The 65,851-nt window shown below is 43.9% G+C and overlaps 1 protein-coding gene across 1 annotated transcript; it reads left to right on the forward strand.

The window, feature by feature from the left end:
- Positions 1–327: 327 nt before the first annotated feature.
- Positions 328–45,832, forward strand: NRN1L (neuritin 1 like). The gene is made up of 3 exons (XM_077292765.1): positions 328–612; positions 25,192–25,357; positions 44,668–45,832. Exons 1-3 carry the CDS (start codon positions 555–557, stop codon positions 44,948–44,950), a joined length of 507 nt encoding a protein of 168 aa, XP_077148880.1. The 5' UTR covers positions 328–554; the 3' UTR covers positions 44,951–45,832.
- The last annotated feature ends 20,019 nt before the right edge of the window (positions 45,833–65,851 follow it).

Consider the following 65,851-nt stretch of genomic DNA (forward strand, 5'->3'; position numbering starts at 1 on the left):
TATCTGTAGTCTTTTATAAGAGGGTGTCACGGAAATGTTTTTATTCCCTAATTAACGAAAAGCCATATTAGTCATGTATCTTATATACTTGATTGGATTGGAGAAAACAGGAACATCTTTCTGCCCCTGGTGAGTGACTTCTCACTTCTGACCAGGAATGAACAATTCACGCATATTTTCATTCATTTTTCTGTATTCATCAGAAAGGTAGATGTTATTTTCAGGTTTACACACTTGCGATGTAGTCCCTAGAGATATGTTGCTAAGTTCTCATGCATGAATGGGTTAATCGGCTTTAGGTTGCGTTGCTTATTAAAGCTTGAGGGCAACGGCAGGAGAGAATGGTTTATTCCATTGAGATTTAGCAGCTGTTGTGTTGTTTTCCCCTATTACGTTTCCAAGCCATCCAGTTTGCCTTCCCGTAGAATCGACAAACATAAGCAAGAGTCGTGAATGCTGCTAAGTTTTCCAAGAAGACGAATCAGACTCTTAAATTTTTTTTGTATCTTAAACGAGGAGAAAAAAAAACTTAAATTATTCCAATTTTTTTTAACATGACCTGTTTATCGTGGATATTCCAATTAGTTATTGTGCCCTGGGCTCTCCAACTAGGTAAGATCAACATTTACACTATCTAATACCGTTTTTTTATTTTTATTATACTTTTATAAAAGTGATGTTGTCTAAGTATTTTACGCATTTTGTTTCTAATTGTACTTTGTAAGGTTGACGTGTTCTAGCTGTTGTACAGCTTTTTATGTTTAAAAATTCTAATTAGAAAAATAAATGTACAGTGCTACGGATTATGTGAGCGCTACATAAGCAGTGAGTAATAAATTGCTGATGAGAAAAAGAAGACAGAAGAATAACTCAACTCTTTTTTTTTTATTTTGCATAGTTCAATGTTGTTAATAATATTGACTCTATCCTTGTGGAATTTTATGTATGTGATATCGAACAAACTAAATCTGTTCCCAAAAATATTAATCTTGGAAACGTTTAAAAATGTACAAGTCTTTAATTCTATCTATCTATCTATCTATCTATCTATCTATTATTTATCTATCTATTATCATCTATTACCTATCATCTATCTATCTACCTATCTATCTAACTCTATTATCTATCTCTCTACTATCTATCTATCTATTATCTATCTATTTGTCTATCTATTATCTCTCTATTATCTATATATTATACATTATTTATCTATTATCTATCTATCTACTATATATTATCTGTCTATTATCTATCATCTATCTATTATCTATCTATCTATCATCTATTTATCATTCTATCCGTTATCTATCTATCTATTATCTGTCTATTATCTATCTACCGATCTATCTCTATTTGTCATCTATCTATCTATCTATCTATCTATCTATCTATCTATCTATCTTCTATGTATTATCTATCTATATCTATCTATTATCTATCTATCTATCTATCTATTATCTATCTATCTATTATTTATCTATCTATCTATCTATCTATTATCTATCTTTTTATATATATATATATATATATATATTTATCTATCTATTATCATCTATTATCTATCATGTATCTATCTATCTAACTCTATTATCTATCTCTCTACTATCTTTCTATCTATCTATCTATTATCTATCTATTTGTCTATCTATTATCTCTCTATTATCTATCTATTATACATTATCTATCTATCTACTATATATTATCTGTCTATTATCTATCATCTATCTATTATCTATCTATTTATCATCTATTTATCATTCTATCTGTTATCTATCTATTATCTGTCTATTGTCTATCTACCGATCTATCTCTATTTGTCATCTATCTTCTATGTATTATCTATCTCTATCTATCTATCTATCTATCTATCTATCTATCTATCTATCTATCTATCTATCTATCTATCCATCATCTATCTATTATCTATCTATCTATCTATCTATCTATCCATCATCTATCTATTATCTATCTATCTATCTATCTATCTATCTATCTATCTATCTATCTAACTATCTATCTATCATCCAGCCATCCACTATTTTCTAAGCCATGCGGACCCCATATATCACACTTCAGGGTTGTACATTTTATGACTATTGTATGTTGATCTCATAATGGTCCACAACCACTAGTAAACGTTCTGCAGTATATTTATACCATAGGTCACAAAAAAGATCATTTAATTTCCATGAAAGATAACATTTTGTGATGCACGCATCGCTACGAGGGCCTAAATGCATTATAATTCCCTGAAAAAAAAAATAAGCTCCCAAATGCAGTGTCCCAGTTTTGTGAAGGCTTAGCGAGGCATAGGAATACTTAGGGCAGAATCTGCTCGGTTTTGCACTTTCTATATGTGTCATCATGTGAAAAGCTTTTCTTTGTTGTTACATCTTACTATAACCATAACTGTTTATTACATTACATTCTCGTTGTTGGTTGTTTTATTCTGTGATATTTCTTCTTTATTACATAACACTAGTGGTGTTTGTGCTCCCGGTAATTTCATGATCTTTTTTGCTTATTTGGGTCATGTGGTCCTTACTTTACTTCTATTTATCTCGTGCAGTTTGATGGAAGACTGGTACTCCAGAAATCGGCAGGTTTGGCTGCGTTACAGGCAGCTGAAATGTGGCCACATGCTTTAAACCCTTTACCAACATCAACCATACACATACAGGATGTTTTGGGTGTGGGAGTACGGAACAGGCTCAGGAGCTGAGCCTGCACAATACCTGGCGGATGATGGCTGTATTATACAGCCAAAATCTTCTGCCAAAAGCAGCAATCTGAGCACAGTTCTGATCACTCCCTTTAAATGCAACTGTCAATCTCTGACAGCAGCATTTAAGGCATGCAGTTTGAGGGGCTATGCTGTTTTTGTGGCAATGGTTTATCATAGCAACTGGTGGCCAAGTGAGGGCCCAGTGCCTACCCTTATGGTACTCATCTGTAGCCCAGCCCAAGGCTAAGTTTTATAGAAAACTGATGTTCTCTGTATACTGCAATACTATTGTCTTGCAGTATATAGAACAAGCGATCAGATGGTCGCAGGTTCAGTTCCCCTAAGGGTATGTGTCCACGTTCAGGATTTGGTCAGGATTTTACATCAGTATTTGTAAGCCAAAACCAGGAGTGGGTGATAAATACAGAAGTGGAGCATATGTTTCTATTAGACTTTTCCTCTAATAGTTCCACTCCTGGTTTTGGCTTACAAATACTGATGAAAAATCCTGACCAAATCCTGATGCAATCCTGAACGTGGACACATACCCTTAAAAGAACAAAAGAAAAAAAAATTGAAAAAAAAATTAAGTCTTAAGACCCCTAAAAATTCTGATCATTCCTTTTTCCTCCATTAAAAAAAACTATAAAAAACAAACATTCAGTATTTCCACATCTGTAGAAATCCAATTTATCAAAATAATTACTTATTCATTTATTCTCTACTGTGCATGCCGTAAAGCAAAAATAATTATAATAATAATAATAATAATAAAAAATCTAAAAGCCAGAAGTGCAGTTTTTCTGTCACAGCAGCTCTTAAAAAAGAAAGCAAGAAAAAGTGATCAAAACGTCATATGTACCCCAAACTGGTATAAACATAAATGTTAATTTGACCCATAAAAAACAAGCCCTTGCACAGCTCAACTGATGGAAAAATACAAGTTAGTAAAATAAAAAACGTTATGGCTCTTCAAAGAAATGGATAAAATGAAATCGCAAAAACAAATATTGGCTCTGGTGTCAAAGGGTTAATAGGGTCAGCTGCCATTCAACTGAGATCAGGCAACCAAGTTCCCGATATGTCGATACACAATCGCACTTGGTTTGGCCATTGGGGAAAGGGATGTAATCCTCTACCAGACATACAGTTGTGCTCAAACGTTTACATACCCAGTCAGAAATTTTGCTTTCTTGGCCTTTTTTTCTCCATTCATGGTTAGTGTTTGGGTGAAGCCATTTATTGTCAAACTACTGTGTTTTCTCTTTTTAAATCATAATGACAACCCATAACATCCAAATGACCCTGATCAAACGTTTTTTAGGAACACACGGCACTCATAGATATTCTTGTTATTGGTGCTCTAGTCAGGTTTCCAGCCCATCAATTAATAATAACAAACTTGGCACTTGTGTGTGGAAAAAAAGATAGAATTTCCATTTATTGTGCATCCAGGCCAAAGATTAGTTTGAACGTTTTCGGTCCATCATAGGACCTTCATCAGAATAATCTTTAACCCCTTAATCCCATTGGACGTACTATCCCGTCGAGGTGACTTGGGACTTAATTCTCAGTGACGGGATAGTACGTCCAGCGCAATCAGCCGCGCTCACGGGGCCGGGTGTCAGCTGACTATCGCAGCTGACATCCGGCACTATGTGCCAGGAGCGGCACATTAACCCCCGGAACACTGCGACACTTGTAAACATGATCGCAGCGTTCCGGCGGTACAGGGAAGCATTGCGCAGGGAGGGGGCTCCCTGCGTGCTTCCCTGAGACCCTCAGTGCAAGACGATGTGCTCACCTTGTACCGAGCATCTCCTCCCTGCAGGCCCCGGATCCAAAATGGCCGTGGGGCTGCATCCGGGTCCTGCAGGGAGGTGGCTTACAAGCGCCTGCTCAGAGCTGGCGCCTGTAAGCCTGGATCCCTGCCTGTCAGATCGCTGATCTGACACAGTGCGGTGCAAAGTGTCAGATCAGCGATCTGACCCTATAACATGATGCCCCCCCTGGGGCAATGCTATAAAGTGAAAAAAAAAATATTCGCATGTGTAAAAAAAAATAAAATTCCTAAAAAAATAAAATTCCTAAATAAAGAAAAAATATATATATTGTTCCCATAAATACATTTCTTTATATAAATAATAAAAAAACAATAAAAATGCACATATTTAGTATCGCCGCATCCCTAACGACCCCACCTATTAAACTGTTCTGCTAGTTAACCCCTTCAGTGAACGCTGAAAAGCTCAATGCTTTATTATCATACCGCTGAACAAAAAGTGGAATAACACGCAATCAAAAAGACGGATATAAATAACCATGGTACTGCTGAAAACATCATCTGGTCCCACAAAAAACGAGCCACCATACAGCATCATCAGCGAAAAAATAAAAAAGTTTAAACAGATGCGGCACTCACCCGAATGTTGCAGAAATCAGTGTCTTTTATTCGCTTTATGCGGCATTAGACATTTGCGGAGACGCAGCAGGAGACAGAGAGGGGTGCGGGGAGAAGAAAGTGGATGACGGCCGTTTCACGCGGATGCGCTTCTACGGGTCCAGGTGCCTGACGGAGAGAGAAAGAACATCAGAAACAGACACAACAGTTGTGAGGACTATCCCGTGGTGCTCAGCAGGGAGGTACTACAACACACAGGCGCTAGAAGGTAGGCACTGATTTCCACCTGCAAAGGGAACTCTGGATGTGCCTTCGGACCGGCCGGTCTCAGCCAGCCCTGTTAGCAGTGCTCTGGATTGCGGATCCCGAAGCCTTCAGTAAAGAGGTAAAGAGACTGCAACCCTGTGTCCTCGTTATTCACTGCACCTTGCACCGCACACCATCATAACACCTTTCATTGGACGCCCCTTAGCAGGGACACGGACCGGGTCTAGCCACCGTGACAACCCCAGTACCGAGACAGAAGAGGCCCGGTACCGAGTACCCCGCGGCCGGGGGCGCTCCATTAGGGTTGGGGCTAGGCTTAGGATTGTGGCTAGGGTTAGGGTTTCAGTTAGAATTGGGGGTTTCCACTGTTTAGGAACATGAGGTGCTCTTCAAACGCAACATGGCATCCGATCTCAATTCCAGCCAATTCTGCGTTGAAAAAGTAAAACAGTGCTCCTTCCCTTCCGAGCTCTCCCGTGCACCCAAACAGGGGTGTACCTCAACATATGGGTATCAGCGTACTCAGGACAAATTGGACATCAACTTTTGGTGTCCAATTTCTCTTGTTACCCTTGGGAAAATAAAAATTTGGGGGGCTAAAAAACCATTTTTGTGGGAAAAAAATGATTTTTATTTTTACGGCTCTGCATTATAGACTGTAGTGAAACACATGGGGGTTCAAAGTTCTCATAACACATCTTGATAAGTTCCTTGGGGGGGTCTAGTTTCCAATATGGGGTCACTTGTGGGGGGTTTCTACTGTTTAGTTACATCAGGGGCTCTGCAAATGCAACGTGACACCTGCAGACCTATTCATCTAAGACTGCATTCCAAAGGGCGCTCCTTCCCTTCCGAGCTCTGCCATGCGCCCAAACGGTGGTTCCCCCCACATATGGGGTATCAGCGTACTCAGGACAAATTGGACAACAACTTTTGGGGTCCAATTTCTCCTGTTACCCTTGGGAAAATATAAAACTGGGGGCTAAAAAATAATTTTTGTGGAAAAATAAAGATTTTTTATTTTCACGGCTCTGCGTTATAAACTGCAGTGAAACACTTGGGGGTTCATAATTCTCACAACACATCTAGATACGTTCCTTGGGGGGTCTAGTTTTCAATATGGGGTCACTTGTGGGGGGCTTCTACTGTTTAGGTACATTAGGGGCTCTGCAAACGCAATGTGACGCTTGCAGACCATTCCATTCCAAATGGTGCTCCTTCCCTTCAGAGCTCTACCATGCTCCCAAACGGTGGTTCCCCCCACATATGTGGTATCAGCGTACTCAGGACAAATTCTGGGGTCCATTTTCTCCTGTTACCCTTGGTAAAATAAAACTAATTGGAGCTGAAGTAAATTGTGTGTGAAAAAAGTTAAATGTTAATTTTTATTTAAACATTCCAAAAATTCCTGTGAAACACCTGAAGGGTTAATAAACTTCTTGAATGTGGCTTTGAGCACCTTGAGGGGTGCAGTTTTTAGAATGGTGTCAGACTTGGTTATTTTCTATCATATAGACCCCCTTAAAATGACTTCAAATGAGATGTGGTCCCTAAAAAAAAATGGTGTTGTAAAAATGAGAAATTGCTGGTCAACTTTTAACCCTTATAACTCCCTAACAAAAAAAAATTTTGGTTCCAAAATTGTGCTGATGTAAAGTAGACATGTGGGAAATGTTATTTATTAAGTATTTTGTGTGACATATCTCTGTGATTTAAAGGCATAAAAATTCAAATTTGGAAAATTGCGAAATTTTCAAAATTTTCGCCAAATTTCCATTTTTTTCACAAATAAACGCAAGTCTTATCAAATAAATTTTACCACTGTCATGAAGTACAATATGTCACGAGAATGTCAGAATCATCAGGATCCGTTGAAGCGTTCCAGAGTTATAACCTCATAAAGGGACAGTGGTCAGAATTGTAAAAATTGGCCCGGTCATTAAAGGGAACCTGTCACCTGAATTATCTGTCCTCTGGAGTACACGCCTGCGCAATGCAATATTGCCTTGCACTGGCGTGTACTCTGGAGGACAGAAAATGAACTTCAATCCAATATTGCGGCAAGCATGCAGCCAGCGGGTAAGGAAACGGTGAATCAAACACCCGAAAACCCCGCCCATATGACCCAAAACCGGTCCCGCCAAATTCAGGTGACAGGTTCCCTTTAACGTGCAAACCACCCTTGGGGCTTAAAGGGTTAACAAGAACTGCATGTGGAAGTACGTTATCTGTGAGCAAAAAGCGTTCCTCCTGCTATATGGTACCCCTGCACCTCGGACCTGGATTTATAGCGCACCTCAAATCGCAATTAGTTGCTTCCTCTGATACGCTTCTATTCACTTGCAATACCCAGGCTTTACCAGCATATACTGGTCACGGACTGCACCAATACGGACGCTCCTTTTTGCCCATAGATTTTTTGCTTCCACGACAGACTCTTGCATCTTTCATCCAGCCACTAACGTTTCTGGATTGTGAGTCATGGGGAAAGCAAAATAATTGTCAATGGATCTACGGGTAAAGGTAGTTGAACTGTATAAAACAGGAAAGGGATACACAAAGATATCCAAGAAATTGATAATGCCAGTCAGCGGTGTTCAAACTGTGATTAACAAATGGAAAATCAGGGGCTCTGTAAAAACAAAACCATGGTCAGGCAGACCAACAAAAATGTCATCCACATCTGCCAGGAAAATTGTTCTGGATGCAAAGAAAAACCCACAAATAACATCAGCTGAAATACAGGACTCTCTGAAAACTAGCAGTGTGGCTGTTTCAAGTTGCACAATAAGGAGTCACTTGAAGAAATATGGGCTGCATGGTCGAGTCGCCTGAAGAAAGCCATTACTGCGCAAGTGCAACAAAGTATCTTGCCTACAATATGCAAAACAGCACAGAGATAAGCCTCAAAACTTCTGGGTCAAGGTAATTTAAAGTGATGAGACCAACATTGAACTTTTTGGCCACGACCATAAGCGTTACATTTGGAGAGAGGTCAACAAAGCTTATGATGACAGGAACACCATTCCTACTGTAAAGCACGGAGGTGGATTGCTGATGGTTTGGGGATGTGTGAGCTGCAAAGCCTCAGGAAACTTGGTCAAAGTTGAAGTAAAGATGAATGCAGTACGTTATCAGCAAATACTGGAGGCAAATTTGCACTCAACAGTCCGGAAACTGTGCATAGGATGTACTTGGACGTTCCAACATGACAACGATCCAAAACACAAGGCAAAGTTGACCTGACATTGGCTACAGCAGAACATAGTGAAGGCTCTGAAATGGCCATCTCAGTCTCCTGACCTCAATATCATTGAGCCACTCTGGGGAGATCTCAAGCACGTAGTTCATGCTAGACAGCCCAGGAATTTATAGGAACTAGAGGCTTTTTGCCAAGAAGAGTGGGCAACTTTACCATCTGACAAAATAAAGAACCTCAACCACAACTACCACAAAAGACTTCAAACTGTCATTGTTAGATGGGGCAATATCTGGTATTAAGAAATGGGGTATGTGAGCTTGTGATCAGTGTCGTTTGGATGTTCTGGGTTGTCATTATGATTTAAAAAGAGAAAGAACAGTAGTTTGACAATAAATGGCTTCATCCAACCACTAACCATGAATGGACAAAAAGTTTTGGTGTTATCATTCATATTCTCTGAAAAAGGCCAAGAAAGCAAAAATTCTGCCGGGGAACGTAAACTTTTCAGCACAACTGTATGGAAGTGGTGGACTTACCTTGAGAACAAAGGTTGGAGATCATTATCTTCAATGAACCCAATTGTTTCAAATCAGTGGGCTTGGTTGACTTTACTCTACTGTGTAAGGCTAGCCTAATAGCCAGGCATTCATACTAGGACAGTCCAAAATATTGGCAGATTGCTGTTCAATTCTGTCAGCATCAAAGTCACTGGAGAGGTGATGTCCCTCAATGCTCTGTCTCATGAATGAGTCGTTCAGAATCAAAAAAGTGGGCCACTTCTCACAAAGTCTTCCTATTAAAGTTTGCACCTTGGTCTTTTTCAAGCTCAGTCCTCTGGTATATTATCTATCGTTCGCTGCTTTATGTGAGATCCAGTGTTGCTCTTGGCTGTTTTTGTTAGATTAATAAACTTCAAATGGAACAATATTAAAAAAAATCTGAACTTTGTTAAAATGAAAAATTTGTCTTGTGTTGTGAATTACACCTGTAAATTTTACTTTTTTTTTGTTGATGGACCTCTTTAACAGCTCAACCTTTTTTTAGAGGCTGCGATACAAAGTATGTTTATTTAGAATTTATTTCCTTATTTTTGAATTGGAAAATGTGGTGGTGGTGGGGTATTTCAACTTTTATGTTTTATTCATTTTTTTAAAACCTTTTGTTAATTACCGTAAGTTTCTCTCTTATTCTTTAGTTCCCTTAAGGAACTTAAACCTGTGATTGTTTGATCGCTTGTGGTATATACACTGATGAGCAAATGTTTTGAACTTTTGACTTTCAGGCTCCATATCTCACCATCCATTACTACTCGAACGTGAAACTACCATCATTTTATGGACACTCATCTTGGCTATCTCATATATGAATTTAACTTGCAACTATTTAGCACATGATTAGTTATGCAGATTCTTGTCATGTCGCTCTATTGTTACTGTTTTGCTCCTGGTGGGGGAAAATCCTTTTTCTTCCCGTACACTACAAAACACAACCTGTTCTCACATTCCCTAATAGTTCAGTGTGTTATTAGGTTGATTCCCAAGTGAAAGGTCATTGGTTTGAATCATGGATCAGCCATGAAGAAGATTTCCCAAGAAAAGAGAAACAGCTTCATCCAGCTCATCGATAGCGTTCTCTTGGCCAACAAAGTTGCCAAACGGCATCATTTGAGTGCCATGACGCTTGGAAGTAAGTAAAATGAAGTCCGTCTATCCATTCAGAAGCCAAGAGGTGGACATCCAGACAAAATATCAGAGTCCACGTAAGCACCATGCAACGCATTTTACACAAGTCTGGAATGGTGGCTCGAAAAAAGGTGAATAAGCCTCCACTTCAATATCGTCTGATCAAGTTAGCAAAAATGCACAATAAGTGAACTGTAGAAGATTGGAAATGGGTGATTTGGAGCAATGAGACGAAAATTAATAGACTATGCTCTGATGGGTGCAAATGGGTCTGGAAGAAAAAAGGGGCTAATGGATAGAGAAATTGAATGAACTGTTAAGTTCAGTGGAGGAAGCCTGACAATATGGGATTGTTTCACAACCAAGGGCACTGTATAATTTTCCAGAATCTATGATAGTCTCAATGCTGAGCTGTATGTGAGTATCCTACAAGATGAGTTACTTCGTACTCTCGAGTACTATACAAAAGAAAAGGACGACATAATGTTCCAGCAGGACAACAACCCAAAGCATATATCAAGATTGGAGAAGAAATGGTTTAATGACAATAATGTAGATGTGCTGTATTGGCCCCCACAGTCCCCAGACCTCAACCCAATCGAACACTTGTGGGTAGAGTTGAAGAAAAAGCTGTATACATACCCAAGTGAGGTGACAAGTATGCACCAAATTTGGGAGAGTGTAGAAGAGACCTGGGATCAGATTTCAGTTGAGACATGTTTGAATCTGATCGAGAACATGCCCAGAAGGATTCAGGCAGCGTTGAAAGCCAAAAGGTTTATTCACAAAATACTAACAAAATAAAAAAAATTAAAATTTAGATTTTTCGAAGCAAAATGGTGACAATGTAGTGGCATGACAAAAATCTGCATAACTAATCATATGCTAAATAGTTGCAAGTCAAATTAATGTTTAAGATAGCCAAGATGATTGTCTATAAAATGATGGTAGTCTCCTGATCAAAGCAGTAGTGGACGGTGAGATATGGAGCCAGAAATTCAAAGGTCCAAAGTTCAAAACATTGGCTTGTCAGTGTACTTGAATACTTCACGGAAGGAGGAGCAGGTGGTCACTTACAGTGCACCAATCACCTTTCTAGGTGGCATTTTCATTTAAGAAAAGAATTTGCAGCCTCTGACGTCTATTTCTAAATTGCATCTATTAACAAAAGAGGTTCCAAATCTCCCAAATGTCACCTTAAAGAACCAAACTTTCTTGCAAAAGTCTACTGAGTCCGGATTGTGGGATGTTGTCATGTAGAGCTGAATACCACAACCCTACATGGTGGAGATTTTGCTCTTTGCACTAACCGAGCATTGTCACATACTTTAATAAGCTGTCATTGAGCGGTAACATCATCAAAGCGGTTCAGTAACAGCTTAGTAAAGTTCAAAGCAGCACCCGGTTAGTGCAAAGAGTGAGATTTCACTCTTTCACAGTGAGAACAGTTGCGGAGGGTTGAGGTATCCCCTCTTTGCATGCCGGTATCCCACAACCCGGAAGTTTAGACCTGACTTTTGCTAGAAAGTCATATCCTCTAGGGGGACATAAGGGACATTAGGGACCTTTCTTTGAGCTAGTTAGAAAATGGACCAGTCTAAGGCTGCCCACTGTTAAATAAAACAGGCAGCCCACACTGGTGATAGGTACTCTTTAAATCTCTATTGAAGGAGAGGGGTGCAATAATGGATTACCAAAATGGAAAGCATAGTATGGCCCCATAGACAACCAACAGAAGGCCTGGAGGAGCAAATGATAATTAACAATACTGGAAATGGTGTAGTTCCTTAAAGGGACTCTTTCAGCACAGGACTGTTCCAGCCAAGTACAGGCGCTCTGTGCTTCATGGCCAAAGGGTTCAGTGCACCTTCCCACCTACTTGATTCCCATCTATCTACGCCCTTCTCTGGTTCTATAAAGCCAGAGCTGTCAATCAAATAAGAGGTGAGGAGATGGGATAGTAGTTAAACGGTTCACATGTATGGAGTGGGTTCAGGAGCTGAGCCTACTCCATGCAGAGCAGATGCTGGCTGTAATACAGAGCCAGCATCTGCCCATAACAGCGGTATTCAGTATCAATCACTGGCAGTGGCATTTAGATTACACGATTCCCAATGCGCATGCTCACTGTACCCACCGTCCTGCCCCGACATGATCACGAGGAACCGATGGGTTACCATGGCAAATGGCGGCCTGATGGAAGTTCTTGCCACCACCAACTTGGCACCTATGAAGCTTAGCTATAGGCTGAGCTTCAGAGCAGAAAACGATTTGTACTGTATACTGTAGTATTGCAGCATAGAGTACAAACAATCAATCAAATGCATTTTAAAGTTCTCTAAAACACCTAAAAAAGGTTACATTTTAAAAATATATATAAACAATATTTAAACTTAAATTATCCCCTTTTCTTAGTTTTAAAATAATGTAAAAAAAATAAAATAATGAAATATAATTGGTATCATCACGTCCATAAAATACATCTATTAAAATATACAATTATTTAAAACATATGATAAAAGTTGAAAACAAAAAAAAAATCTAAATGCCAAATTTGCATTTTTTCAGTCACTGCAGTTCTCAAAAACAAAAAAAACTAAATCAAGACTTATTTAGTGTCACTGCATCTGTGAAAGTTTGATCCATCAAAATATAACATTAACCATAAGGTAAATGTGATAGACAAAAATGAGTTCCAGAAAATGGAGAAACAACATTTATATACAATTGTTGGTACCCCTCATTTAATGACAGAAAAACCCATAGTGGTCACAGAAATAGCTTGAATCTGAGAAAAGTAATGATAAATAAAAAATCTATGAAAACGAACAAATGAAAGTCAGACCTTGCTTTTCAGCCATGCTTCCACTGAATTGAAAAAAAAATAAAACCCATGAAATAGGCCTGCACAGAAATGATGGCACCCCTGAAAATGTGACAAAAGGGACATGTTAAATCAAGGTGTGTCCACTAACTAGCATCACAGGTGTCTACAATCTTGGAATCAGTGAGTGGGCCTGTATATAGGGCTACAGATACTCACTGTGCTGTTTGGTGACATGGTGCGTATCACACTCCACATGGAGCAGAGGAAGTAAAGGAAAGAGTTGTCTCAGGACTCGAGTTTAGAAAGAAAATTATAGACAAACATGTTAAAGGTAAAAGTTATAAGACCGTCACTAATCAGCTTTATGTTCCTGTGACTACAGTTGCACATATTATTCAGAAATTTAAGATCCATGGGACTGTAGCCAACCTCCCTGGACGTGGCCGCAGGAGGAAAATTGATGACAAATCAAAGAGATGGATAATACAAATGGTAACAAACGAGCCCAGAAAAAGTTCTAAACAGATTAAAGGTGAACTTAAAGCTCAAGGAACATCAGTGTCAGATCGCACCATCAATCGTTGTATGAGCCAAAGTAGACTTCATGTGAGACAACCCTGGGAGAATGTCCTATGGACAGATGAGACAAAAATGGAACTTTTTGGCAAGGCACATCAGCTCTATGTTCACAGATGGAAAAATGAAGTATATCAAGAAAAGAACACTGTCCCTACTGTGCAACATGGAGGAGGCTCTGTTATGTTCTGGGGCTGCTTTGCTGCATCTGGCACAGGGTGTCTAGAATCTGTGCAGGGTACAATGAAATCTCAAGACTATCAAGGGATTCTAGAGAGAAATGTATTGGCCAAGTGTCAGAAAGCTTGGTCTCAGTGACAGGTCATGGATCTTGCAACAGGATAATGACCCAAAACACAGCTAAAAACACCCAAGAATGGATAAGAGGAAAAAATTGGACTATTCTGAAGTGACCTATGAGCCCTGACCTAAATCCTGATAAGCATATTTGGAAAGAGCTGAAACATGCCGTCTGGAAAAGGCAACCTTCAAACACGAGACAACTGTAGCAGTTTGCTCTTGAGGAGTCGGCCAAATACCTGTCGAGAGGTGCAGAAGTCTCATTGACAGTTACAGGAATCGTTTGAGTGCAGTGATTGCCTCAACAGGTTGTGCAACAAAATATTAAGTTAAGGGCACCATCATTTCTGTCCAGGCCTATTTCATGAGTTTTATTTTCTTAAAAATTATGTGGAAGCATGGTTGAAAAGCAATGTCTGACTTTCAACTGTTCATTTTCATAGATTTTTTATTTATTATTACTTTTGTCAGATTCAAGTTATTTCTGTGACCATTGTGGGTTTTTCTGTAATTAAACGAGGGGTACCAACAATTTTGACCATGTGTGTACCTATACTGTATATGTAAAAAGTTGTCTCCATTTTCTTGAGTATGTGTATGTATTTCTGTATGTATATTTCTATGTATATGTGTATATATATTTTTATATACATACATACATGCACGCACAGATATATATGTGTGTGTGTGTGTGTGTGTGTGTGTATATATATATATATATATATATATATATATACATATATATATACACTCACCGGCCACTTTATTAGGTACACCTGTCCAACTTCTTGTTAACACTTAATTTCTAATCAGCCAATCACATGGCGGCAACTCAGTGCATTTAGGCATGTAGACATGGTCAAGACAATCTCCTGCAGTTCAAACCGAGCATCAGTATGGGGAAGAAAGGTGATTTGAGTGCCTTTGAACGTGGCATGGTTGTTGGTGCCAGAAGGGCTGGTCTGAGTATTTCAGAAACTGCTGATCTACTGGGATTTTCACGCACAACCATCTCTAGGGTTTACAGAGAATGGTCCGAAAAAGAAAAAAAATCCAGTGAGCGGCAGTTCTGTGGGCGGAAATGCCTTGTTGATGCCAGAGGTCAGAGGAGAATGGGCAGACTGGTTCGAGCTGATAGAAAGGCAACAGTGACTCAAATCGCCACCCGTTACAACCAAGGTAGGCCTAAGAGCATCTCTGAACGCACAGTGCGTCGAACTTTGAGGCAGATGGGCTACAGCAGCAGAAGACCACACCGGGTACCACTCCTTTCAGCTAAGAACAGGAAACTGAGGCTACAATTTGTACAAGCTCATCGAAATTGGACAGTAGAAGATTGGAAAAACGTTGCTTGGTCTGATGAGTCTCGATTTCTGCTGCGACATTCGGATGGTAGGGTCAGAATTTGGCGTAAACAACATGAAAGCATGGATCCATCCTGCCTTGTATGGAGCATCTTTGGGATGTGCAGCCGACAAATCTGCGGCAACTGTGTGATGCCATCATGTCAATATGGACCAAAATCTCTGAGGAATGCTTCCAGCACCTTGTTGAATCTATGCCACGAAGAATTGAGGCAGTTCTGAAGGCAAAAGGGGGTCCAACCCGTTACTAGCATGGTGTACCTAATAAAGTGGCCGGTGAGTGTATATATATATATATATATATATATATATATATATATATATATATACTAGATGGTGGCCCGATTCTAACGCATCGGGTATTCTAGAATATGCATGTCCACGTAGTATATTGCACAGCCCACGTAGTATATTGGTCAGACACGTAGTATATTGCCCAGTGACGTAGTATATTGCCCAGCCACGTAGTATATAGCCCAGCCACGTAGTATATAGCCCAGCCACCTAGTATATTGCCCAGTGACGTAGTATATTGCCCAGTGACGTAGTATATTGCCCAGTGACGTAGTATACAGCACAGAGCCACGTAGTATATTGCCCAGTGACGTAGTATATTGCACAGCGATGTAGTATACAGCACAGAGACACGTAGTATATTGCCCAGCCACGTACTATATTGCCCAGCCACATAGTATATTGCCTAGCTACATAGTAGATTGCCCAGCCACGTATGTCACAGGTTAAGAAATAAAAAATAAACATACTCACCTTCCGATCCGAGGGCCCCTTGTAGTTCTAACATACTCACCATACTTGTAGTTCTGTCGCCTGTGCGCGGTACAGGCGGCAGCTTCCGGTCCCAGGGTGTGATGACGTCGCGGTCACATGACCGTGACGTCATGACAGGTCCTGCTCGTGCAGGGCCTGTGATGACGTCGCGGTCACATGACCATGACGTCATGGCAGGTCCTTCTGCCATACGACAATTGGTACCGGAACCTGCCGCTTGCACAGAGCGGTTACCGAAGGGTGGCGAGGAGCGGGAAAGGCAGCGGAAGGTGAGTATATAATGATTTTTTATTTTTTTAAATTATTTTTAACATTAGATCCTTTTACTATTGGCGCTGCATAAGCAGCGTCAATGGTAAAAACTTGGTCACATAGCGGCGGTAACGGAGTGAGTTACCTGCGGCATAACGCGGTCCGTTACCGTTGGCATTAACCCTGTGTGAGCCGTGACTGCAGGGAGTATGGAGCGGCCGGCCGGCACTGACTGCAGGGGAGTAGGGAGGGACTAATTGGACTGTGCCCGTCGCTGATTGGTCGCGGCAGCCATGACAGGCAGCTGGCGAGACCAATCAGCTAATGAATAACCATTACAGAAGTTGCGGACAGACAGACGGAAGTGACCCTTAGACAATTATATAGTATATATATATATATATATATATATATATATATATATATATATATATATATATATATATACATACTATTGTGGTCAAAAGTATTGACACCCCTGCAATTCTGTCAGATAATACTCAGTTTCTTCCTGAAAATGATTGCAAACACAAATTCATTGGTATTATTATCTTCATTTAATTTGTCTTAAATGAAAAAACACAAAAGAGAATGAAGCAAAAAGAAAAACATTGATCATTTCAAACAAAACTCCACAAATGGGCCGGACAAAAGTATTGGCACCCTCAGCCTAATACTTGGTTGCACAACCTTTAGCCAAAATAACTGCGACCAACCGGTTCTGGTAACCATCAATGAGTTTCTTACAATGCTCTGCTGGAATTTTAGACCATTCTTCTTTGAAAACTGCTCCAGGTCCCCGATATTTGAAGGGTGCCTTCTCCAAACTGCCATTTTTAGATCTCTCCACAGGTGTTCTATGGGATTCAGGTCTGGACTCACTGCTGGCCACCTTAGAAGTCTCCAGTGCTTTCTCTCAAACCATTTTCTAGTGCTTTTTGAAGTGTGTTTTGGGTCATTTTCCTGCTGGAAGACAGATGGCCTCTGAGGGAGACCCAGCTTTCTCACACTGGGCCCTACATTATGCTGCAAAATTTGTTGGTAGTCTTCAGACTTCATAATGCCATGCACACGGTCAAGCAGTCCAGTGCCAGTGGCCGCAAAGCAACCCCAAAACATCAGGGAACCTCCGCCATGTTTGACTGTAGGGACCGTGTTCTTTTCTTTGAATGCCTCTTTTTTCTCTCCTGTAAACTCTATGTTGATGCCTTTGCCCAAAAAGCTCTACTTTTGTCTCATCTGACCGGAGAACATTCTTCCAAAATGTTTTAGGCTTTTTCAGGTAAGTTTTGGCAATCTCCAGCCTGGCTTTTTTATGTCTCGGGGTAAAAAGTGGGGTCTTCCTGGGTCTCCTACCATACAGTTCCTTTTCATTCAGACGCCGACGGATAGTAGGGGTTGACGCTATTGTACCGTCGGACTGCAGGGCAGCTTGAACTTGTTTGGATGTTAGTCGAGGTTCTTTATCCAACATCCGCACAATCTTGCATTGAAATCTCTTGTCAATTTATCTTTTCCGTCCACATCTAGGGAGGTTAGCCACAGTGCCATGGGCTTTAAACTTCTTGATGACACTGCGCACAGTAGACACAGGAACATTCAGGTCTTTGGAGATGGACTTGTAGCCTTGAGATTGCTCATGCTTCCTCACAATTTAGTTTCTCAAGTCCTCAGACAGTTCTTTGGTCTTCTTTCTTTTCTCCATGCTCAATGTGGTACACACAAGGACACAGGACAGAGGTTGAGTCAACTTTAATCCATGTCAACTGGCTGCAAGTGTGATTTAGTTATTGCCAACACCTGTTAGGTGCCACAGGTAAGTTACAGGTGCTGTTAATTGCACAAATTAGAGAAGCATCACATGATTTTTCGAACAGTGCCAATACTTTTGTCCACCCCCTTTTTTAGGTTTGGTGTGAAATTATGTCCAATTTGGCTTTAGGACAATTCTTTTTGTGTTTATTCATTTAAGACAAATTAAATGAAGATAATAATACCAAAGAATGTGTGTTTGCAATCATTTTTAGGAAGAAACTGAGTATTATCTGACAGAATTGCAGGGGTGTCAATACTTTTGGCCACAACTGTACATATACTCTGTTAAAGTGAACAGTGTCACGTAAAGCTTGTCCTGCATAAAATCAAGCCTTCATATGGATATGTTGACAAAAAAAAATAAAAAAAAGTTTTGACTCATAACAATAGTAAAAAAAACCCTAAAGCACAAAAATGAAACATCATCCATTATTGTCGCCTTTGACATGAAATTTTTTTTTTTAGACAGTATAATATAGGTGTTAAAATGTACCAAATCTTCCTTCCTTTAACCGTTTTAAGAGCCTCTCTTATACAGTTCACAGTCTGATTCAAGTTTCAGATTTTTATCATATGGGAGTGTCTCTCCCAGTAATACAGGCTGGATGTCAGGTCTGTGTATACTCAGGATGCCATTGTCTCCATTAGCTTATATATCAGCACAGCTTCTATCCTGCTCTTATTTTTGCCAGTTTTGCCCAGCAGTCAGCTAAATAAATAATTTAGAGAAAATTTGCAGCAGCAAAACAGTAGAACATTTTTAATAAAACTTAACTTTGCTTTTAGGAAGAAAATAAAAAAAAATTGTGAAGTTGTATCAAGCCTTTGAGTTGAGGGCAAGTTTGTTTTATTGATTTGATTCCACTATACACCTGTATTCCTAAGGGTCTAGTCATCTGCTCAATCAACACTTTTTTAACATTTCTGTAATTGCATCTTACGGTTATGATAAGTAGAATTCGGAATTTCACATCAGTTCCCTGAAAAATAAAAACAGTACGGGAGCCAGATGGTCCTTTCAAGATCATGCAGCATTTTTAACTTTGCAGTTGAGGCTTCAGTAGGATCATGACATAACCCTTAATCCTTGAACTTGAACCTTCTAAGCAGAAGATTAATTTATTCAGATTCTGAGTCACAGTAAGGAAGCCTATTATGTTCCTTCCATGTGAGGTGGTAAATACCGCTAAAATGTGTAGCACATTCGATGGGTTACATGTAGAAATGCAGAACATGTGAATGTTCAAGATTCATTTATCACATTGGTTACTGATTCTAACCAGCCAAGGAGCCCACCGTAGAAGTCCAAAAACCACTGAATAAAGAACATGTAGGTAGCAGTCGGAGGATTGATTCCACACAAAACAAAAACGTGCTTCAACTTTGATGTGGTTGTAAATCAGCTTAGGCAGTCATTTAAGAGAGCAGAGATGAGAGTTACAAACTCTGAAGTCAGATAAGCTTTCTGATGGACTCACTTGCCAACTCATTCTACAGTTTGCCATGTACAGTGATACACAGAGGCTGTAGAAGTCAAACAGTACAAAATCATGTTCCAAAGAAGCCCAATTGCAAAATGTTGTTGAGTCAAAAATACACGCGTCTGGAGAAGACCTGTCACCAGGTCAAAAGTGGTCACTATAATAATAATAACGCAAGAACTGGACGCTTTTGAACTGATGACACCAGACACTCTAAAAAGAGAGGGCTTGCCATTTCCATCTGGAGGTCTCCATGAATGGCTCTTGCATCTTCTCTGGCTCCAAAGCTGGCGTAAAACATCCAAAGGTTTGAAAGGGTTAAGGAACTTACTAGGGGAGTGAATATCAAAAGATGCTTGTTAACTCGTGAAGCCTTTTGGATATTTAACCTCGGTACTAGATATCCCGATGGTATAAATCTATGTCATGATTTATACCATCACTATTGTTGTTTCCTGTCACATACTCCTTTTCCTTAATTGCCTGTTCAATTTTATTTTATTTCTTGCATTTCCCTATGGGTTTTTTTTAATATATTTTCTGTATTTTTTTGTATTTTCCCATTACCGTACTTGTCAACATATGTTTTTATGGTGATTGCCTTATTGTTATATCATGTGATCTTTATTCCACTTTGGATTCGTCAAGGTTGAAAAAGAATGCTGGATCGCATTCGAAACGCGTCGCCCGTTCTTTGTGTCTCGCATTATTTTTTGGACTGATTTCTAATATTTTTACCGTAAGCTTGAACTCCCCGTTTTTCTTCCTTGATTATTGCCAAGTTTGGTTAGAGCATTATTCCTTACACACTGGTTGATTTTTTTCATGATGAGCTGGCATTTCCTTCATATTACTTGTAAAATATTCTAGTATGCAATGTGAGTCATGTAAAGTCCTGATTTAAAGGGGATATCCGGAACTATTTTATTTTTTTGTTATGGGGCTAAGAATATATAGGCAGGTCATTGCTAACAACCTGCATGTTCTGCCCTGCGCCGATGTCTGCTGGCTCGGTATAATCAGAGACCGCTCCTGCCGGTGATTCAGCAGCTCCCGGTGACCTCACGTTGACAGAGCAGTGGCTTCTCCTCTGCTCTGTTATGTTGACAGAGCGTGACTACCGATGTTGTGCTGATTGACAGCCCAATTCCCACTACCTAATTGTGGGGAGCGAGCTGCCAATCAGCATGGCGTTGGCAGTGGTTCTCTGTCAGCAGAGCAGCCCAGAAGAGGAAGAGCGATTGTGATGACATAAGGTCAAATGAAGCAGCAGAATCACCGGCAGAAGCAGTTCACGACCACTCAGTATAATCACAGACCACTACTGCCGGCGATTCAGCGGCTTGCGATGACCTCACGTCGAGAGAGCAGCAGCTTCTCTTCTGCTCTATTATGTTGATGGGGCGTGACTACCGATGTTATGCTCATTGTGATGACATAAGGTCAAATGAAGCAGCAGAATCGCCAGTAGAAGAGGTCCGCGACCACTCTGTGCCGGCAAAGATCAGTGCCGGGCAGAACAGGCAGGTAATTTTCAACTACTTGCCTACTGTATATATTCATAGCCCCATTAGAAAAAAATACAATCTTCGCGGATAACTCTTTTAATGTTGTATTTGACCTATAAGTGCCCAGTTAATGATAAGGAGGTCATGTTTTTCTTCTATTAATCTGATAAGGCCTTTAGCAGTCTCCAGGGCTTTACGGGAGATTTGTAAAAAAACTGGAACACAGACCACATATCTACCCGCACAAACTCCTTCCTTGTCAACAGGAGTTACTGTGTTTCTCTACCAGTCAATATCTGGTCTCCATAACTTCCTCCAGTAGGACCAGCGGCAACATTGTGAAGAACTTCTTCTGGCCCATTTGGTCACATCTCTCCTTCTCTCTATAATTAGGGGAGCCTCGGCACCACACCAGAGGTGAGAACTGACCTTTAGTAAAAGTTTCTTAAAAAAATGGAGAAACTTAGAAAAATGCAAACCCATTTGTAAGCAGGGTCCTCTTTCTCTCCTGTAGAGTGTAAGCTCCTATGGTCAGTGGGGTCCTCTCTCTCTTATGTAGAGTGTAAGCTCTTATGGTCAGTGGGGTCCTCTCTCTCTCCTGTAGAGTGTTAGCTCTTATGGTCAGCGAGGTCCTCTCTCTCCTGTAGAGTATAAGCTCTTATGATCAGTGGAGTCCTCTCTCCTGTTGAGTGTAAGCTCTTATGATCAGTGGGGTCCTCTCTCTCTCCTGTAGAGTGTTAGCTCTTATGATCAGTGGGGTACTCTCTCTCTCATGTAGAGTGTAAGCTCTTATGGTCAGTGGGGTCCTCTCTCTCTCCTGTAGAGTGTTAGCTCTTATGGTCAGTGGGTCCTCTTTCCTGTAGAGTGTAAGCTCTTATGGTTAGTGGGGTCTTCTCTCCTGTAGAGTGTAAGCTCTTATGGTTAGTGGAGTCCTCTCTCTTTCCTGTAGAGTGTAAGCTCTTATGGTCAGTGGGGTCCTCTCTCTCTCCTGTAGAGTGTTAGCTCTTATGGTCAGTGGGGTACTCTATCTTTCCTGTAGAGTGTAAGCTCTTATGGTCAGTGGGGTCCTCTCTCTCTCCTGTAGAGTGTGAGCTCTTATGGTCAGTAGGGTCCTCTCTCTCTCCTGTAGAGTGTAAGCTCTTATGGTCAGTGGGGTCTTCTCTCCTGTAGAGTGTAAGCTCTTATGGTTAGTGGTGTCCTCTCTCTCTCTCCTGTAGAGTGTAAGCTCTTATGGTCAGTGGGGTCCTCTCTCCTGTTGAGTGTAAGCTCTTATGGTCAGTGGGGTCCTCTCTCTCTCCTGTAGAGTGTAAGCTCTTATGGTCAGTAGGGTCCTCTCTCTCTCCTGTAGAGTGTGAGCTCTTATGGTCAGTAGGGTCCTCTCTCTCTCCTGTAGAGTGTTAGCTCTTATGGTCAGTGGGTCCTCTTTCCTGTAGAGTGTAAGCTCTTATGTTTAGTGGGGTCTTCTCTCCTGTAGAGTGTAAGCTCTTATGGTTAGTGGAGTCCTCTCTCTCTCTCCTGTGGAGTGTAAGCTCTTATGGTCAGTGGGGTCCTCTCTCCTGTTGAGTGTAAGCTCTTATGGTCAGTGGGGTCCTCTCTCTCTCCTGTAGAGTGTGAGCTCTTATGGTCAGTAGGGTCCTCTCTCTCTCCTGTAGAGTGTGAGCTCTTATGGTCAGTAGGGTCCTCTCTCTCTCCTGTAGAGTGTTAGCTCTTATGGTCAGTGGGTCCTCTTTCCTGTAGAGTGTAAGCTCTTATGTTTAGTGGGGTCTTCTCTCCTGTAGAGTGTAAGCTCTTATGGTTAGTGGAGTCCTCTCTCTCTCTCCTGTAGAGTGTAAGCTCTTATGGTCAGTGGGGTCCTCTCTCCTGTTGAGTGTAAGCTCTTATGGTCAGTGGGGTCCTCTCTCTCTCCTGTAGAGTGTAAGCTCTTATGGTCAGTGGGGTCCTCTCTCTCTCCTGTAGAGTGTTAGCTCCTATGGTCAGTTGGGTCCTCTCTCTCTCCTGTAGAGTGTTAGCTCTTATCGTCAGTGGGGTACTCTATCTTTCCTGTAGAGTGTAAGCTCTTATGGTCAGTGGGGTCCTCTTTCTCTCCTGTAGAGTGTGAGCTCTTATGGTCAGTAGGGTCCTCTCTCTCTCTTGTAGAGTGTAAGCTCTTATGGTCAGTGGGGTCCTCTCTCTCTCCTGTAGAGTGTAAGCTCTTATGGTCAGTGGGGTCCTCTCTCTCTCCTGTAGAGTGTAAGCTCTTATGGTGAGTGGGGTCCTCTCTCTCTCCTGTAGAGTGTAAGCTCTTATGGTCAGTGGGGTCCTCTCTCTCTCCTGTAGAGTGTAAGCTCTTATGGTGAGTGGGGTCCTCTCTCTCTCCTGTAGAGTGTTAGCTCCTATGGTCAGTTGGGTCCTCTCTCTCTCCTGTAGAGTGTTAGCTCTTATGGTCAGTGGGGTACTCTATCTTTCCTGTAGAGTGTAAGCTCTTATGGTCAGTGGGGTCCTCTTTCTCTCCTGTAGAGTGTGAGCTCTTATGGTCAGTGAGGTCCTCTCTCTCTCCTGCAGGCTCAGGTTCTGTTCCTTGTTGAGGTCTCTTGGTTGGGTCGTATAGAAGCAGGCTGACAGCTTTTGACTTAAAAGAGATTCTTTCAGTAAGATCAACCCCCTTAAACCACCTATATGGGCATTTAGCTCTATGAAAGCAAAATCCATTGACACCTTTATATTTTCTATCTGTTGCTGCATTCCTGAGAAATCAGTTTTATATGAGAGTTTTTAACAGATGAGGAACTGCATACATGATAGGTTGCATTAGATCACCTAACCCAGACAGGATGTTGTATATAGGGTAGAGGTTACGTCTATTTGGTATGCAGTGACTAAGAACCGCAAGCTTTGATACTCGTCTGCCCATATACATAACCCCACTTAGGGGCTAGTGACTTTTTATGCTGTGTGTTACCATTTTAAAGATCTTCAATAAAATACATTTTTATGTGACAAGCGGAGCTGGATATTGCTTTCCTTATCGATTGCTTTTCCTGCTGCACCACAGTCATTCCGCACTCCAGTTCCCAGACATCTAATGGGTGTGCTAACTTTCCCCCTCTTCTACAGAACATCAAGATCTCTGGAAATGGACTTGTAACCTTGAGATTGTTGATATTGGTCAATACTTTTGGTTCTCCAGTCCTCAGTGAGTTCTCTTCTCTTTCTGTTCTCCATGCTTAGTGTGGCACACACAGTCACACAATGTAAAGATTCAGCCAACTTTTCCCCTTTTTATCTGGTTTCAGGTGTGATTTTCTTAGTGCCCACACCTGTTACTTGCCTCAGGTGAGTTTGAATGAGCATCTCATGCTTGAAACAAAGTTGTTCACCCACAATTTTGGCCCATTTTTGGAGCTGTGTGTGACATTATGTCCAATTTACCTTTTTTTCTATTTTATTTTGTGTTGTTCCAATACGCACAAAGCAAATAAACATGCGTATAGCAAAATATGTGTAACTGCATGATTTTGTGATAGAAATGCTTCGTTTTCGGGAACAATTTCAAGGGTGCCAACACTTTCGGCCATGAATAATTATATATATCTACTTGGAGTTGATATTTTGTTATTCCTCCTTGAGACAATGGGGTGTTACCATTTCCCTCATCAATAAACTGTGTCTCTAGACCGTCTGACACTGTTCAATTGATGCTTAAAGGGACCCAGGCTGCGTAAGGACAGACCCCATGGTTTATTTGTACTAGGAGGGAAGAACAGAGGTATGATATACAAAATATCATAACAATACAGATTCTGAACAACAGATGCTCAACATTTTTTTTAGCCTAAAATTGGGTATGTCTGGGCATGTTGTGTCATGGGAAGGTTTCTGTTTTTTTATGCATTTTCAAAAATAGAATTAAAAGTTAAGTGAGTTTTTGCTTTTTTTTGTATTTCACATCAATAATGCAACACTTTCTAATGAAATAGCAGAAAATGGATGTATTTATCAGTACGTTTCTCTCTTTTGCTTCAGCTCTTCTACATATTCCGGTGAGAGCAACAAGCAGAAAATGTGACACGATTTATAAAGGATTTGCTGACTGTCTAATCAGCTTGGGGGATAGTATGGCTCAAAATGTCCAGCAGTTCAAAGTCAATGAAGACCTCGATGACGCAGAAGAGCTCGACTCCATATGCAAGTAAGTGGGCGAAATTATATAGTGTGTGTTCATATGTTATGACCGTTCATACCAAGGACAGGCGCTCGCTGCAGCCTTGGCACAGCTAAACATTTTAAGAGCACCTTCCCATCTACTTGTTTTCCCTCAATCACTGCCTTTCAAAGAAAGAATACGGGGATGGATATAGAGGGAAACAAGCAGGTTGGAAGGTGCACTGAACTGTTTGGCCACACCAAGGGTGCACCAATTCTTTAGTCACTCCCCTGCACTTTGAGATCCAGCTATGCAGCACAAGTGTGTATGCATCATACGTGTGTGCAGGTATGAAAAGGACAAGGAGTTGGATTTCTCTAAGCCTCATCTACATTTACCATAGATCATTCAAGCTCAATTCATTGTGCCACTGATAAGAAATATTTTGTTTTATTTTTATGCAAATTCATCTGCAAGTGCACTGGTGAGCGTATCTGTGCACTTGCAGTCCATGTCTCCTCTGCTGTTCTCTCTGGTTGGCATCACCCTCCTCTGGTTGATTGACTGTGGAGACCGACTCTACTGTAGGTTGTAATTCTGCTACACCTGACAGACGTACCGTATTTACAGCGCACTGTGCCACTGTTTGACCATGGAAAGTCCTGCACACCGACGTTTGCTCTATCACACCCGTCGGGTAAAAGTTCAAGGATGTCTGTTTCATGTAGCATAATCGCATCGCTCAGCATAGTCTTTGCCAGCTGTCAATCAACCAGCAGAGGGCAGAAAAATCAGCAGAGGAGACGTGGACTGCAAGTGCACCAATGCTCAAGGGTGCACTTACATCAAAATTTGAATAAAGATAAAACTAAGATTTCTCAAAAATGGCGCAACAGATCCAGACCAAAGAGGCATCACTGAAATTGTAGCACATAACCTATACAGCTGTACCTTTATTTGCCAACCAATAACGAAGCTGACAGGCTCTTTAAAGGAAGTTTATCAGCAACGATTGACTATTCAAACCAAGTAGAGGCGCATGGTGGGGGGAATATGATGGAAAGGAGCTGTGTTGGGGGCACATGATGGAGAGGAGCTGTGTGGGGGGAACACAACAGTGATGAGCTGTGTAGGGGAAATATAACAAAGAGGAGCTGTGTGTGGGGAGAAATATGACATAGAAGATCTGTGTATGGGGGGAATATGATGGAGAGGAGCTCTGCGGCGGAAATATGAAGGAGAGGAGCAATGTGGGGGGAATATAGCAGGGAGAATGGAGCTGTGTGGGTGGAATATGACAGAGAAGAGAAGTGTGGGGGGATATGATCGACAGGAGCTGTGTGTAGGGGTAATATGACAGAGGGGCTCTGTGGGGGGGGATATGACTGAGAGGAGCAGTATGGGGTGGAATATGATGGAGAGGAGCTGTGTAGGGGGAATATGACAGAGAAGAGAAGTGCAGGGGAATATGATCAAGAGGAGCTGTGTGAGGGGAATATGATGGAGAGGAGCTATGTGGGGGGACATGACGAAGAGGAGTGGTGTGGGGGGAATATGTTTGAGTGGAGTGGTATGGAGGGAATTTTACAGATAGGAGTGATGTGGGGGGAATATGATGCAAAGGAGATGTGTGGGAGGATGTTGTGAAATTGGATTTTGGGCTCCCCCGGTGGCCACTGGTGGAATTGAACTGGTGTGCATCATCCTCTCTGTTCACCTGTTTCCATCAGGATGTGGGAGTCGCTATTTAGCTTTGCTCCTCTGTCACTTCCATGCCGGTCAACATTGTAATCAGAAGCCTTTCTGTGCATGTTCCTGCTGCTAGACAACTCCCAGCTAAGTTGGACTTAGTCCTTGTTTGTTTTTGCATTTTGTTCCAGTTCACAGCTGTAGTTTCGTTTCTGTGTCTGGAAAGCTCTTGTGATCTGAAATTGCCACTCTGATGTTATGAGTTAATACTAGAGTCTTAAAGTAATTTCAGGATGGTATTTTGATAGGGTTTTCAGCTGACCATGAAAGTGCCCTTTCTGTCTTCCTGCTATCTAGTAAGCGGACCTCAATTTTGCTAAACCTATTTTCATACTACGTTTGTCATTTCATCTAAAATCACCGCCAATATTTGTGGGGGCCTCTGTCTGCCTTTCGGGGAAATTTCTCTAGAGGTGAGCCAGGACTATATTTTCCTCTGCCAGGATTAGTTAGTCCTCCGGCCGGCGCTGGGCGTCTAGGGATAAAACGCAGGCTACGCTACCCGGCTACTGTTAGTTGTGCGGCAGGTTTAGTTCATGGTCAGTTTAGTTTCCATCCTTCCAAGAGCTAGTTCGTATGTTTGCTGGGCTATGTTCTCTTGCCATTGAGAACCATAACAGTTTGACCGGCCTAAAAGGGTTAAATTAATTGACAGAGAAAGGAGAGAAAAGAGAAGTCTGCTGAAGATTTTTTTTTTTTTTTTTTCCTCAGTTCTGAGTGTGCTTGTAATTGAATCTCTTGCAAGTCTGCCTATATTGCAGCCTTTCTCTCTCTCTCTCCTTCTAATCCTGGAATGGCTCTGTGTTCACCTGTTTAAAATGGATATTCAGAGTTTAGCTGCAGGTTTGAATAATCTCACCACGAAAGTTCAAAACTTACAAGATTTTGTTGTTCATGTTCCTATATCTGAACCTAGAATTCCTTTGCCTGAATTTTTCTCGGGGAATAGATCTTGCTTTCAAAATTTCAAAAATAATTGCAAGTTGTTTTTGTCCCTGAAATCTCGCTCTGCTGGAGATCCTGCTCAGCAGGTCAGGATTGTGATTTCTTTGCTCCGGGGCGACCCTCAGGATTGGGCTTTTGCATTGGCTCCAGGGGATCCTGCGTTGCTCAATGTGGATGCGTTTTTTCTGGCCTTGGGGTTGCTTTATGAGGAACCTCAGTTAGAACTTCAGGCGGAAAAGGCCTTGATGTCCCTATCTCAGGGGCAAGACGAAGCTGAAATATACTGCCAGAAATTCCGTAAATGGGCTGTGCTTACTCAGTGGAATGAGTGCGCCCTGGCGGCGAATTTCAGAGAGGGTCTCTCTGATGCCATTAAGGATGTTATGGTGGGGTTCCCTGTGCCTGCGGGTCTGAATGAGTCCATGACAATGGCTATCCAGATCGATAGGCGTCTGCGGGAGCGCAAACCTGTGCACCATTTGGCGGTGTCTACTGAGAAGACGCCAGAGAATATGCAATGTGATAGAATTCTGTCCAGAAGTGAACGGCAGAATTTTAGACGAAAAAATGGGTTGTGCTTCTATTGCGGTGATTCAACTCATGTTATATCAGCATGCTCTAAGCGTACTAAGAAGCTTGATAAGTCTGTTTCAATTGGCACTTTACAGTCTAAGTTTATTCTATCTGTGACCCTGATTTGTTCTTTATCATCTATTACCGCGGATGCCTATGTCGACTCTGGCGCCGCTTTGAGTCTTATGGATTGGTCCTTTGCCAAACGCTGTGGGTATGATTTGGAGCCTCTTGAAACTCCTATACCCCTGAAGGGGATTGACTCCACCCCATTGGCTAGCAATAAACCACAATACTGGACACAAGTAACTATGCGGATTAATCCGGATCACCAGGAGATTATTCGCTTTCTTGTGCTGTATAACCTACATGATGTGTTGGTGCTTGGATTGCCATGGCTGCAATCTCATAACCCAGTCCTTGACTGGAAAGCTATGTCTGTGTTAAGCTGGGGATGTAAGGGGACGCATGGGGACGTACCTGTGGTTTCCATTTCATCATCTATTCCCTCTGAGATTCCTGAATTCTTGACTGAATATCGTGACGTTTTTGAAGAACCTAAGCTTGGTTCATTACCTCCGCACCGGGAGTGCGATTGTGCCATAGATTTGATTCCGGGTAGTAAATACCCTAAGGGTCGTTTATTTAATCTGTCTGTGCCTGAACATGCTGCTATGCGAGAATATATAAAGGAGTCCTTGGAAAAGGGACATATTCGTCCTTCGTCATCTCCCTTGGGAGCCGGTTTTTTCTTTGTGGCTAAGAAAGATGGCTCTTTGAGGCCGTGCATTGATTATCGGCTTTTGAATAAAATCACGGTTAAATATCAATATCCGTTGCCACTGCTGACTGATTTGTTTGCTCGCATAAAGGGGGCCAAGTGGTTCTCTAAGATAGATCTTCGTGGGGCGTATAATTTGGTGCGAATTAAGCAGGGGGATGAGTGGAAAACCGCATTTAATACGCCCGAGGGCCACTTTGAGTATTTGGTGATGCCTTTTGGTCTTTCAAATGCCCCTTCAGTCTTTCAGTCCTTTATGCATGACATTTTCCGTGATTATTTGGATAAATTTATGATTGTGTATCTGGATGATATTTTGATTTTTTCGGATGACTGGGACTCTCATGTCCAGCAGGTCAGGAGGGTTTTTCAGGTTTTGCGGTCTAATTCCTTGTGTGTGAAGGGTTCTAAGTGCGTTTTTGGGGTTCAAAAGATTTCCTTTTTGGGATATATTTTTTCCCCCTCTTCCATCGAGATGGATCCTGTCAAGGTTCAGGCTATTTGTGATTGGACGCAACCCTCTTCTCTTAAGAGTCTTCAGAAATTTTTGGGCTTTGCTAACTTTTATCGTCGATTTATTGCTGGTTTTTCTGATGTTGTTAAACCATTGACTGATTTGACTAAGAAGGGTGCTGATGTTGCTGATTGGTCCCCTGCTGCTGTGGAGGCCTTTCGGGAGCTTAAGCGCCGCTTTTCTTCCGCCCCTGTGTTGCGTCAGCCTGATGTTGCTCTTCCTTTTCAGGTTGAGGTCGACGCTTCTGAAATCGGAGCTGGGGCGGTTTTGTCGCAGAGAAGTTCCGATTGCTCCGTGATGAGACCTTGTGCTTTTTTCTCGCGTAAATTTTCGCCCGCCGAGCGGAATTATGATGTTGGGAATCGGGAGCTTTTGGCCATGAAGTGGGCTTTTGAGGAGTGGCGTCATTGGCTTGAGGGGGCTAGACATCAGGTGGTGGTATTGACTGACCACAAAAATCTAATTTATCTTGAGTCCGCCAGACGCCTGAATCCTAGACAGGCGCGCTGGTCGTTGTTTTTCTCTCGGTTTAATTTTGTGGTGTCCTACCTGCCGGGTTCTAAGAATGTTAAGGCGGATGCCCTTTCTAGGAGTTTTGAGCCTGACTCCCCTGGTAATTCTGAACCTACAGGTATCCTTAAGGATGGAGTGATATTGTCTGCCGTTTCTCCAGACCTGCGGTGGGCCTTGCAGGAGTTTCAGGCGGATAGACCTGATCGTTGCCCACCTGGTAGACTGTTTGTTCCTGATGATTGGACCAGTAGAGTCATTTCTGAGGTTCATTCTTCTGCGTTGGCAGGTCATCCTGGAATCTTTGGTACCAGGGATTTGGTGGCAAGGTCCTTCTGGTGGCCTTCCCTGTCTCGAGATGTGCGAGGCTTCGTGCAGTCTTGTGACGTTTGTGCTCGGGCCAAGCCTTGTTGTTCTCGGGCTAGTGGATTGTTGTTGCCCTTGCCTATCCCGAAGAGGCCCTGGACGCACATCTCGATGGATTTTATTTCGGATCTTCCTGTTTCTCAGAAGATGTCTGTCATCTGGGTGGTGTGTGATCGTTTCTCTAAGATGGTCCATTTGGTTCCCCTGCCTAAGTTGCCTTCTTCTTCCGAGTTGGTTCCTCTGTTTTTTCAAAATGTGGTCCGTTTGCATGGTATTCCGGAGAATATCGTTTCTGACAGAGGTACCCAATTCGTGTCTAGATTTTGGCGAGCATTCTGTGCTAGGATGGGCATAGATTTGTCTTTCTCGTCTGCTTTCCATCCTCAGACTAATGGCCAGACCGAGCGGACGAATCAGACCTTGGAGACATATTTGAGGTGTTTTGTGTCTGCAGATCAGGATGATTGGGTTGCTTTTTTGCCTTTAGCGGAGTTTGCCCTCAATAATCGGGCCAGTTCTGCCACCTTGGTGTCTCCCTTTTTCTGTAATTCGGGGTTTCATCCTCGATTTTCTTCTGGTCAGGTGGAATCTTCGGATTGTCCTGGAGTGGATGCTGTGGTGGAGAGGTTGCATCAGATTTGGGGGCAGGTAGTGGACAATTTGAAGTTGTCCCAGGAGAAGACTCAGCTTTTTGCCAACCGCCGGCGTCGGGTTGGTCCTCGGCTTTGTGTTGGGGACTTGGTGTGGTTGTCTTCTCGTTTTGTCCCTATGAGGGTTTCTTCTCCCAAGTTTAAGCCTCGGTTCATCGGCCCGTACAAGATATTGGAGATTCTTAACCCTGTGTCCTTCCGTTTGGACCTCCCTGCATCTTTTTCTATTCATAATGTTTTTCATCGGTCATTATTGCGCAGGTATGAGGTACCGGTTGTGCCTTCCGTTGAGCCTCCTGCTCCGGTGTTGGTTGAGGGCGAGTTGGAGTACGTTGTGGAAAAAATCTTGGACTCCCGTGTTTCCAGACGGAAACTCCAGTATCTGGTCAAATGGAAGGGATACGGTCAGGAGGATAATTCTTGGGTGACTGCCTCTGATGTTCATGCCTCCGATTTGGTCCGTGCCTTTCATAGGGCTCATCCTGATCGCCCTGGTGGTTCTGGTGAGGGTTCGGTGCCCCCTCCTTGAGGGGGGGGTACTGTTGTGAAATTGGATTTTGGGCTCCCCCGGTGGCCACTGGTGGAATTGAACTGGTGTGCATCATCCTCTCTGTTCACCTGTTTCCATCAGGATGTGGGAGTCGCTATTTAGCTTTGCTCCTCTGTCACTTCCATGCCGGTCAACATTGTAATCAGAAGCCTTTCTGTGCATGTTCCTGCTGCTAGACAACTCCCAGCTAAGTTGGACTTAGTCCTTGTTTGTTTTTGCATTTTGTTCCAGTTCACAGCTGTAGTTTCGTTTCTGTGTCTGGAAAGCTCTTGTGATCTGAAATTGCCACTCTGATGTTATGAGTTAATACTAGAGTCTTAAAGTAATTTCAGGATGGTATTTTGATAGGGTTTTCAGCTGACCATGAAAGTGCCCTTTCTGTCTTCCTGCTATCTAGTAAGCGGACCTCAATTTTGCTAAACCTATTTTCATACTACGTTTGTCATTTCATCTAAAATCACCGCCAATATTTGTGGGGGCCTCTGTCTGCCTTTCGGGGAAATTTCTCTAGAGGTGAGCCAGGACTATATTTTCCTCTGCCAGGATTAGTTAGTCCTCCGGCCGGCGCTGGGCGTCTAGGGATAAAACGCAGGCTACGCTACCCGGCTACTGTTAGTTGTGCGGCAGGTTTAGTTCATGGTCAGTTTAGTTTCCATCCTTCCAAGAGCTAGTTCGTATGTTTGCTGGGCTATGTTCTCTTGCCATTGAGAACCATAAGAGGAGGAATACGATGGTGAGGAGCTGTGTGTAGGGGAATACAACGGTGAGGAGCTGTGTGTAGGGTGAATACGACGGTGAGGAGCTGTGTGTAGGGGGAATACGACGGCGAGGAACTGTGTGGTGTGGGAATATGATGGAGAGGAGCTGTGGGGGGGATATGACAGAGAGGAGCAGTGTGGGAGGAATACGATGGTGTGGAGCTGTGTGTAGGGGAAATATGATGGAGAGGAACTGTGTGGTGGCAGCAATATTACAGAGGGGACCTGTGTGTGGGGGTAATATGATGGAGGGGCACTGTGGGGGAGATATGACGGAGAGGAGCAGTATGGGGTGGAATATGATGGAGAGGAGCAGTGTAGAGGGGAATATGAAGGAGAGGAGCTGTGTAGGAATATAATGGAGAGGAGCTGTGTGTGTGGGGAGAGTGATGGAAAGAAGTAGTATGGGAGAGATTATGATGGAGAGGAGCAGTGTGGGGTGGAATATGAAGGAGAGGAGCCGTATGGTGGTAATATTATGGAGAGTTTCAGTGTAGAGGGGACATTTTGGGGCAGTGTGGGGGTGGACATTTCAGAGAGGGGCATTGTGGGGGTACAGTATGTAGAGGGGCATTGTGGGAAGTATATTTTGTGAGGAAGCACGCCGAGAAGTAGTTATTTGTTCATGGGCACAGCATGGGAGATGTTTATATTTATGGGCAGTATAATGATACTTTTACTGTTAAGGGCACCATGTTGGAGGTGCTGCTGAAGACAGAGAAGAGGTTAAGTTTCTTCTCCAAAACCTCTGTGTAAGTTTGGGTGTGTTCACATTGATTTTTTGGAGCAGAAACTCTCCCAATCTTTCTCAAATACTCAAAACTCAGTGCTGCTGATGTATTCATGTAAATAGCCCTTTAAATTTGTTTGCGACCCTTCTGATTGGTTTAACATGACAATTTAACCCTTGGACAAAAATAAACAAATTCTGCACCCCTGCTATAGCCTATCAAATTCTGCCAGAGACGAGCTCTAATAAGCTGACTGTCAGTCTAAGGGCTCGTTCAGACATCCGATTTTGTGTACGACCAGTATCCGTGTTTTTCATGGATAGTACTTGTACCTGTGATAGTCTATGAGGTGTAGTGACACGGTAGCACACTATGCAGTGATGAGGCAGTGACCCATCAAAGTTCCAAAACAAAAGTCTCTTTAATGATCAAACTCACAGCACTACACAGTCCAAGATATCCTCCAGATCGCAGCTGGGAACCATATCCTCCAGATTTGCAGCCGATAAACATGTCAGTCCACCTTTATGAAAAGTTGCTGTGGGCGACTGCACCGGTGTGTACTCTGCAGGGTGCAAGGAGTTTGCTCTGCTGGGCTCTGTGTTACTCTCACACAGGCTGTAATTTTGCAGAGCTGTATGCTCTACACCATGCAAACTCCACTCTGATACTGACACACCCAACCCTTTACTACAGGGCTTTTTGCAAGCAACCCGTTTCCTTCAGCCACATGGAAAACCCAGTCAGGAATGAAACGGACCGCACGACTAACATCCTGGTATTTGTTTCAAAACACAATAGCCCAGCGGGTTTTCTTAAATCTTCCTTGGACAAATAGTTTGTCCAAGACTAACACTTAGGCTGGGGTCATACTAGCATATTGCATCCGATGCGAGCAGGAGCCGAGTGTCATGCTACTGTGCTCCGAGCCTCTCACACAGAGGCGAGCTCACTCATTTCTCCATCTCCTCCATTGCCGGCATCGGCGTATATCGCACAGCTCTCAGATGATATCCAAGTGATGTGCGCTGTGTCACTCGCACCCATCGACTTATATAGGTGCGAGTGAGCCGAGACTCAGACGAGTCTCAGTGCCAATCGCAGCATGCTGCGATTGTTCTCGCATGCCGATTCGGCATGAGAAAATAATCGCAGATGTGATCTGCCCAATAGATTAACACTGGTCCGAGTGCTATGCAATGTTTTCTCCCATAGCACTCGTCCGTGTTATATGCTAGCGTGACCCCGGCCTTAAACTGTGGCCGTAGGCCACATGGAAGACCCGGCCTGGGGAGGAAACAGACCAACACCACTATCATCCTGTAGTCCGTTTCAAAAATAAAAGACCAGCAGGTTTTCTTAAATCTGCCTTGGACAGGTAGCCCATCCAAGACCAATACTCACTTTTATTCTGCATTGCAATCACAGCTACGCCTGTGACTGCAATGCACTCCCATGGCCTCAATACACCTCTGTGCGTATCCTGGGGGAAACATACAGCGACCCTCACATGTGACACCAGTCGCTGCCTCACAGAGGCCATTCACATGTCCGATTTTTTGCGGACCGAGCGGTCCACCTTAAATTGCAGAGATATGTTCGAATTTGTTCCCGAAGATCAGATCAATATCGGAAATGCAAATCAATGGGTCCGAGAAAAAAATCAGATAACACTAGAAAGACATCTGTGTGCAGTACGATTTTCACGGACTGTCAGAAAGGAGAGGGTGGAGATCCTTTATTTTTATTTCTCCGTTTACGAGAAAAAGTGTTGAAACTTGGACCGCATTGTCATCAAACTCTGATCAAAATAATCTGTCTGTTTTTCTTGTACGTGAGGCCTAACGGACAGATTGAAATAATGAACTGCACTTCATAAGTAGTGCAGTGTATTGCTAGAATGGTAAGAAATAACAAAACTGAAATTTTCATGGTCATATAGGGGTTTTATGTGCACGTTCAGTGTGTGTACCAGGAGACCCCTTTATCATTTGTTGAGGCCCATATACATTGGTAGAAATATTTTTTCTATCTGACGATCAATAACAACTGATCAGCAAGAGGCACAAGAGCTTCCATAACCTGGTAATGGGTATTACGGAATATTAACTGTTATCATAGATTTGGTAGAAGGTGATGTAACTTCATTCTTTGCCTACAGATGTGGTGTAAGCTGTTAAATAGGGCACTTTTTGCATGACCCCACAAGATAAACAAGAAATCTAGCAATTTACCATTTATTAACAAATCCTCTTTATTCCCAATAATACAGAGATTTTTAATTTTGTAGACAAAATCTGCCATTGCCACTTCCATCTCTGCAGTTTATTAGGATGTGTCTCCAAGGCAAGGAGTGTGTGCTTGCAAGCACAGCTCTAAAGCTAGCCTCGATCACTGGATCCGGCAACCTTCAGGGCCCTTGGGCTCTTGGAACGAAGCATGGGGTAGAAGCCATTGATAAGGGACTCATCGTCAATGCCTCGGCACGTTACATGAAAGTCATGGTCCTGTTCTTGTGAGGGCGCTACGCCCATGCAGGCCGCAGGTAACCGATGTTGCTGGATTGCCAGGATCAGTTGTTGGACAGTTCAATGAGGGAGACTATCAATCAAAAATAAACTTTTTACTGAACTGGATTTTGGGAGGGTATACATACAAGAGATTAGCTTCTCTAGTGCTGACGCACTAGAGTTATTAACTCGCACCTTTCTGCTAGACGTCCTCTACCAGAATCCATCTCTGATCGATCACTTTGTCTCTGAGTCACTTCTGCTCCAGATCTCGCTATCCCTTTCCTTCAGTCTCCTTTCACTTTAGGCACACCTCATAATACAGCTCTGTTCACAATGGACCATAGATCCTCTTTCTATGGACTCCAGTCCCTATCTGCCTCTCTGACAGGAAAGCATTAAGCTACTTACGGGTAGTGGCATTTCTCGGAGGCCCATGACAGCACGACGAGAGAGGGGATCCGCCCATTAGGAACAGGAAACCTACAGATACAAAAGGGCGGCACCTCTCCCCTGCATCAGTTGTATTTCAGAGCCTTGAGAGGACTACCGCGGTTAGTGGCACACAAAAATATACATTATATACAGTTTATATACAAAAATTTTAGCCAATCTATTGGAACTGGGTATCATACGTGAGATATATACATTATAGGAGGTGCAACCCCCACGTGAAATAGGGAGGGAACTAAGGGTGCTGTCATGGGCCTCCGAGAAATGCCGCTACCCGTAAGTAGCTTAATGCTTTACTCGGACTCCCATGACAGCACGACGAGAGATTTACAGAGATGTAACACTACCTTAGGGAGGGACTATAGCTTGCAGCACCCTTAACCCGAAGGTGAGATCAGAGGAGGCCCCTAAATCCAACCTATAGTGTTTAAAGAAGGTGGACGGGGATGACCATGTGGCCGCCTTACATATCTGGTCGATTGATACTCCAGATTTTTCCGCCCAGGATGTAGCCATGGCTCTGGTGGAATGCGCCCTCAGATTCTGCGGAGTCGGACCCCCACCTGCAGTATAAGCCGAAGAGATAGCCTCCCTAATCCACTTCGCTAGTGTGTACTTTGATACCCTGAGTCCCTTTCTAGGATTTTGGAAAGATAAAAATAACGCATTATCTTTCTTCCATGTATCAGTAACAGAGATGTATTCTAACAGGCATCTCCTAACGTCTAGTGTATGGAGTAGCTCTTCTTTAGGGTTGGAGAGGTTAGGAAGGAAAGATGGTAACACTATCTCCTGTGACCTGTGAAACCGAGATGATACTTTTGGTAAATAGGCCGGGTCCAGTCTGAGGACTACCCTATCTGGCAGAAACTCTGTATAAGAGGAAATTCTGGAGAGAGCTTGTATGTCTCCTACCCTACGGGCAGATGTTATCGCTACCAGAAAAGCTGTTTTAAGGGATAAGGCCTTAATTGAAGCTGATTGTAATGGTTCAAACGGCTCTCTAGTCAATGCTGACAGGACTAGATTAAGATCCCAAGGCATAGATCTATCCTTATGTATGGGTCTAGCCCTACTAGAAGCTTTAATGAACCTTGAGATCCAATAATTATTGGCGATGTTACAGGAAAACAAGGCCCCTAGGGCCGAGACTTGTACCTTTAGGGTACTAGTGGATAGATCTAGCTCTAAGCCCCTTTGCAGGAATTCTAAGATCTGTTTTATAGGTATTCCCTCTTCTAAATTAAAGTCAGAAGAGGCCAGGAATTTCCGCCAAGTTCTAGCGTAGATTGTTGTCGTAATCTGTTTTCTACTCTTCATAAGGGTTTCAATCAATCTTGGGGAGAACCCTTTGTCCTTCAGTAACGCCCTCTCAAACTCCATGCCATTAAATGGAGATTCTTTACTTGAGGATGGCTGATCGGACCCTGGTAGAGTAAATCTGGAATGTCCGGAAGCACCCAAGGGTCCTCCACTGACATGATCCTGAGCCAGGTGAACCAGGCCCTTCTGGGCCAGAATGGGGCAATCAAAATAACTCTTGCCCGATCCTCTCTTATCTTCCTGATTACCAGAGGTATCAGGGCTAGCGGGGGGAACGCATAAGCCAGCCGAAAGTCCCAACTGATCAGAAAGGCGTCTACCGCCAGAGGATTCTCCCTGGGATTTAGGGAACAGAATTTTATTGTCTTTCGATTGTCCCTGGTGGCAAATAAATCCACCTCTGGATGTCCCCATTTGTGGACAATCTGGTTGAATACGAGACCGTTTAGAGACCACTCCCCTTGTCTCAGGGTGTTGCGGCTTAGAAAGTCCGCTTTCACATTTTCTTTTCCTCTTATGTGCAGTGCGGTTAAAGACAGAAAATGGTTTTCCGCAGTCTGGAATAGACGATCTGTCACTCTCATCAGTGATTCGGAATGAGTTCCACCCTGGTGATTTATGTACGCGACCTCCACCTGGTTGTCCGAGAGGATCTTGACGTGGTGACCCTGCAGATATATGAGTAATGTTTTAACTGAAAGTTCAACTGCCATTAACTCTTTTTGGTTGGAGGAGGCTGATGTTAGGGGGTTCCATAGACCCTGAACTATCCTGTCATCCATGTGTGCTCCCCAACCTGAAGGGCTAGCGTCTGTCGTTACAATACGTGTCGCCTGTGTCACCCAGGGAACTCCTGCCGATAAATTGTCATTGATTAGCCACCATCTAAGAGATGTTAGTGCTTCTGGACCCAAAGTAATCTGACTTTGCAAGGACCCTTGTAAGATTCTATCATTATCCAGTACCTCGGACTGTAAAGGTCTGGTGTGAAATTGGGCCCAACGGACAGCGGGAATGCACGAGGTTAGAGATCCTAACAGTGACATAGCCTGTCTAAGTGTCATGGATGGATTATCAGTTGCTCTAGACACCTGTTGTTGGATGTGTAACAACTTGTCAGGCGGAAGACAACACTGTTGGGTTTCTGAATTTAACAACAGCCCTAAGAATCTCTGTATTTTCTGGGGCTGTAATCGGGATTTTTCATAATTCACAATCCACCCCAGATGCTCCAGTTTGGTTGTGGTTACCTTTAGCTGAGAGAGGCAATGGTCTGCCGAACTCCCAACTATAAGGAAATCATCCAAATAGGGGACAATCAAGATGTCAGACTCTCGTAAGTGCGCCATGACTTCGGCCACTAACTTGGTAAACACCCTAGGAGCCGCTGATAAGCCAAAGGGAAGAGCTCTAAACTGGAAATGACGAATTTGTCCCCCCATTGACACAGCTACCCTCAGGAATCTCTGGAAGTCTTCATGTATTGGGACATGATAGCATGCGTCCTTTAAATCCACAACTACCATGAAGCAGTTTTTAAACAACATTTTTATTGCTGAACCAATTGATTCCATTTTGAACGATTCATTGGTCAGAAATTTATTAAGGCCTTTGAGATTTATGATCGTTCTAAACGATCCGTCTGGCTTCTTGATCAGAAAAAGAGGAGAGTAAAATCCCCTCCCTCTTTCTGATACTGGGATTTCAACCAAAACATTCTTGGAGCATAGGTTCATGACTTCTGCTTCCAAGGCTGCTTGCTCAAGGGGGGAGGAACGTAAAGGGGTTAATTTAAATTTATCTCGAGGCCAGTGATCGAAGTCAAGTCTTAGACCTTTTGCTATAATGCCTCGGACCCATTTACTGTTCGTAATGTCAAACCAAGCTGAGGAGAATGCTGACAGTCTACCCCCCACAGGGATTGCTAGTCATTGGTCCGTTTTTTCTGTTCTTTCGAGGAACGGTGAAACATATAGCCCGTACCTCTTCCGCGTCTATCCTCCCATCTAAAACTCTCTCTAGAGGGTGAGGATCCGCGTTTTTTCCCGCGACCAAATCTCCTCTTATTGAAGGGCCGGTGGTAGGATGCTGAAGACGGATTAGGAAATTTCTTCTTATCATCCCCCGCCTTTTCCAGCAACTCATCCAGAGTTGGTCCAAAGAGAAATTCTCCTTTACACAGGATGGAGCAGAGCTTAGTTCTGGATTGAATGTCGCCTGACCAGCACTTCAACCATAAAGCCCTACGAGCCGCGTTGGAGAGTCCTGCCGCTCTAGCCGCCATCCTGACAGAGTCCACAGATGCGTCTGACAGAAAGGCAGCAGCATTCTGCATTGTTGGTAAGGCCTTCAGAATGGAATCTCTGGAAGCGCCGTCCTTGAGCTGGGACTCTAACTGATCCAGCCAGACCATTAAAGACCTGGCTGTACACGTCGCGGCCACTGCTGGTCTTAGAGATCCCAGGTTCCTTTAAGGAAAGTATCTGCGTTTCTGTCAAGGGTGTCCTTGAGGGTCCCCATATCCTCAAATGGCAATGAGGCTTTCTTTGACGCTTTGGCCACCGCCGCATCCAGCTTAGGGGCTTTATCCCATGTTTCCACAACCGGATCATTAAAAGGGTACCTGCGTTTCAATGCTGGCGGCAAGGAACCCTTTTTCTCGGGTTTCTTCCATTCTCGGAGAATCAAGTCTTGGATCTTTTCGTTCACCGGAAAAGATCTATGTTTTTTACGATCCAGTCCGCTGAACATCAGATCCTGTTTTGAGGGCTGCGGCTTGGGCTCTTCTATACCCATTGTGCCTCTAACGGACTTGACGACTTTGTCAATTCTATCCAGGGGTAGACAGAATCGTCCAGACTCCTCATCTGAAGAAGAGGAGGAAGGACTTGAGTGATAGGCACCCTCTTCTCTTTCTTCCTCCGAAGAATTAGAGTCCAGGGGGGTCCTATGTTTTGAACCTCCCGCTTGGGATAGGGACCGTAGGGATTCCCTTACTTCCAAACGGATCATTTCCTTCAGGTTAGCCGCACTCACAGATTCTTCCGCTACCTAGGGGAGGACAATATAGGTGATAACTACTATCTGACCTAATGTCACTTCCACCCAACCACACCTGTAGACCTCACCGTCTGTTGTATACAGGGGGCACATAATTTTTTGGGACAAGAATCAGGTAAGGGGACCCCACAGAGGGCACATTCCTTATGCTTTGACTTGTCCGTGTTTTTCTTCCCCTAGAATGATAAAGTATAGGGGGCCTGCGTCACAGAGTGAACTTTCACGTAGATCACTTACCCGTGCGCCAAAGTAAATACCGGAATACGAGGGGGTTCTTTCCTAGCCGAAGCTCTGGATCCTTTTGCGGATGAGCTTCTTCGACTAGACTGGTCGCTCCTGTTTTTGTCCTGGGGCTTCTGACGCACCTCATCCAGCAGCTGCTGCTGCTGCTGCTCACCACCACTCTCCATGATGACTTGCGACCAAAAGCAGGGCTCTGTAGTCGTCACCTACTTAAATCCCCCTTGGATCCGGTCAGCAGATAGGCCAGCGCCACCCTATTGGCTCAGGATACAGCAGGGAGGGCAGGAAACCATGTGGGAAAAACCGGCATTCAGGATGCGATGGGCGCTGCCATCTTGGATCGACTGCACATGCGCAGACACCCGGCGACCCGGAAGCGGCTACTAACTCCGCCCCCTCACATCACCGCACCTGGAAATGCTCCAGCACACGCTGAGAGCAGTGCAGGATGCCGGGGATGGACCGCAGCGCTCCGGGTGTTCACCCACGCAGTCCTGGCGCCGGCACCCCATATTCGCCGCACCGCTGCACCACCAATGGGAAATACTCACCGGCGCTGACGCTGATGGAGGCAGGAAAATCCTCCGGACTCCGCTCCCTGCTGCGAACGCCACCGCGTGCAGTCCAACCAGGACCACCGTGGCGTCTCCAGGATTCTCCGCACCGGCCGAGGTAGGAGACCCCCCCGCTACCAGATTCGGTCCGGCCGGCCTGGGCTCCTTTAGATCAATCTGTAGGCACCCGTCCCTTTAGGAACAGGAAACCAACTGATGCAGGGGAGAGGTGCCGCCCTTTTGTATCTGTAGGTTTCCTGTTCCTAATGGGCGGATCCCCTCTCTCGTCGTGCTGTCATGGGAGTCCGAGTAAATTGTCACTTTCCCTTCAACCTAGCCTATCCCACTCTGGGCTAGTCCCAACCGTTAACTCTTATGTCCCTATCGGAAAACTGCTCACTATGAACATTACTAACATCTTTAATGCAAATCACAATTCACATTATATATCACATTACACCACATAAAATTAAACTTGTTTCTTCAAGGGGGAACATGGGCAGTATGTCCATCTCCTTACACTCTCCTGCCTTGTGTTTCATGGGTAGCCCTAGTGCCTGTGATAGTCTATGGGGTCATTCACATGTCCGATTTCTTCCTCTGATTGAGGAAAATATCAGAGGCATCTCCAATTTTGATTTGAAGGTTGGATCAAAACCAGCAATGCAAGTCAATGGGTCCGTGATAAAATCAGGATATAATCCGAGTGCGGATTCTCCACTTACGTGAATATTGGGTGACGCTCATGGCACACACTTTGATCAAACTCTGATCCAACTCAGATCAGAATAATTGGACTTGTGAATGACCCCTAAATATCCATCGGAAAATGAATCTAATACAGTGGTCATGGTTCCTTTATAAATGGAATCCATAGCACCAGTGTGGACCAACCCACACAAGTAATCCACACTCCTAAGCTAATCAAACTCTGTAGGAAGAAATCCCTAGGAAACTGTCCTTACACACCATTTCTCCCATTTTTAACGAGACAAGCCACTTATATGATTTCCCATTGATTTCTCCATGCATTAAGCTAACAAATAATGAGCCGGCCCCCTTATTCACAGATTAAATTAATATAATCAGAAACAAACTATATCCAGCTAAATCAGGCTCCATCTGACTATCCCATCTGGCCAGACATTTGCACTGTAAATTAATTTTCTCCTGTGTCTGTTCAAGTTCACTATAAATTGACTCGAACTAATTAGCGAAGAACACATGCATGGAAAGCAAATGTAAAGACAATGCTTCAGGTAAAGGTTTAATAAAGAAATGAAATAGAATTTAAAAAAAATATATATTGCACAACTATACTTGAATCTTATAATTAAACACATTTTCATTATTTTGACACATTATTTCTATTATTTTTTCATTTCTATTATTTTTTGTAATATTTTGTTTATTCTTTTTATGCAATTCATGACATACATTATGAGAAACGTTCCAGAGAACCAAAACATAAAAATGTTGTCTTTAATATTACTGAAAGACAATTGTGTAACAAGGGTAGCCACATAGCACAGACAATATAACAAAAAGTACAATGGAAAACAAGAACATGTAAAGGTACCTTCACACGAAGCGACGCTACAGAGATAGCGACAACGATGCCGATCGCTGCAGCGTCGCTGTTTGATCGCTGGGGAGCTGTCACACAGACCGCTCTCCAGCGACCAACGATGCCGAGGTCCCCGGGTAACCAGGGTAAACATCGGGTTGCTAAGCGCAGGGCCGCGCTTAGTAACCCGATGTTTACTCTGGTTACCAGCGTAAAAGTAAAAAAAACAAACAGTACATGCTCACCTGCGCGTCCCCCAGCGTCTGCTTCCTGACACTGACTGAGCTCCGGCCCTAACAGCAGAGCGGTGACGTCACCGCTGTGCTTTCACTTTCACTTTAGGGCCGGCGCTCAGTAAGTGTCAGGAAGCAGACGCTGGGGGACGCGCAGGTGAGTATGTACTGTTTGTTTTTTTTACTTTTACGCTGGTAACCAGGGTAAACATCGGGTTACTAAGCGCGGCCCTGCGCTTAGCAACCCGATGTTTACCCTGGTTACCAGTGTAAAACATCGCTGGTATCGTTGCTTTTGCTTTCAAACACAACGATACACGGCGATCAGACGACCAAATAAAGTTCTGGACTTTATTCAGTGACCAGCGACATCACAGCAGGATCCTGATCGCTGCTGCGTGTCAAACTAAACGATATCGCTAGCGAGGACGCTGCAACGTCACGGATCGCTAGCGATATCGTTACAAAGTCGTTTCGTGTGAAGGTACCTTAAATCAGTAGTACTGTAGGTGAGCACGGACAGAATTAATTAAAATTAATTATGGTCTGTTTTTTTACCCAGTTTTGGTCCTTTTTTCCTTACTCCATATGTCATCTTTTTTTGTACTAAAAAAAAGAGATGGAATATGCTTACTAAGTCCTTTTCATATGTTTTTTGTCCATGTTTATTTGTCTGTCGGGACTTGCTTCTGAACCCCCCCTCGCAAAACAGGATTCGGACTTATGTGCTGATGGGGTCTTGGACTATAATGGCATTGACAGAGTCAACATCTGCTCTGTCAATGGCGTGCATCATTTTCAGATGTATAGGTCTACTGGAGTAGTAAACTGTGTTTGGTTGTCTGTCTGTCCAATAAGCGCATACGCCCAAAAATTATGCACGACAGAGCACACATTGACTCTATTGGTACCATTATAGTCAACCTACTACTATACTATGGGCAACTATTAGTATGGGTGAAATCTGCAGCAAAAATGCTAAAAGAATTGACATGCTGCAGATTTAAATGTGCAAGTAAAAAATAAGCAGTGTGTGCATGAGACTTCAGCAATCTCATTCACTTTTCTGACACTAGAAAATACTTCATGTTTTATGACAAAATTGCTTTGAAAAAATGCAACAAAAACGTTTGCATATACACTGAGACGTATTAGCACAGAAAACGGCTGTGAGTCTCGTCTTTAAGAAGTAAAGCTTATTATTTTTGAATATTGTAAATGATAAAACCATGTACTGTAAGTTCAGCTTACAATATATCATTAATATTTTCTTTTTTTCATGTAGATCCTGGGATGATTTTCACAAGTGTGCAAGCAGCGTCCTGATCAACTGTCCTGAGGATACAGCTGCTATTTGGGAATCTCTAAGAAAGGAGTCAAGGAAGATTCAGTACCAGGGCAATTTGCATGACCTGTGCAATTCCAGAAATCAGCAAGCAAACAGCATGGATACTGGAGAAACAAATAAAGAAACCCTTCGAGGTGTAGCGTGCATGATACAACATAGCCTGTTACCAATTGTCATTGCTCCAATATTGGTTTGGATTGTCGTTGAAAAAGCATTATAAACCTTACTGGTTTTGAGAATAAAGGGATATGTCCACAAAAAGAAATTTAATCAGTTGATTTGCAGCTGAAGATATAGGCAAAACATTATTTTTTGTAATTATATTTTTATAAGCCTTTATACTAAAGATGAACTTTGAGCTTTTCATTTTGGGTGCAGAATTCTGTGCTGATTAAGGCTGGGGCTAGACGGCGAGATTGGCCATGACACAGATCGCATGACCAAAAATCGCTCTGTGCAGATGATAAATGCAAGAGAATGGGGTTGCATTATAACCCTTAGGGTAACGCAACTATAACAAGAATATTGCAAAATGTCAGAAACAAGTCGAATTTTTTGATGACTTTATTGTGGCATCCTCGATCCCATTCACCTGCATTATGGTGCAATGTAGCATCAGCACAGAGTGATCTTTGACCGCACAACCAATGTCTCATCTGTCCGGTCTACAGGCTTGTAACTAGTCAAACCTATAAACCTCCGTATCACTGTTTCCCCAATTGATTGTGATACTGAATACAGATCCAATGGTTGGCAGCTTGGTTATGTAACCAAAATACATCCCCCTTCTGGCTTGTCTGGATTGGATAATGGAAGGGGTTTGGGCTTTTTTTGGGGGGGAAGGTGTGGAGAAATTAGAAAAGAGGATTAATCAGACCTGTCCCTTACGTCCAATTTGTAGTGGAGAATAGACTATTGGGGAAATTGTAGAATGGAAAAGAGGATTACCGGAGTGACCTTCACCAAGCCAGTAGAATAGACAATATTTGTTAGACAGCTTAAAATATTTTGAAAGGAAAACTCCTTATTTCCTTAAAGAGAACCTGTCACCAGGTTTTCCCAATATAAAGTAGGGCAAACACCTTTAAGGCCGCTTCTACAGTATTTTAGTAAGGTGTATCTTAGCCCCTAATCCCCTCTGCATAGCACAAAAAAGACTCATTATACCCATATACAGGGTGGTCCGGTCACTAGTCTTGATTCGTGCCTCCCCTCTTCCAACAATCGCCATCCTCCTTTCTCGCTTCGTGTGGATGACGCATCCTACTTCATCCATACATTTTCCCTCCATCACGCTCCTGTGCAGGCGCACTTCTCTCTGCCCTTCCAATGGCAGAGCAAAGTGTTATAATGTGCATGTGCCAGGAAAGGCCAAAGAGCACTGGTGACCCGGAAGTGAAGCCGGGGCATTCACACTACAGAGCTTTGCTCTGCCTTCAGAAAGACAAAGAAGTACGCCTGTGCAGAAGCGAGATTGAGGGACATTGTGTGGATGATGTAGGACACGTCATCCACATGATGCAGGGAAGGAGGATGGTGATCATAAGAAGAAAGGAGGCACCAGATCAAGAACAGAGACACCCATCGGACCGCGCCCTATGGAGGTATAATAAAAGGCATTTTTGGTGCTATGCAGAGGGGATTAGGGGCATACATACAGCTTACTAGAATGCTCTAAAAGAGGTCTTAAAGATGGTGGCTGTACTTTATAATGAGAAAACTTGGTGACAGGTTTCCTTTAAGGGGTTTTCTACTTTTGGGAAAGTGTTGTATTTTTGAGAGTTTGGAGTTCAACATATACTCATCGGTGTTATGCCTGTAATTCCCAGTCTGACCGTAGTCTTGTGATCCGAACCATGCTGGGGTCTTGAGACCCACAACCGAGGTGTGAATTGTGGCCCTATTACAGTTGAGCAAATGCATTAACCCTTAATTAGATAAATTATGAGGTTACACTTTACAGCTCATTTAATAACAGACATTATAGGGGCTAGGGGCATGTCACTATTTAGCAAAGCATTTTATAGGAACTGTTACCAATTTTTCATGATGTTTTTGTATTGCCTTTCCACTGGATTATGTATATTGCCTTTTCTTATGATACTACTGGCATTTGTCATTTTCCTTTACGATGCATTAGTGCGAAATATAATCCAAGGTATAATTATCTGTATTCCAGTTGATATTTAATCTCCGAGGACGGACACATAGGACGAATTGTTGTATGGACCTCAGTTAGCAATCAATTAACAAAATGTAAATAGTATGAATCTACAATCCCCAGCAAAGTAATCCCAGGACATGGAATTACGCCAAGTCCTTGAGATTTTAAATCGCAAGATTAGGTCAGTGTCAGTCAGTATATGGCGATTTAGTGAACCTAACCTTGTCTGTCTTTCTGAAACGTACATGAGAGATAAGGATAGACACATCAGATAATATGAATATATTTCCTGGCCGAAATCTATTACCTGTCCTTTTATAATCAAATGGTATAAAATAAATTGGGATGTATCTAGACATATACGTCTCATAGTATAGCCCTCTATTGAGGGCAACGTTTCAGTTCTTTGCCTCAGCTATGTAGCTATATTCTCAGACCGAGACAGAGCATCTTGTTGGCATCTAGACCCTAAGGCTATGTTCCCACATTGAGCTTTTGGTGAGTTTTTTGAGGTTTCAGATTTTCTGCACCTATTATGAAAATTACGGTAGGTTACTGGCAGTTTTTCGCAAATATGCAGTTCTAAAAAGTCACCAAATACTCGTTGTAGGATCTACTTGCCCCACCAGTCCCCCTTTGCTATCTATATACACACATATGCGGTCATGGTTGAAAGTGTTGGCGCCCTTGAAATTGTTCCAGAAAGTGAAATATTTCTCCCAGAAAATTATTGCAATTATAGACGTGTTGTTATACATACAGTATGTTTATTTCCTTTGTGTGTATTGGAGCAACACAATAAAAAAAAACAGAGGAAAAAAATTCTAATTGGTCATAATTTCACACAAAATCCCCAATACTGGCAGGACAAAATTTTTGGCACCCTTGACTTAATATTTGGTTGCACACCCTTTGGAATAACTAAATGGAATCAATCGCTTCCTATAACCATCAACAAGCTTCTTACACCTCTCAGCTGGAATTTTGGAGCACTCTTCTTTTGCAAACTGCTCCAAGTCTCTCATATTTGAAGGCACCTTCTCCCAACAGCAATTTTAATATCTCTCCACAGGTGATCAATGGGATTTACATCCGGACTCATTGCTGCCACTTCAGAACTCTCCAGGGCTTTTTTCCATCCATTTATTGGTGCTTCTTGAAGTCTGTTTGGGCTCATAGTCCTGCTGGAAGACCCATGACTTAGGATGCAAACCCAGCTTTCTGACACTGCAAACTACATTCTGATCCCAAATCCTTTGGTAATCTTCAGATTTCATGACGCCTTACACACAGTCAAGGCACCCTATGCCAAAGACAGCAAACCAACCCCAAAACATCTTTGAATCTGCACCATATTATTAGAGAGTAGGTACAGCGTTCCTTTCTTTGTAGGTCTCAATCCATTTTCAGTAACCAGTAAAATAATATGCTTTAGGCCGGGGTCACACTTGCGAGTCTCTCGCATCAATACCCGGCACTGCCACTGGCACTCGGGACCGAAGCGTGCAGCTGCATGTATTTTTATGCAGCCGCATACTCTGGTCCCAAGTGTCGGTGGCAGTACCGGATATTGATGCGCGAGTTTTTCTCATCACACTCGCAAGTGTGACCCCAGCCTTACAAAAAAGCTCTATCTTGTTCTCATCTGTCCACAAGACACTTTCCCAGAAGGATTTTGTCTTACTCACGTACATTTTGGCAAACTGCAGTCTAGCTTTTTATGTCTCTGTATCAGCAGTGGGGTCCTCCTGGGTCTCCTGCCATAGCATTTCATTTCATTCAAATATCAGTGGATAGTTTGCGCTGAAACTAATGCACCCTGAGTCTGGAGGACAGCTTAAATTTCATTTGAACTTGATTGGGGCTGCTTATCCACCATCTGGACTATCCTGCGTTTCACCCTTTAAATTTTTCTTTGCCATCCACATCCAGGGAGATTAGCTACAGTACCATGGGTTGTAAACTTCTTGATTATATTGCGCACTGTGGACAAAGGAACATCAAGATCTCTGGAGATGGACTTATAACCTTGGGATTGTTGATATTGTTCAATAATTTTGGTTCTCAAGTCCTCAGACAGTTCTCGTCTCCTCTTTGTGTTCTCCATGCTTAGTGTGGCACACACAGATACACAATGCAAAGATTGAGTCAACTCCTCCTTTTTTATCTGGCTTCAGGTGTGATTTTCATATTGGCCACAACAGGTGAGTTTGAATGAGCTTCACGTGCTTGAAACAAAGTTGCTTATCGACAATTTTGGAACGGTGCCAACTTTGGGTTTTTTGTGTGAAATTATGTCCAATTTGCATTTTTTCTGTTTTTTGTGTGTTGTTCCAATACATACAAAAAAAAAATAAACATGTGCATAACAAAACACGTGGAATTATTTTTTTTGGGGACAAATATTTCATTTTCTGGAGCTATCTGACCTTTACTAAGTTTGGCCATCCATGTTCCCATGCACTAAGATACCCCTTTCATGGTCTCCATAAAGTATGATGCCAACAAATGTGCCCCTCAAACACAGTGCAATAACCCCCAGCGAGTTCCTCCATAATATCCTCCATATGTACATTATGACGACCCTACAGTAACCCCCCCTCCCTCAAAGTATTATACACCAACAGTGACCCCAACACAGTATGGTGGCTCCCACATAGCCCTCCAAACAGAATAATATCACTCACATAGCCCTCCAAATTGCATGATGGAGGCCACCAAAATTACTCAGGGATTAGAAAAACAAACAAAACACTCACCTGTCCCCATGCCCCAGTCTGTAGATACAGTTGAAAGTGTTATTATGCCAAGTGGGGAGGGGGCCGCCGCAGGAACTGGACCCCCGACTCAGTGGCCCCAAAGCAAAAATACTTCGTCTTACAAAGATATATTTCGAAGTTAAGTATGTTTGCTTGTACTAACGACTCATCTAAATATATTATTAATGGTTACAATTATCTACTACATAACAATTCACTGCATTGATTTCTGAATTTGACAGGTACATAATGGGTTCACATGGTCCCTCCAAAAGTTATGTTCTCTCCTAGAAGCAAAGTTTCTTTGAACAAATACTTCCATAAAGCAAAATCGGCACATAATTACAGTATAGGGGGAAAAAAACACCCCGAGGATCCCAAATTATGGATCCATACTTCATGCAATTGATTTTTGTCTAATATTTGCATTAAGTTTACTGTGTTTATGGAGAATTGTTTTCACTTTGACTAGATGCTCGTGCAGACGTCCGTGTAACATGGTCCGAGCATGCCCTAAGCGTGACCGTCTCGTAGAATTATATGAAGCTGTCACGCTCAGGTCAGGTTGTCCCATAACCAGTCTGTGCATTGCAGCCCTTGGTCGGACATCTGCATGAGCCCTTAAAATGATGCAAAACTAGTGATCAGCTTATCACCTCCAGCAGCTGCTGAGCAGATGTTCGGTTCCAACGGGGCATTCTCCCTCTATTATGGCCAATTGCCCAAATATGCGTGTCCCCTTTAATGAGCATTTTCATGTTGAGAAGTAACCACTAAAATAAAATTTAAGGAATGCTCAGCACTATATTGGGCAAATTCTCTTTTACTTTATATGTTCTTTAAAGAATTTTGTTAAAAAAAAAGTTAACGCAAAGAATCTAAACTGTAAATAAAATATTATAGTAACATTCAGCTTCATAGTCATCGTTTTTCCATCATTTGCATTTGATGTCTTACTTTTACCATAACTACATGCCGAACGAGACCTTATTCACAATCGTACTTTATTAGAAGGAACCTGTCTCCAACAAAAAATGTCATTAGCATTTTTATCATGTTTGGCTGTGTAATTGGAATAATGGCTTCAGGTAGAAAATTAAGTTATATTCTCCCTGCGACTGCTAGCTGCTCACTAAGCAGTGATCGCACTGTAATCACTCCCCAGGACTTTGATCCACAGCCTGCTCTGCAGTCTATGAATGCAGCATTTGTATGCGGAGCAGGCTGTCAATCAAAGCTCCAGGGAGTGGTTACCGCCTTGTTTACTGTGTAGATAGCATTGACTGTTACAGCTCCCTACACCACACCATTGACTGGAAGTAAGCAGCCACAGGGAGAATATAACTTAATTTTCTCCATGTAGCCACTCTTGCAGTAAACCAGCCCAACATTATTAAAAGGCAGTGTACTGCAGTTTATCACTGTATCTACAGGTAAATTTTTGAAAGCAAATTCATGCAAGATAGCAAAATAAGGTACTCCACTAGTTGTAGAGGGCATAATGTTTTTCTTGTGAAAATTGCCAAGCTGGGATAGGGAGGCTTATAAGCCAAGCAATGCTCCTTTGGGCAAAGGATATGCAAGTCACTTCAATTCTAGGTTTCTCATCCAGCCAACCAGTATCCTACTGTGCACTGATGAGGAGTAAGAATCCCAGAAACAGCTGTCTGCAAATCACTTTGCTTTCTTTTTGAAGAAAATGATGGAAAGGCTAAATACAGATGTAAAATTACAAAAATATCACAGTGCAGAAGGATAGTGTAAGGGTGCATTTACACTGGCCGCTTGTCGTCAACAATCATTCCTGAGAAACAGGTACAGTCTGAGGCTGAAATTCAGTCCTGGCATTTGAAATCCCACAGGCCCATGTTGTCCCCGTCCCCAAGAACCAGATGGGATATATCACTAATATTACCCTGAATGGAGGAAAGGAAGATATACTACAAGACCAATATTTATAATGATACCCGTGGCCTGCTGGGGTGACAGAGTCAGCAACTTTGTGCTCCATCACAACTCTTAACAGTATGGGGGTCTTGAGAACACAGATTCTGTTAACAATATAGCAGACAAGGTGGCCCATGACCAGACAGGCCCTTCTGGCATTTGTCAGATGGCCAGTACAGCCCTGTTTTCCACCTCACTGTAGAAATTGAAATCAATGAACAGATTGGTTAGATGTGTTGGGCAGCTGTGACTATTTTTCTTGACCTTCCCATAGGTGTCGGGAGTCATATTGATAACTTACCCAGTATTTAGTTCTCAGGCAGCATGATGGCCCAGTGGTTAGCACTGCTGGTGTCATGGGTTCAACTCTGGCTGAGGACAATGAGATTCCTTCTTTCTGGTGTATTTTACAAATTGTAGTCAGTGATTGTAATAGTATCTTCTCTAGTTTTTGCTGACCTTCCCATAAATGCAGAGAGTCCTATTGATGATCTGGCCAGAAATAAACTCTCAGGCAGCACGGCGGCTCAGTGGTTACCTTCATTGCCATCCTACACTTGGGTTCTAAGTTCAAATCTGACTGAGGTCAATCAGATTCCTCCACTCAGGTGTCCTTTAGAATTGTAGTCAGTGATTGTAATGGTACCTGCTCTAGTTTTTTCTGAGCTTCCCATAGGTGCTGAGAGTCATACTGATGACTTACCCAGTGTTTAGTTCTCAGACAGCATGATGGCCCAGTGGTTAGCACTGTTGCTGTCCAATGTTGGTGTCCTGGGTTTAACTCTGACTGAGGACAATGATATTCCTCCTCTCAGGTGTATCTTAGAAATTGTTGTCAGTGATTGTAATAGTACCTTCTCTAGTTTTGCTGACCTTCCCATAAATGCAGAGTCCTATTGATGATCTGGCCAGGACTAAACTCTCAGGCTGCACAGTGGCTCAGTGGTTATCTTCATTGCCATCCTACGCTTGGGTCCTTAATTCAACTCTGACTGAGGTCGATAAGATTTTTCCTCTCAGACCCATGAAAATGAAATCAGGGACCTCAAACGAAACCTGCTCTTCCTTTTCATGACTTGTCGATTGATACAGATAGGCATATTGATGACCTAACCATCTGACAGCTCAGGCAGCATGGTGGCTCAGTGGTTAGCTCAATTACCTTATAACGCATGGGTCCTTAGTATATATATATACTGTATATATAGTTAATAAGGTTGAAGGAAGACTTTAAGTCCATTAAGTCAACCCATAGCCTTACCTAACATGCCCTAACATGTTGATCCAGAGGAAGGCAAAAAAAACCTATGTGGCAAAGAGCAAGCTCCACATTGGGGAAAAAAATTCCTTCCTGACTCCACATACGGCAGTCAGACTAGTTCCCTGGATCAACGCCCTATCAAGGAATCTAGTGTATATACCCTGTAACATTATACTTTTCAAGAAAGGCATCCAGTCCCCTCTTAAATTTAAGTAACGAATCACTCATTACAACATCATACGGCAGAAAGTTCTATAGTCTCACTGCTCTTACAGTAAAGAATCCGCATCTGTTATTATGCTTAAACCTTCTTTCCTCCAGACGTAGAGGATGCCCCCTTGTCCCTGTCTCAGGTCTATGATTAAAAAGATCATCAGAAAGGTCTTTGTACTGTCCACTCATATATTTGTACATTAACATAAGATCACCCCTTAGTCTTCGTTTTTCCAAACTAAATAGCCCCAAGTGTAATAACCTATCTTCGTATTGCAGACCCCCCCAGTCCTCTAATAACCTTGGTCGCTCTTCTCTGCACCCGCTCCAGTTCAGCAACGTCTTTCTTATACACCGGAGACCAGAACTGTGCACAGTATTCTAAGTGTGGTCGAACTAGTGACTTGTATAGAGGTAAAATTATGTTCTCCTCATGAGCATCTATGCCTCTTTTAATACATCCCATTATTTTATTTGCCTTTGTAGCAGCTGCCTGACACTGGCCACTGAATGTGAGTTTGTCATCCACCCATACACCCAGGTCTTTTTCATTGACGGTTTTGCCCAGAGTTTTAGAATTAAGCACATAGTTATACATTTTATTACTTCTACCCAAGTGCATGACCTTACATTTATCCCCATTAAAGCTCATTTGCCATTTATCAGCCCAAGCTTCTAGTTTACATAAATCATCCTGTAATATAAAATTGTCCTCCCCGTATTGATTACCCTGCAGAGTTTAGTGTCATCTGCAAATATTGAAATTCTACTCTGAATGCCCCCTACAAGGTCATTAATAAATATGTTAAAAAGAAGAGGGCCCAATACTGACCCCTGTGGTACCCCACTGCTAACCGCGACCCAGTCCGAGTGTGCTCCATTAATAACCACCCTTTGTTTCCTATCCCTGAGCCAGCTCTCAACCCACTTACACATACTTTCCCCTATCCCCATTATACTCATTTTATGTATCAACCTTTTGTGTGGCACCGTATCAAAAGCTTTGGAAAAGTCCATATACACTACATCTACCGGGTTCCCTTGGTCCAGTCCAGAACTTACCTCTTCAAAGAAGCTGATCAAATTAGTCTGACATGAACGGTCCCTAGTAAACCCGTGCAGATACTGGGTCATGAGGTTATTCCTCTTCAGATACTCCAGTATAGCATCTCTTAGAATGCCCTCCAGGATTTTACCCACAGTAGAGGTTAAGCTTACTGGCCTATAAATTCCGAGTGCAGTTTTTGTCCCCTTTTTGAATATTGGCACCACATTTGCTGTACGCCAGTCCTGTGGTACAGACCCTGTTATTATGGACTCTTTAAAGATTAAAAATAATGGTCTATCAATGACTGTACTTAATTCCTGCAATACTCGGGGGTGTATCCCATCCGGGCCCGGAGATTTGTCAATTTTAGTGATTTTTAGACGCCGCCGTACTTCCTGCTGGGTTAAGCAGGTGACACTTAATGGGGAATTTTTGTTATCACTGATCATATTGTCTGCCATGGGATTTTCTTGTGTAAATACAGTTCAATTCTTACTGAGGTCTGAGTATTTCTACCTCTCAGTTATACTTTAGAAAGTACCTGTCGGTGAGCACTGATACACATATTGATGACCTAGCCATCAGGTAATCCTCAGTCAGCACTGTTGCTCACTAGTCAGCTCGATTACCTTTTAATGCTTGGGTCCTTAGTTCAATTCTGACTGAGGTCTGAGTAATAGTGATGAGTGAGTATACTCGTTGCTCGAGTGGTCTCCGTGTATTTGTTAGTGTTCGGAGATTTAGTTTTTGTTGACACAGCTACATGATTTACAGCTACTAGCCAGCCTGAGCACATATGGGGGTTGCCTGGTTGCTAGGGAATCCCCACATGTAATCAAGCTGTCTAGTAGCTGTAAATCATTCAGCTGTGGCGATGAAAAATAAATCTCCGAGCACTTACAAATACTCGGAGACCACCCGAGTGTGCTCAGGAAAACCCCAGCAACGAATATACTCGCTCATCACTACTGAGTAATTCTACCTCTCAGTTGTACTTTAGAAATTGCAAATGGACCAACTCTAGTTTTTAATGACATGTTGGTGGGCACTGATAGACATATTGATTGGGTCAACTGCTCGCTCCCCCACCTCCCTCCCTCCCCCCCACCTAAACCCACCTACCTCCCTCCCCACCTCCTTGACGACGTCATACTCACCCTCCTCCAGCGGTGCCTGCAACTCCGATGGTCTCAGCGCCGGCAGCTCGTCCTGTCGTCAGCGGTCACGTGGTACCGCTCATTAAGGTTATGAATATGGACACATATTCATGACCTTAATGAGCGGTACCACTTGACCACTGACACAGGAAGAAGCTGCCACGCCGGGACAGAGATGCAGGGAAGTTCAGTGCGGTGTGAGGAGGGTGAGTATGATAAGGAGGATGAAGGAGGACGGGGGAGGATGAAGGAGGACGGGGAGCATGAAGGAGGATGGGGGGAGGAGATGTAGGAAGGAGTAGGATGGAGGAGGATGAGGGAGGATGGAGGGGCCATGCATACAAGATGGGAGGGGGAGGAGCCATGCATACAAGATGGGAGGGGGGCCAAGCCATGCATACAGGATGGGACAGGGGAGCCGAGCCATGCATACAAGATGGGACATTGGAGCCCAGCCATGCATACAGGATGGGGGGAGCCGAGCCATGCATACAAGATAGGACAGGGGAGCCGAGCCATGCATGCAGGATGGGACAGGGGAGCCGAGCCATGCATACAGGATGGGACAGGGGATCCATGCATACAAGATGGGAGGGGGGGAGCCGAGCCATGCATACAAAATGGGAATGGGCGAGCCGAGACATGCATACAGGATGGGAGGAAGGGGAGCCGAGCCATGCATACAGGATGGGACAGGGGAGCCGAGCCATGCATGCAGGATGGGACAGGGGAGCCGAGCCTTGCATACAGGATGGGACAGGGGATCCATGCATACAGGATGGGAGGGGGGGAGCCGAGCCATGCATACAAAATGGGAATGGGGGAGCCAAGCCATGCATACAGGATGGGAGGAAGGGAAGCCGAGCCATGCATACAGGATGGGACAATGGAGCCGAGCCAAGCATACAGGATGGGACAGGGGAGCCATGCATACAAGATGGGAGGAGGGGGAGCCGAGCCATGCATACAGGATGGGACAGGGGAGCCATGCATACAGGATGGGACAGGGGAGCCATGCATACAGGATGGGACAGGGGGGCCATGCATACCAGATGGGAGGGGGGAGCTGAGCCATGCATAAAAGATGGGACAGGGGAGCCGAGCCATGCATACAAAATGGGTGGGGGGAGCCGAGACATGCATGCATGCAGGATGGGAGGGGGGAGCCATGCCATGCATACAAGATGGGACAAGGCAGCCGAGCCATGCATACAAGATGGGACAGGGGAGCCGAGCCATGCATACAGGATGGGACAGGGGAGCTGGGCCATGCATTCAGGATTGGACAGGGGAGCCAAGCCATGCATACAGGATGGGACAGGGGAGCCATGCATACAAGATGGGAAGGAGGAGCCGAGCCATGCATGCAAGATGGGAGGGGTGGAGCTGAGGCATGCATACAAGATGGGACAGGGGAGCCAAGCCATGCATACAGGATGGGACAGGGGAGCTGAGCCATGCATACAGGATGGGACAGGGGAGCCGAGCCATGCATACAGGATGGGACAGGGGAGCCACGCATACAAGATGGGAGGGGGGAGCCGAGCCCTGCATACAAGATGGGAAAGGGGAGCCAAGCCATGCATACAAGATGGGATGGGGGGAGCTGAGCCATGCATACAAGATGGGAGGGGGGAGCCAAGCCATGCATGCAAGATGGGAGGGGGGAGCTGAGCCATGCATACAAGATGGGATGGGGGGAGCCGAGCCATGAATACAAGATGGGACAGGGGAGCCAAGCCATGCATACAAGATGGGACAGGCGGAGCCGAGCCATGCATACAAGATAGGACAGGAGAGCCGAGCCATGCATACGAGATGGGAGGGGGGGAGCCAAGCATACAAGATGGGAGGGGGGGAGCCGAGCCATGCATACAAGATGGGACTGGGGGAGCCATGCATACAAGATGGGACGGGGGAGCCATGCATACAAGATGGGACAGGGGAGCTGAGCATACAAGGATGGGAGGAGGGAGAGCCGAGCCATGCATACCAGATGGGACAGGGGAGCTGAGCATGCAAGGATGGGAGGAGGGGGAAGCGATGCATACAACAGGGGGAGCCACACAGAGCAGGATAGGATGGGGAGAACCACACATACTGGGATAGGAATGAGGGGACAATACATACCCAGCTTATACTTGATAAGCTTACTCAGTTTTTCGTGGCAATATTAGGTGCCTTTGCTTATACTCGGGTCGGCTTATACTCGAGTATATACGGTATGTAATATATACACATGTATGTGTGTGGCTATATATATATATATATATATATATATATATATAGCTTTGTTGCCATAAAAGGAGGGGGGCCCAGACACAGTTCTTGCACAGGGGCCCCAGGCTGTCAGTGTCCGCTCCTGCCCAGGGATCAATTGTACTTGCATCTTACAGAAATGAGTACAATTGAGGCCTGACTGCCGGGCCAGAGCGACGTGAGCAGCGTGATCAGATCATGTGATCAAGCTGCTGATGTCGCTCACCCGCGCTGCAGAGGCAAACACTGGTGGTAAGTGCTCCAGTGGAGCAGAAAACACTGAAGATTAAGCGCACGGGGGGGGGGGGGGACAATTTGAGTGGGGATGGGGTGATTTATTATGTGTGTGGAGAATTTGAGTGGATGGAGGGATTTATTGTGTGTGGGGACAATTTGAATGAGGATAGGTGGATTTATTATGTGTAGGGAGAATTGGAGTGGGTATGGGGGTTTTAATGTGTGTTGGGAGAATTGGAGTGGGGATGGGGGATTTAATGTGTGGGTTAGATTTGAGGACACAAAATGAAGAGCAAAGGGGGAGATGGGGAAACAGTACAGGGGAATGGGGGGCATGTATGAGGAAACAGTCCTGGGGAATGGGGGACATGTATGAGGCAACAGTACTGGGCAATGGGGGGCATGTACGAGGAAACAGTATGGGGGAATGGGGGGCATGTATGAGGAAACAGTCTGGAGAATGGGGGGCATGTATGAGGAAACCATATGGGGGATGGGTGCAGACAGCATGGGGAGCGAACGGGGAATGTATGTGGACACAGTATGAGTAGCGATGTGAAAAATGGATGTGGACAGAGTACGGGGAGTGAGGGTGATGGGATGTGTGCAGACACAGTATGGGGAGTCAGGTGAGCAGGCAGTATAGAAAGTGAGGGGTTAAATATATGAGGAGACCGTATGGTGAACAGGAGGGATGTGAGAGGAGACAGTATGAGGAGGGAGGGGAATAGTGTGAGGAGACAGTATGGGGGGAGAAAAGTGAGTGGGTACAGAATAGAACCTGAGTAGTGGGTTGGTAGCATGGGGGACAGTGTAAGGGCACAGCCAGTAGGGGACAGTATACCAGGGAGGGGGAATGTGATGAGAGTACAGTATAAATATTGGGCCCTATAGGGGGGACACATGTGAGAGGACAGTGTGAAGAGGGGGCCGTTATGGAAAGGAGAGGTCAGTGTGAAGAGCATGTACCATAAGAGGGACAATGTGGGGGTCATATTTTGTGCAGACAATATAGTGAGGGGCAATTTTTTTTTCTACAGGAGCATTATAATGACACTTGTATCTTTAAGGGCATCATGTAGAGATTTTCTGCAAAAGAGCAGAGAAGATGGAAGTCTGCAGAGATGAGCTGTGGATGAGAAAACTCATCATGGGGTCTGGACAAGATGAAGAAAAGAAGAACGGCTCCAGAGACAACATCATCTATAAGGTACCTGGATGTAAATGTTATTTGTGCTGCTAACTAGCTCTCATGTTTTTATTTATGTTAGGAGCATTAAAGGGGATGTCCAGGTTTGTAATGAGTCTGCAGTCATTCTTTGTGACTGCAGACTTCTGAATTCTCACAGTGCACACAGCACACTGTCAGGATTCTCTCGTGCCGGCGATTTACATACATGCGGTCACGTGCTGACTAGACATGTGTGGCCTCAGTCAATGAAAATGAACTGAGCGAGGCCGGGCACGTCTAGTCGGAATGTGGTCAGAAGTATACAAATCACATGGTTGTGCTGACATAACTGTCCACCGCCAAGGGAGAATCCTAAAAGTGTGCAGTGCATTAGTTGTGAGAATTCAGAAGTCTGCGATGTCAGGATTCAGCTCTGCAGGTTCCAGTAGTCGTCACATGGACACTTCACTCATGTGATTTTCATACTTGTGGTCCTGTGACAACAAGCTTCTCTTCTGCTTCTCGGTTTTTCACTGAACATTGAGAGCATTAGGGAGAGGAGCTCGTGGGTACATGACTAAGTGTGCAAATCGCATATGTCCTGGGGGGGCAAACTGAATTCTTGCCCCGGGTGCCAGGAGCCCTAGATACACCTCTGCCGGTATGCTGCTGCGAGCGGTGATTACCGGGTCTGGTGGAGGGAGGTCTGTGCAGCACAGGCAGTGAGGCAGGGACTGAGGGTGTGCACAGAGAGATTGGAGACCCGGAGACTGCCTGTCCCAGTCTACACCATAGCCTGGAGCCCTCATTATCATAGGAATATGTAAGTTAATAAATTGTTTTTCTAATGCTTTATAGTGTAGTTTTAGGTCAGGGAGGGATGGTTAGGGATGAACTAGCAGAATGCAGGGACAGGTAGTGATGGCTACTTCCGGACATGTGCGCCACTTGCGGTTTTGCACTTGCGGTGGGACAAAAAAAACACTGCCAGGAGCGTTTTTTTCCCATTGCTGCAAGTAACGCATTTGCTGGATTGTGGCAAAACCACAAGGGCTGCGCAAGTCCCATAGGGAATGAATGAGGCCGAACGCAGTGTTGCCGTAAGTGATCCGTTACACTGCAGATGCAGAAAAACTGCCAGATCTGTTGCAAAAGGCTACTTTCACATCAGCGATTTTTGCCAAAGTCACTATTATTATTATTATTATTATTCATTTTTATAGCGCCATTTATTCCATGGCGCTTTACATGTGAAATACGGGGCAAATATAGACAAATACATTAGACATGACCAAAAAAAACAAGGCACACGGGTACATAAGGAGGGAGGACCCTGCCCGCGAGGGCTCACAATCTGCAGGGGATGGGTGATGATACACTAGGAGAATTACACTACACTACCGATAGTGTCATACTCACCAATGGGGGAGGCAGCAATAAAAGTGCCTAGGGCAGCAGAAACTCTAAATACGGCCCTGGACTACCTTTCAATGCTTGGGTCCTTAGCTCAATTCTGACTGATGTCTGAGTAATTCTACCTCTCAGTTGTAATTTAGAAATAGCAAATGGACCTGTTCTAGTTTTTTCATGACCTGTCGGTGGGCACTGATAGACATATTGATGACTTAGCCATCAGGTAATCCTTAGGCAGCAGGGTTGCTCAGTGTTTAGCCTATGCGTTTTGCCAAAGGTTAGCTTCCGAGCTGCACAATAGTTAAGTGGAAAGTGCTGATGCTTTGCAGCATGTGAGTCCAGGGTCTAAGGCTACTTTCACACTAGCGTCGGGCTCGGCCCGTCGCAGTGCGCCGGGCCGAGGTTACTGATGCTAGCGTTGTATACGCCGCACAACGGGGGCAGCGGATGCATTTTTCCAGCGCATCCGCTGCCCCATTGTGAGGTGCGGGGAGGTGCGGGCGGAGTTTTTGTAACGTTGTAACGTTTTTTGCAGCCGACAGTCCGCCACAACACGGCGCAACCGTCGCACGACGGTTGCGACGTGTGTCAATGCGTCGCAAATGCGTCGCTAATGTTAGTCAATGGGAAAAAAACGGATCCTGCAAGCACTTTTGCAGGATGCGTTTTTTTGCCAAAACGACGCATTGCGATGTATTGAAAAAAATGCTAGTGTGAAAGTAGCCTTATTCCACCGTGGGAAAATGCAATTTGACCTGCTCTAGCTTTTCCTGATCTTCCCATTGGTGCTGGTAGTAATATTAATGACTTTGCCAACTGCTAGCTTCAGAGCAGCACAGTAACTCAGTGGAAAACACTGGTGCTTTGCAGCATGGGAGTCCAGGGTTCTATTTCCACCATGGGAAATTGCAAATGGTCCTGCTTTAGCTTTCCATTATCTTCTCATTGGTGCTGATAGTAATATCAATGACTTTGCCAAAAGTTATCTTCCAAACAGCACCGTAGCTCAGTGGATAGCAATGATACTTTACAGCATGGGAGTCCAGGGTTCTAATCCCACCATGGGAAACTGCAAATGGACTGGCTCTAGTTTTTTGTGATCTTCCCTTTGGTGCTGGTAGTAATATCAATGACTTTGCTAAAGGTTTGCTTATAAAAAGCACAGTAGCCCAGTGGAAAGCACTGATGCTTTGCAGCATGGGAGTCCAGGGTTCTAATCCTGCCATGGGAAATTGCAAATGGACCTCCTTTAGCTTTTCCTTATCTTCCCATTGGTGCTAGTAGTAATATCAATGACTTTGCCAAACATTATGCTCCAAGCAGCCCAGTAACTCAGTGGAAGGCACTGATGCTTTGCAGCATGAGAGTCCAGGGTTCTAATCCCACAGTGGGAAATTGCAAATGCACTTGCTCTAGTTATTCCTGGTCTTCCCATTGATGCTGCGAGTCATATCACCGACTTTGCCAAAGTTTAGCTTCTGAGCAGCATGGTAGCTCAGTGGAAATCACTGATGCTTTGCAGCATGTGATTCCAGGGTTCTAATCCCAACATGGGAAATTGCAAATGGATCTGTTCTAGCTTTTCCTTATCATTCCATTGATGCTGAAAGTAATATCAATGACTTACGAAAAGGTTAACTTCTGAGCAGCACTGTAGCCCAGTGGTAAGCACTTATGCATTGCAGCATGTGAGTCCAGAGTTCAAATCCCACTCTGGGAATTTGTAAATGGAGCTTCTTTAGTGTTTTCCTGATCTTCACCTAGGTGCTGGTAGTAATATCAATGACTTTGGCAAAGTTAACTTCTAAGCGGCATGGTAGCCCAGTGGTAAGCACTGGTGCTTTGCAGCATGGAATTCCAGGTTTCTAATCCCACCATGGATGATGCTGAAAGGAGTTTGTATGTTCTCCCTGTGCTCAGGTGGTCTGCCACCCATGCTCCAAAGACATACAGGTAGGGTCCAGTGATGATGATGTAACGTGCAGCATTCAGGAGGGCTGCTTGCCCCTTTATCTGGGCAAGAATCCTGATTGGATGAATGTTCTGGTACAAATAATAAGAAATTCACTTGTAAAATGAGCAGCTCAGTTCTGTACAATCAACATATAATTTTTTAAGGCGTGTGCAGACAGAACTGAGCTAACAAGTGAATTTCTTGTTATTTGTTCCAGAACATTCAGCCAATCAGGATACTTGCCCAAGAAAGGGGGCAAGCAGGCCTCCTGAATGCTGCACTGCACAGGTGACACCATAATTAGCAGTCCCTACCTGTATGTGGAGCGCCCCCACACCGCCGCAGGGCCGAGGGGTACCCGGAGCCGGGCCTCTGGGATCTCAGTCCTGGGGTTGTCACGGTGGCTAGACCCGGTCCGTGGCCCTGTCAGTGGGGGACGTCCGGTGCAATAAGTGGTGTTGTAACGGTGCAGTTGTGGGGTGCAGGTCGCGATAAATAATGAGGACACCAGGTTGCAGTCTCTTTACCTCTTTACCGAAGATCTCTGGGTCCTCAATCCAGAATACGGCTCACCAGGCTGCGCAAGTCCGGCCGGTCCAATGACACTTCCAGAGTTCTCTTCACAGGAGGAAATCTGTGCCTTCCCCCTAGCGCTATGTGTTGTAGTCCTTCCCTGCTGTGCTTACGGAAAGTACCCCACAACTGTTGTGTCTGTTTCTGATGTTCCCTCACAACTCGACTAGATGATGTTCTGCTAATCCTCTGTCCCTCCCTGAGGTTCGGGTAGGAACAGCACCCGTTTGACAGGTAGGCCTGGAGTTCTTCCGGGACCCTAGAGACGCCCCTCTCCCGCAATTGCCTCCCAAGACTTCATAGGTGATTTGAGTTAGACAGCCCGCCTGAGACTGACTGTCACTGTTTGGAGTATTGCTTGAAGCTGAATGTTGTTCTACTCCCTCGGCGTTCCAGCCACCGGTATTGCGCCTCAGTAGGATGTTGCTTCGGTCTTACAGCACAACTCCTACTGGTATTTCTCCTTTGCGTGATCCCGTTTCTCACTCAGCACAATCTATCTCTCTTCTAATCCTTTCTTGGGCACCGCCGCTACCCGGAGCAGGCACAGTCCCGTTACGTTCGTTCTCAAGCCTCTGTCAGGATCCAACCCCTGACAGAGACCCTACTGTATCTTCCCCTACAACACCCTCTGCCACAAGGTGTTGCCTGGTTCCAACCCAGTCAGCTTTCTGATCTAACTTCCTGCCTGACCCCCCCCAGTTTACCCACTATGGTGGGGAGTGGCCTAATGAATAGCACCCTTAGCTCCCCCCAGAGGCCCAGCTGTGAAATGTATTGGTGTCTGTGATACCTGATCAGATGAACTCCTTCAGTGCCATTGGACACACCATAGCTCCCCATGGTGGCGGAGCCACAGTACTGCAACAACCAGGACTCTGGGGCGCTGCATATGTCTTTAGAGCATGGGTGTCAGACCACCTAAGCACATACAAACTCCTTGCAGTGTCATCCATGGTGGGATTAGAACCCTGGAATCCCATGCTGCAAAGCACCAGTGCTCACCACTGGGCTACCATGCTGCTCCGAAGTTAACCTTTTCGTAAGTCATTGATATTACTTCCAGCATCAATGGAAAGATAAGGAAAAGCTAGAACAGGTCCATTTGCAATTTCCCGTGGCAGGATTAGAGCCCTGGACTCACATGCTGCAAAGAATCAGTGATTTCCACTGAGCTACCATGCTGCTCAGAAGCTAACCTTTGGCAAAGTCATTGATATTACTACCAGCACCAATGGGAAGGTAAGGAAAAGCTAGAGCAAGCCCGTTTGCAATTTCCAATGGTGGGATTAGAACCCTTGACTTCCATGCTGCAAAGCATTAGTGCATTCCACTGAGCTACTGTGCTTTTCGGAAGCTAACCTTTAGCCAAGTCATTGATATTACTACTAGCACCAATGGGAAGATAAGGAAAAGCTAGAGGAGGTCCATTTGCAATTTCCCACAGTGGGATTAGAACCCTGGACTCTCATGCTGCAAAGCACCAGTGCCTTCCACTGAACTACTGTGCTGCTCAGAAACTAACCTTTGGCATCATCATTGATATTACTGCCAGCACCAATGGGAAGATCAGGAAATACTAGAGTGGGTCCAATTGCAACATCTAAAGTACAACTGAGAGGTAGAATTACTCAGACCTCAGTTAGAATTGAACTAAGGACCCAAGCACTGAAAGGTAATTGAGCTAACCACTGAGCCACCATATAACTCCCCGATGGCTAGGTCATCAATATGCCTATCAGTACCCACCGACAGGTCATGGAAAGGAAGAGCAGGTTCCCTTGTGGTTACTGATTTCATTTTCGGAGATGTGTCTGAGAGGAGGAATCTCATTGTTCTTTGTCAGAGCTGAACCAATGAAAGCAGCAACAAGAAAAAGAAAGCAACAGTGTTATCATGCTGCCCTATGGGTGCTTAACCACCAGCAACAGCAGGCTGTGCACCGATCTATGAGATGGGAACAAAAGTCTCTGTGTTCTCAGACAAGAGACCGGCGAAAACGGCCGTTCACTGTGGGACATTTCTGACATGTCCACATACTAGAAAACATCACATAATAATCTTCATGACATGGTTTCCAGAGCTCAGTGCGCAAGTGTCGCAGATTCATCCCATTTTTGAATGGAGCAGAGGTGCACGGGCTTATCCTACACTGCATTCATTGTCTATGGGACTGTCTAGAAATAATGGAGGTCTGCTTTCCCACATGGTCCCATAAACAATGAATGGAGCAGAGGTGCGCAGGCTTATCCTCCACTGTATTCATTGTCTACGGGACTGTCTGGAAATAACAGAGCTCTGCGTTCTCAGACGATCCTGAATGGAGCAGAGTATGAGCAGCTCCACTTCCAATGACATACTGATAGGATGTGAGTCCTGACGGGGCAATAATGTCTGCAAAGTGAGACCGTTCTTATGAAGCATAATAAATAAACATATTGATTGAACAGCACTTTACAGACATCACTGCACCCATCAGGGGTCATATCTCCTACAGGTCTGTCTTCAGAACATGGGAGGAAACCCCCACAGTCACACAAAATCAGGGCTGTGGAGTCGGTAAGTCAAACCTCCGACTCCTCAATTTCCATGACACTGACTCCCTCATACATGGCTCATGTTTAAATGATAAATATACAGTAGTATAATGGTAACATAATAATGATTAGGCTTTTAATCATTATTATGATACAATAATCAAGCTATTTAGATAGAACATAAAATATATTTATTGGAAAACAACTTTAGAACAAAAAACTTTTGCATATTTACAATTTATTATACACTATGCAGTAAGTGGAAAAAAACCTGTTTTCAACAAAAACGTACTGAACAACATTTGTGTAGTCTATGAATGTGTTCTGAGAAATAGTATCGCCTCCATCAGATCCTCCGTCATAGACGACCTCAAATCTGGCCTAATTATTTTAAGGCTAGAGGACAACCTCTACACTAACTTGGGTTG

This window comes from Ranitomeya variabilis, chromosome 2 (genome assembly GCF_051348905.1).
Source record: "Ranitomeya variabilis isolate aRanVar5 chromosome 2, aRanVar5.hap1, whole genome shotgun sequence".
In the NCBI taxonomy this organism is placed as follows: Eukaryota; Metazoa; Chordata; class Amphibia; order Anura; family Dendrobatidae; genus Ranitomeya; species Ranitomeya variabilis.

What these genes read in the sequence shown, in the direction of transcription:
- NRN1L (XM_077292765.1), top strand. Translation starts at nt 555, where the DNA reads ATGACCTGTTTATCGTGGATATTCCAATTAGTTATTGTGCCCTGGGCT. An exon ending in GCCCTGGGCTCTCCAACTAG is followed by an intron (nt 613 to 25,191) that starts GTAAGATCAACA and finishes CTTTTGCTTCAG; the next exon opens with CTCTTCTACATATTCCGGTG. An exon ending in GAGCTCGACTCCATATGCAA is followed by an intron (nt 25,358 to 44,667) that starts GTAAGTGGGCGA and finishes TTTTTCATGTAG; the next exon opens with ATCCTGGGATGATTTTCACA.